This window comes from Salvia miltiorrhiza, unplaced genomic scaffold, assembly GCF_028751815.1.
Source record: "Salvia miltiorrhiza cultivar Shanhuang (shh) unplaced genomic scaffold, IMPLAD_Smil_shh fragScaff_scaffold_173, whole genome shotgun sequence".
NCBI lineage: Eukaryota > Viridiplantae > Streptophyta > Magnoliopsida > Lamiales > Lamiaceae > Salvia > Salvia miltiorrhiza.
This window is the reverse complement of record NW_026651437.1, coordinates 934,043-1,006,131: the sequence shown is the minus strand read 5'-3', so window position 1 is coordinate 1,006,131 and position 72,089 is coordinate 934,043. Positions and strand designations below refer to the sequence as shown.

The following is a 72,089-nucleotide window of genomic DNA, read 5'->3' as shown; positions in this document are numbered from 1 at the left end:
AAGAAAATAATTAGGAGGCCCAATCGGAATAAAATAACAAAGCCCAATGAATTAATTAAATCAGGCCCAATGAATTAAACTAAAGCCCAAGCAAAATAATTGAATTAGGCCCAATTATAATAAATACAACAAGGCCCAAAAATAAATAATTATGAAGCCCAAAGAACATAAAATAAAGGCCCAAATTTTCGGCCCAACTCAAGCCCACTGTAATTTAAAATAAAATCGGCCCACTGAAACGAAGCCCAAATAAGGAGTTCAACATAATTAAATAAACTCCGGCCCAATGAAATGGCCCAATGTAATGGCCCAATTATTAAATTAAATAAAGTCCAACTCAATTAAATGAAGCCCATACAAATCAAAACAACAATTAAATCAAAGCCCATATAAATAAAATCGGAGGTCCAATCAGTAATTAAAATCGGCCATTTAAATAAAATCAGAGGCCCAATATTAATAAATAAGCCAGCCCAACTCAAGCCCACTAAAAATAAATCAACAAGGCCCAAAGAATTTAATAAATAAGCCCAATCAAAATAAGGAGCCCAACTTTAATAAATAGGAAAAGCCCAAAATTTCCCCCCCCAACATCTCGGTTCTCTCTCTCTATTTCAATACACACTCACATACACCCTCACACACACTCTCGGTTCTCTCTTTTTCCTCAAAAATCAATTCTCGCCTTTCTCTCTCTGATCTCTCTCAAGGGCCGCTCGCTCGGCTCTTCTTCAAATCGATCGGCTCCTCCTTCTCCGGCCACTCAGCTGCCGGCGCATACAACTCCGGCGCCCTTCTCCCCTGTTCTTCTGCTGAACTCGTCCAAGGCAAAACGGCGAGCCCTAAATCGAGCCCTAACTCTGGAAATCATCGCCGCTGCTGTCACGCCCGTCTGGAATCCGGCGAGCGGTCGTCGTCCGGGTGCGGCGCCGTCAAACTCTCAGGCCTCATAGCCTCCGCCGACGTCGAGCCCTAGACCTCAAAAAGGGAAGAACACCGTTGTCGTGCGTCCGCTGCTGCTGCGCTCAAGCCCCTGTTCGATTCTCCAGTTCCGACGGTCTCATTGATTCTCCAGTTCCGACGCCGTTTTTACTCTGATGCAGGCGAGACGACGAGAGTTTTCTGCCCGTCTTCTTTTTCTGTTCGGCAGCAGGTGATCCGCTGCTCCCTTGGGCAGCCGGCCCTTCTCTCCCCTAAAGCTAAGTTACACTCTCTCTCCATTCCATTTACTTATCTAGTTTCTGAAGGTGTGGGTTCTCGTGATTACTACTCTAGAGTACAGTGAGTGAAGTATAAATCTTCCTGTTGTAAAGCATCTCATGGCTATTTGAGGTAGATGAACTGTGATTATGCTAAATATTGATGCGAACTGGATTGAAAATCTGAGATAGTAAAATACCTCGCTTGTGTTCAACTGATTGGTTGTTGTTGGAGTGGAGTGAAGTGTGAAATAACTGAAATGAATTGAAGCTGCCATTGTTTAACGAATGAAGGAGACTTTGGCAGAAATGGTAGAGTTAAAGTATAAAACTCACCGTGAAGTTGCTTCGTTTGTTTGATGACTATTTGCTGAACTTGAGTAGTTTTAACTAGGGAGATAACTGAAACGAATTGGTCCTTCTGTTAATGCAGGTGAACTTTGATGAAAGGAGATGAAATTATTGAAGCCAAGCTTTACCTTGAGAGCTTTGGTAGGAACATGGGGGCTGTTCTTCGATTCTCTTTTCGGTGAAATGAGTTGAGAGTAAGGAACTGCATTTGTTGGCTGGCTGATACTAATAGAGAAAATGATGTTGCACATTTGAGTGATGAGTGGTGGGAAAAATGATGAGTGATGGGGGAAAGTGGTTGGGAAAGAGTGAATGGTCGAGGTGAAAAATGAATGGTGGGGAAAAGTGGTGGTCAAAGATTGATGGAAAGAAAAGAAAAAAATAGAGAAGAATTAATGATGTATTTTCTATGTCTCGGTGATTCCGTAACTGAAATAAAATACTGGCTTCGATTCTGCTTGATACTGTATTTACATAAATCTCGATTTCGACATGTGATATCACGCTAAAATCGATAAGTTATAAAATGAATCAAAATTAAATCCGTAGATTTAATTCGTTCGTTGTTCTAATATATAAATTAAATCCGCAGATTTAATTAACTCACGAGTCTGAAATAATCCACAACCTGAGTAAGAATAAAATCTAATTCCATTTCGCTTAAATAAATAACGTGACTTTGCTAAGTCAGTTATAACTCTGAAATAATATCATTAACTGCTTTAACAATATAAATTCAGGATCATAAGCTGAATTCATCTCAGAATAATATCCGTTTTCATTCACTGATGAACAAAAATACACACTCATTACTGGATTTAAAATATATAAAAGAGCGGGTCACTACAAAAAATAAATGTTATTACTCAAGAAGAAAATTTTATTCTTAATCTAATTGATCAAATTAATGATCCTTTAGAAAAAAGAAAAGCTATAGAACATTATTTATCTTTGGTCACTAATACTAATGGTAGTAATGTTTCTAATAACATACCTAAACTTACTAAAAAAATCAGTCAAGAAAAAGAGTTATACTCTTACAATAAGATTCTTGAAAGAGCTAAAGAAAAAGAAAGAGAGCCTACTATATCTGAATTAAAATCAGAAATTAATATAATAAAATCTGAGATAAAATTTCTCAAAGAAAGAATTGATATTTTAAATACCAATAATAATATTAATAAAAATATTTGGAAAAATGATAATACTTCTTCTGATGAAGAAAGTGATAATGATTCTTCAAAAAATGAAGAATCGGAAATTAATCTTTTAAAAAACTTAGTCTGGGTTAATAAAATTGACCAAATTTTATCACAAAAATGGTATTCTAAAATAACACTTATCATTAATAAAGAATACTCTATTACTATTGAAGCTCTTCTTGATACAGGAGCTGATGTTAATTGTATCAGTGAAGGAATAATACCTTCCAAATATTACACTAAAACTACTCAATTCATCACGGCTGCTAATAATCAACCTCTTAGTGTTGATTATAAATTATCTGATGTTGCTATTTGCAATTCAGGAGTTTGTCTAAAAACTTCGTTTATTTTAATAAAAAATATTTCTGTTCCTGTTATCTTAGGAACCCCATTCTTTCAACTTATCTTCCCTATCAATAAAATTGATAACAATGGATTGTTTAGTACAGTTCAAGGAAAAAATTTATTTTTCCCCTTTACAACTATTCCTAAAGTAAAGTCTATTAATGTTTTACGAAAGGTTGTTGAAAATAAAATAGAATTTATAAATTCTTTAAAAGAAGAAATAAGTTTTAAAAAATTAAATGAAAGAATAAACTCCAAAGAAATACAAGAAAAAATTCAAAGAATTTTAACAAGAATTAATAATGAAATATGTGCAGAAACTCCAAATGCCTTTTGGAGTAGGAAAAAACATGAAGTTAAACTTCCTTACATCGATAATTTCGATGAAAAGTCTGTTTCCACAAAAGCAAGGCCTATTGCTATGGGAGCCAGACTGTTAAAAGTCTGTAAAGAAGAAATTGATAATCTCTTGAAAAAGGGTCTAATAAGACAAAGCAATAGTCTTTGGAGCTGTCCAGCTTTTTATGTTGAAAATGCTTCCGAAATTGAAAGAGGTGCTCCTAGACTTGTAATAAATTATAAACCACTTAATAAAGTTTTAAAATGGATTAAACATCCCTTACCTAATAAAAGAGATTTGATAAATCGAATGTTTAAAGGAAATGTTTTTTCTTCATTCGATCTTAAATCAGGATTTTACCAGATTCTTCTAAAAGAAGAAGATAAATATAAAACTGCTTTTACTGTCCCATTTGGACATTTTGAATGGAACGTTATGCCATTTGGATTAAAAAATGCTCCCATGGAATTCCAAAACATTATGAATGAAATATATAATCCCTATATGGATTTCATAATTGTTTATATTGATGATGTTTTAATTTTTTCAGAAAATTTAGAACAACATTTTAGACATCTCAATACTTTTATACAAGTTACCAATAGGGCTGGTTTAGCTATTAATAGTAAGAAAATAAAAAATTTTCAAACTAAAATAAAATTTTTAGGACATTTTATTGAAAATAAAATAATTACTCCAATCGAAAGAGTTATACTCTTTACCGATAAATTTCCTGACAAAATACTTGAATTAAATCAATTACAAAGATTTTTAGGAAGTCTAAATTATATCGGAGATTTTTATCAGGATCTTGCACAAGATTGCAAATTATTATTCCAAAGGTTAAAGAAAAATCCTTTACCATGGACTGAAGATCATACTAATGCAGTAAAACGCATTAAGAAAAGAGTTAAAGAACTCCCATGCTTATCTATTGCTAATCCTGAAGCATTCAAAATTATTGAGACAGATGCATCCGAAATCGGATATGGTGGAATTCTTAAACAAAGAAACCCTGAAAATTCTAAAGAAGAACTAGTTAGATTTACATCTGGAATTTGGAATAATGCCCAGAAGAATTATTCTACTGTTAAAAAAGAATTACTTGCTATTGTTAAATGTGTCCTTAAATTTGAAGGAGACATTTTAAACAATAAATTTTTAATAAGAGTTGATTGCAAATCTGCCAAATATATTCTCTTTAACGATGTTAAAAACATCGCATCAAAACAAATTTTTGCTAGATGGCAAGCTATTTTAGCATGTTTCGATTTTGAAATTGAACATATTTCAGGAAAATCTAACTCCCTACCGGATTTCCTTACTCGTGAATTTTTACAGGGACAATCAGTGGTCACAGGTCGTTAAACGACAAGCTTCAGGGAAAAAGCCCATGACAATTCTTCCATCAAAGAATTATCAAAAATTCCAAAAGCCACAAGGAGCTAAAAGCTCTGACTCACGTGATGAAGAAAATCTAAAAGATTTTGATTATCTTAAAGAATTTGAAAATGATGAAAAAGCCTATGATATTCAATATTATAATGATGCTATCTTCCTTCAAAGAGGAACAAAAGAAGAGATAAGATATCCATATCTCGTCTCTGGATTTTTAAATTGTTGTCCAATTGAAAATGACCTAAAAGGTCTTTCTCCCTTGCAAATTGCAAATATTTATCTACATAAAGACATGCAACCAGTGCACGGGAATAAGACTCGAGAATACTTTGAGAGAATTCTAGTTGATACTGGATCAATAACAGTTCAACATATGGAAAAACCCAATAAAGAGTTTGCATTCTCCAAACTCATTATTAAGAGAATTCTTCCCGCCTCAAATTGGGGTCTTCCACTTTTTCAATCCAGAAAACTTGAAAACTTTCAAGGGATTCCATATTATAACTATTATGACTATGTCAAAGCTTGGGATAATATTTTCCTTTATGAAAATAGTGCTCGAAAGCACTCGTGGTGGATAAAATTCACACTTGATGATGAAAATCAAAAAATTCCAAATTGGCATTTCTCTTTTTTCTTTTCATGGGGGGCATCACCCATGATATTTCCAAAGGATATTAAAAATATCTGGAGAAAATTTTATAAAGAAAATAATCATCTTGAGAATATTTCTGCTATTCTACAATTCGTAAATCATTATCAAGTCCCATGGATTATTAGATGGGATTATAACCTTGAAAATCAACAGTTCGATAAAATCGAAACAAAGATGACCGCTACCATACTTAAAAGAAGAATTCTTCTTAAATGGTGGCCAAAAGAAAATTTCTTTGATGAAGGTAAAACCTATGACAAAAGAGGAATTCTATCCCTCAAACCATCTGCCAACATCATGAAAAATATGAATGCTCAGGCTCCTTCTCATGATATGTTGCTCAAAGAACTACTTCTAAAAATGAATAAAGAATCTGTGAATTCTTTGTACAAAGAAGTTTTTAGAAAATCCTATGCAGATAATGAAGAAATTCCCTTGACATCAACATCTGAAAACGAAAGAAGACTTGTTGTTAAAGAACAACAAAATTATGAAGAAACTGAAGCAATGGATGAAGATGAAGATGATTCAGACTTCGATCTTGAAAAGTATCAAGAAGCACAAAACCCGAATGCAGAATGACGGAAGCAAAATGCAGAATGACGCAATCAAGCTTCAAGCTCACTTATTGCCTATACTATTACCTTTTTGAAAAAATTGGCCAACCTTTTTGACTTCTTGGACAAAATATTGTCGGAAGTCCCATTTTCCTCTCTATATAATGTCTATTGTAGTATGAAGGAGAGCACGCTTGAGTTCGCTCGCCTACTTCTTCCTCTCCCTCTCTCACTGTCAAATATTTGTGTTAATTGTACCTGTTTGAAGTTCTGAAGAAATTCTTCTTATGTAAGTATTTGTTATGAGTTTAAATCTTGTTGCATACAATAATATTTTTTATGCTCCATATGATTATGTTATTTTAGATAGCAATCGTGCTAACTACTTTAAAAAATTAAAAGAAAAAATAAAATGTATTAATAATCTTATAAAATATCTCGAAAGAGTTTTGGAAACTCCAGGACTTGACGATTTTCATAGATTTGAAATCTTTAATTTCAAATTACAAAAAGCTAAACAAAGCTTAAAAGCCTTTGAATCTCAAGGTTCTTACATATCCGCTGCATAATATCTGATTAACATAAAATGTTTATTCTGTACCACGCATAGTGGTATTATTATTATTATTATTATTATTATTATTATTATTATTATTATTATTATTATTATTATTATTATTATTATTATTATTATTTCATTCCTTGTAAATACAAACCATATTGTTAGACTAATCATTTGGCCGCAGATGTAGAAATGTTGTTTTCCGAACCACGTAAAAATTCCTTGTGTTCTTACTTGCTTTATATTCAGTACTTGCGCATAACTCTGTTTCTCTAATACTGATTAACTGAAAAGAATAACTAAGGGATTCTCTGTGAAGAAAATCTTTCAAGGCTATTTCACCAAGTTTAATATTCTGCTGCTAGAGTTATAGGTTTAATTGATCAATCTTTTGATAGTCAGTTAAACAAGTAATTCTACTCTGTTTTATTTACGGCTGAAGCCTTACTTGGACTGAAGTTAATTGACCAGATCAATTAACTGAAGTCACCCACTGAACCTTCGTTTTAGTATCATTCGCCACCCCTTGTCATCTGAAGCGTGCATTTTCAAATCAGTCAAACTGTCTTTGAGAACAAAAGTGTTGGTTTTAAGTAACCTTGTTTTCGAAAATAACGTACAGGTGTATTCTCCCCCCCATACACATGTCCTTTCAACCCTCAAGCAACCCAACACCACCAATGGGTGCCTGAGTACCGATCTCAACCTTACAATTTTTTTTTTCTTTTTTTTTCTTTTTTTTAAAATTATTTTTAATGGTTTTTTTTTTCAATTTTGCCTATTTTTTCTATTTCTTTATTTACTTCATTATATTAGTTAAAATTAATTGTTATTTTTTTGGATTAAATTTGTATGGTACATTAAACTTATAATTATTGTCACATGTCACATTTTCATTAGTATCTTAGATTTTTGGGTATTAATATACTTTGAATGCGTGAAAGCAAAAATGAATAAATTTATAGAACCGCGCGGGTTTATGGATTTAACAATTTTTATTATATATATGTTGATCAAAATAATCACATTCTCAATCTAAAAGACCTTATCAACCACTTGGATTAAGATATTCCACTTGTTATATACACTTTTTGAATTTTGAAATAGAATTCAAATTAACTTGCATGCGAGTGATCTTGGACTTCGATCACACATATTTGGACTGGCTTTTCCTAGTTGTAAACATCCTTAATACGATCCCATAATTTTTTTTCTTTGGCCTATTCCAATTTTTGACTCTTGAGATCTCTCCACATACACACGACAAAGATGTTTATTTTCGTCAATTGTGTAATTAGGATTTCAGAAAGAAGTCATGAAAAATAAAATATTAGATAAAGAAGACAAGTTGATACAAGATGGAAGAGGGTTATCGTGTGTTAAAGCATGAAAAAAATAGACCATATATATAAAGGTTGATTTATTGATAAGATATAAATAATAGATGGTGTAGATTTAATGAAATCTGGTTGGACGATGGTGATTCAAATGTGTAGATTTTCAGATAAGATTGATTAAATGAAATCTGCATTATTTCGTTTGGTTGGACAAATGCAATTAATGCATTTAATGAATAAGGTGGTGGGTGATGCACTAAAGCTATATGTAGGTCCAAATGCTTTATCAGATGTAGTGAATGAGTCAATCAAATCTTTCGTACAATAGGGGAGTGATAAGGTGGATGGTGCAGTTTTAATGAAATCTAGATGGATGGTGGTGGTTCAATATTTAAGATTTTCAGATAAGATAGTTTTGGAGAATTTTTATTATTTAAGAAGTATGTGTTTTCCATAATCAGCACACCTATTTAATAATAACATAATATAATAAAATTAATAATAATAGTAAAAATAATAAAATAATAAAATAATAATAATAAATAAATAATATTAATATCAATAATAAAAATAAATAATTGCAAAATAATTCAATATTATTAATATAATAAATAATAATAATTGTAAAAATAATAAAACAATTTTAATAATAACAATAAATAAATAATATTAGTAAAAATAATAAAATAATTTTAATAATAATAAAAATAAATTAATTAATAGTAAAATAATATATGATAATAATAGTAAAACAATGACAATAAATAATAATAATAATAATAATAATAATAATAATAATAATAAATGAAAGTAATAATAATAATAATAATAATAATAATAATAATTAATAATTAATAATTAATAATTAATAACAATAATAATAATAATAATAATAATAATAATAATAATAATAATAATAATAATAATAATTATTATTATTATTATTATTATTATTATTATTATTATTATTATTATTATTATTATTATTATTATTTCATTCCTTGTAAATACAAACCATAGGAATCCTATATTTCATTCCATTCAATTGCCATTGTCATTCCATTCCATTCATTTCTAATTCCATTTCTACATACCAGCCATTACCTAAGTACTTCCAAATTATACTATCACAGTAGACAGACAACCAGAATAATGAGGATCGATTAAATATAAAAACATAGCAAATAAAATCAAATATAAAATTCAGATGATAAACGACTGATCCCATAGTTGTAAATTCGTTAATCAAATTCACATAATCAACCTATTAATCCTAATTACCAGTTTAATCCAGCTATGATGAGAGATCACACAATTAATCAATTACTCTAGCTAGAGCAGCAACGATCGTAGATTAGTAAATTTGTTAGGTCCGGAGGGTCTCGAATAGGTGTATGAGGGGGGGGAGAATACACCTATAGGCTATTTTCGGGATCTCAATATAGAGATCAAAACGAAACTTCAAACACAAACTCAAACACCTATTTACTGAAAAGAGTTTTGACCAAAACAGGGTTGACGACTGATACTGAAAGACTCTTCAGTAAAGAGTTATCAGTTAAGTCACAAGGGCTTAACTGATGCACGTAAGGCTTCAGTCGAGTTTGATAGACAGAGATATTATAAATCTCACTGACTATCAGAAGATAGATCAGTCAGACTGATAACACACGCAGCAGAAAACTTTTGTTTCGCAATAGCCTTTTGGGTTGAGCACGTTGTTAGTCTTAAGTTTCTTTTTTGCAATTAATCAGTTTTCAATTGATGAAAGGAAGAGCACAAGTAAGAAATTAAGTACTGAAAGCTGTAAATAACATAGAGATTTTTACGTGGTTCGGAAAACACTTCCTACATCCACGGTCGGTTGATTAGACCAACAACTTCACTCTGCAAGTGCTTACGGGTGCACTGCAAACCAATGCTAGTGCTTATGGGTACACAGCAAACCGAACCGTGTGCTTTCGGGTGCACACAACCGAAACAACTGAAGATCCAATCTTCAGTACCAACACACCTTGTTGGATTTCTCACTCCTAGCACCAACTGGCACTAAGATCTCACGGAGACAGAGTACCTTCCTAAACTCCTTTGCAACTCAAACACTCGATTCTATCGGTCGAAGGGAGGTTTGAAATCTTGCCAACTAAACTTCAAAGAACAAGTTCTTTGGAGTTAGTTTGACCTAAGCTTTGGGATTATCTTCTTCGATTCATGCTTTGGGGAATTTGAGCTTTGGCTGAGAAACAATTTTGGCAGAGTTTCAGTTTATGTTGTTGAATCGGTGAAGATTGAAGTGATCCTCGAGCACTATTTATAGGAGAAGTCTTGAATAGATCCGTTGGCGGAGAAGGTCTTCAGGATTTCTTTCGTTAGAGAGTAATTTGAACTTGGGCTGAGGCTTCAATCTTTGAGGTTCCTTGTTTGGTGAGAACAGCTATGTTGAAGAGCAGGAGATACGATGTCTCTGAAAAAGTAATCACCAAATAGAAATGACCTCTGCAGAGAAAGGACGATCCTGAGATCTCTGCATTTAATGTCGCTGTATTTCTGGAGTACGTGGCTTCTTTTGAATGTTGGAGGTTCAGTCCGAGGAAGAATATTTAACTGATACTTGACTTTAGTATCAGTCCGCTGATTCCACGTGGCACGTATTAAGTGATCAGTTCAAGACTGATTCTTCAGTCGACAACTTCAGTCTTCAGTCTTCCGTACTTCGTTCTTCAGTCTTCAGTCTTCAAAACAGCAACTAAACTAGAAAACGAACTCTAACACTTGAGTTCGAGCAGTTCTAGTCTATTACAAACGAAGCCTATGGATTTTTCCATTAAGTTCCCAACAATTTTCCCCTTTTTGATGATGCCAAAACCACACAACAGTTCTAAGCAAGAAAAAGACTGAACTCAGAGCACAAGTTCTAAAACAGGGTGAATACTATTCCCCCTTAACAATAGAACCTAAACTTGTACTAAGAGAAAGAACACAACAGTTCAAAACAGAACAAGGACAAAACAGAAAAACATTAATCAGAGCCTGGACAAAAAGCCATTGTCTTCAAGTTGAGATCAAAAGAAGTTCTTTTCATTAAAAGAAAAACTGATGAGACATCAGTTGAGGTACATGGTAAGACTTACAAGGGAGTAAAAACAACAAAACAAAACACATGGGAAACCCGTGGACTCCAGCAGTCTGCTTGTCTGTGCCTTGAACTTCTTGATCTTTATCTTCAGTCTTCATGTTCCAAAGCTTATTCCACGCACACTTTTTTTCCGTTGACTTGAGGTCTTTCTGGCTAACCTTCCTCGTGATCATCTTGATGATCCTCGTGATCATCTTGATGATCATTTTGCTTAATCAGCTTCAGTCTTTTGAGAGGATATATCTCTGAGTTCTTTCTCCCTTTTTGGCAACATCAAAAATGAAGAATTGACTGAAGGATGAAGCTAGGATCACGCGAGGGTTGAAGGAGGCTCGCAAGAGTATCCAGAGAAAGGTGCTGAAGGTGTGATGGAGGTGGAGAATATGAGGGTTTAGAAGAAGAAGTGAAATATGAGGGTGAGGAGTGAATGGAGGGGAGACGAAGAAAGGGACAGATGTTAGTTTGCATGGCTCTCAGAGATGGATAAGAAAGAGAGGCAATCATGCAAACTAAATGAGAGAAATGAGGGGGTTTTTGGAAGAGAGAGAGGAGAATAGGTTGGGAAGTGTGTGGGAAAGGAAGATCGAATCAGTGACAGTCGTGAGGACAGCCACTGTCGATGTTGCGTCGGCTGACAACGAGCTCCTGCTCCTTGTTGTTGCACCATATGGAAGCTTCACAAAAAGGTGTGAGGCTCGCCTGAGAACCAGGTGAAGTCCGTCTTTGTGAGACAGGTACTTCAAACCATATGGGTCGGGCATGAGGATGGAAGACACTCGCGTCGTTGGATATAAGTGAGGGTAGACACAAGCTTGACGTTGGAGAGACGTTGAGATCCAGTGGAAGGGTCCGGTGAAGACTAAGTATGTGAGCGTCATTCTCCCACTCCATGACTTTGCAGTCATTGATTTCTCCTTTGTCGGAATAAAATTTTCTCTGCAACTTTTTGAAAGATTGAGATTTTTCTCACACTGAAGGCTGTGGAGAGTTGTTAGTTGATGCAGAAAACAAGCAAACACATCAAGGTATAAATAGACAATTTAACCAAGTAGGAAGATGAAAAAGTTTTTCGAAAACTGTGCCAAAAAAATGGTTTTGAAGGAAAATTTCAAGTCCGCCATCACTACAGAGGACAGAAGCTTCAAAAGGTGAGAAAGATCATTGCATTTTGTCAAATCAATGAGATTCTCATTACAAAGGCAAAAGGTTGAAAAGATTTTGAGAAATGATCAGGACAAGTTAAATCAAATACAGATTTTCCTTTTTAAAAGTACTTGTCCTTCTCAGATATTTCATTTTCCAACAATCAGTTAAAGATTTTGAAACAAACTGATCAGTTAGAGATAAGATTCATAAATGAAATAACTGATTTTCAAGGGGTAAGTTAAAGATAATTACTGATCGACTGATCATTGTAGTCAGTCGATACCATTGATTATGGTTGACTCATCAGAATGAGTTCCCTTCAGATGAAGACTTGTCTTAATTGCTTTCCACATCAGCAGTTGTAGAGCACCAGTTGGTTGACCACCAGTCATCGTGACTGTTGAGGAGATCTTCAAACACAGCATTACTCTTCTGGGTTGATGAGGCCGATCCTTCAACATATTCAGCTTCAGTTGTGGAGGTGGCTACTGAAGTCTGCTTCTTTGAAAACCATGAGATAAGCTTGTTGCCTAGGAATTGACAAGTTTTCGAAGTTGATTTGCGATCAATTTTGCATCCTGCAAAATCTGAGTCTGAATATCCGGTGAGCTTGAAGTCATCGTCAGCTGGGTACCATAATCCTAAATTGGGTGTGCCTTTGAGATATCGCAAAATTCGTTTTGCAGCATCCATGTGAGCTTCCTTTGGATCTGACTGATATCTTGCACAAACCCTGACTGCATACGCGATATCTGGTCTGCTAGCAGTCAAATACAGCAATGATCTAATGATTTCTCTGTATTTGGTTGACGATACAGATTTTCCTTCTGATCTTGGATCAACTTTCCAGTTTGTGTTCATTGGAATCGTGACTGATTTCATGTGCTAAATACCGAACTTAGCGATCAGTTCTTAAGCGTACTTTGATTGATTGATCAATATTTCTTCGCTGGTCTGCTTGACTTGTAATCCAAGAAAGAAATTCATTTCTCCCATCATGGACATCTGAAACTTATTAGTCATGATATCAGCAAACTTCTTGCACATGCGTTCGGATTTAGATTCGAAGATTATGTCATCGACATAAATCTGAACAAGTAGAAGATCTTCTCCTTCTTTGAGAGTGAACAATGTTCTGTCCACTGATCCTTTCTTGAATCCTTGTTCAACAAGATACTCAGAAAGAGTATCATACCATGCTCTTGGTGCTTGTTTTAAACCATAGAGCGCTTTCTTCAGCTTGTACACCTTTTCTGGTCCTGCAACCTCAAAGTCGGGAGGTTGTTCCACGTAGGCCTCATCAGTGAGCACTCCATTGAGAAATGTGCACTTCACGTCCATTTGGTGTACCTTGAATCCTTTGTGAGCTGCAAAGGCTAAGAAGAGTCTGACTGCTTCCAATCTGGCAACAGGGGCAAAAGTCTCATCGTAGTCGATTCCTTCTTCTTGACTGTAACCTTTTGCTACTAGCCATGCTTTGTTTCTCACAACATTTCCTTCTTCGTCTTTCTTGTTTTTGAAAATCCATTTCAAACTAATCACCTTTGCATCGTCTGGTCGATCCACAAGTTCCCAAACTAAATTCTGATTGAATTTATTGAGTTCTTCTTGCATTGCGATGACCCATTGAGTGGACTTCAGAGCTTCTTCGACGTCCTTAGGCTCTGTAGATGATAAGAAACAACTAAAATTCTTATCTTCGTTGATGTAGTTCTGGTTGATATCAAAGACAAGGTTGCACATTGATCTTCGAGTCTTTACACCGTCTGATGGTTCTCCAATGATGTTCTCCTTTGAATGGAGTTCAAACCATCTTCGATACTTCTTGATCTCTTCTAGTGATGGTGGAGGTTCTTCAGTCAGAATGGTTCTGAATCATTGAGCATATTCTTGAGCAGGGGAGTGTTGAACTGGAGTTGCTTCAGCAGGTTCAACTTGTTCTTCGGCTAACGGAGTTCCCCCTTGACTGATGCCATTTGCAGTGGCTCCAGTCCGAGCTTCAGACCTTTGACTGATCTTCTGATACTGAAGTTTTTCAGTATCTTCTTCTTTTCCTGGTCCCCACACCAAGACTGTAGAAGGTTCGGTGTAGTTTATTTCAGTTCTGGAAACTTCAGTGTTTTCAACACTTCTTTCAGTTTCCTGTTTCCTGAAATCATCAGTAGACTCATCAAAAACAACATGTGGTGTTTCTTCAACACAAAGAGTTTGAGAATTAAACACTCGATAGGCTTTGTTGGATCGTTCAGTTCCAGAGTATCCAAGAAAGATTCCTGGATCAGCCTTGCTATCAAATATGTTTAATCTCCTCTTATCATTGTTGTGGATGAAACGCCTAGAACCGAAAGCATGAAAATATGAGATTGAAGGCTTCATGTTCTTCCATAGCTCGTATGGAGTTTTTTCATGTCTTTGAGTGAGGAAGGAGCGATTTTGCGTGTAGCATGCGTTGTTGACTACTTCGGCCCAAAACTTCAATGAGAGTTTTGATTCGGCTAGCAGTGTCCTTGCTGCTTCCTTCAAAGACCTTTTTCTTCTTTCTGCTACTCCGTTTTGTTGAGGAGTCCTTGCTGCAGAAGTTTGATGACTGATTCCTTGTTCCTCACAATAGTCACGAATGACGGCATTGAGAAATTCAGTCCCTCGATCTGATATGATGCTAATGATGTTGACTTCCTTTTCAACGCTTAGTCTTCTTAGCAGCTTTTGGCAATTCCAGCAGTGTCTCTCTCTTGTCGTAGAGAAAGATAACCCAAGTATATCGTGAATAATCATCCACGACAATTAAGGTATACTTCCTACCGTTGTAAATTCTGGGAGAGATTGGGCCAAACAGATCAATGTGAAATAGTTGAAGAATTCTTCCAGAGGAGTGTCCTGACTTTGACTTGAATGACGTCCTGGTCTGCTTTCCTCTTTGACATGCTTCACATTCTTGCTTCTTCTGGAACACAATAGAAGGTAAACCTTCTACCAGTTGATGCTTAGCAAGCTTGTTGATCGTTTTGAAGTTGAGGTGGTTGAGTCTCATGTGCCACAGCCAGTTGAGCTCTGAGCTGCTTTTGCTGATGAGACATGTTTCTGGAGGGCTATCTTCCCATGAGACGACGTAGAGACTTTCTTGTTTGATCCCTCTCAAAACCACATTTCTTTGACTGTTTCTGACAGTGAATTCATCCTTTTTGATCTTCACTGCGAAACCGCTGTCACAAAATTGACTCACAAACAACAAATTATATTTTAGTCCAGAAACATAGCTAACATTACTGATACTGGCATTACCCATGTCGAGCACACCATAGCCTTTTGTTTCTCCGATTGAGTTGTCTCCTAATGCAACTTTTGATCCAGCTTTCTCAACATATTGAGTTAGATATTCTTTGTAGCCTGTCATATGCATCGAACAGCCGCTATCCAGGTACCATGTTCTGATTGAGGCTTTAACTTCTTCCTTCTTTTTGTGTTTCCTGTTTTTGACCTGCAATGAAGAGTTAATTTAGGTACCCAATCAATGTTTGGGTCCTTCGTTATTAGCTCGTGTTCCTTTTGGAGCCCATATCTGCTTCAGAACTGGTCTTGGTGCTGATCTCTTGCGCTTTGCCGGTTGTCTGACTGAAGTAGTCGGTGCTTCAGTTGGCACATGAGCAATCTTCTGTTGAGCTTTCCTTTTGAGAGCCTCACTCTTGTAGAAGCTTTGTCTGGTGAGTTGTTGAGGTCTTCTTTGCTCTATAGAGTATCTCCTTTGAGATACTTGAGTCATTCTTGACTGATGGAGACTTGACTGATGTTGTGGAACATGAGTCATATGATGTCCAGTTGCTTGTTGTCGTGATTGGCGTTTGGCTCGTCTGGACATATCATAGATTTGTCTCCATGGATGTTCTTTTCTTCGGAACTGAACTGGTTTCAGTTTCTGACTGATGTTGTTGTTCTTCCCCCTGGACTGGTGAGGAAGATTCTTCTTGAGTCCTGATGTTCCTTGCCCAATCTTTGACTGAAATCTGCTTTCCAGTCTTCTCAGTAGGATGATCTGGTTGGGGGCCTCCTTGGCTCGTCTGTAGCTTTGTGGAGGAGGAACATTTGTTCTTGCCATCAACTTGCATTTTCAAACTTCATCCATATCATGATCTCTTGATTATTCTGATATGTTTTTTTCAGAAGCGTCGTCTGCTTCTTTGATCATGGTATTCTTTCCTTTGTCAGTTGGAACAACCTTTCCTCCGATGCTTTCAACAAGGCCTTTTGAAGGAAAGTTGGTCATCATGGGAGACTTCATCATGCAGTCCATGACAGTTTCTTCCAATTTGTGATTGAGCCTCTTGATTTCATGAGATGCTCTGTCACACTCTGATGAAGAAATTCTGAGCTTTTCTTCCAGTCGACTGTTCTCCATGATCAGTTGATCAAGACAAGTTTCATCCAGAAAGTAGATGATTGTCTGATTCTTGGCTTGTTCATCATTGATCTCCTTTTCCATTTTCTGATTCTGCTTGAGGAGATCTTCGAACATTTTCCTTAACTGACAGTTATCAGTCATGAGCTGATCGAACTCGTCAGTTTCATCGGCTGAGCTTTCTCCAAATTCTGAATGATCTCCTGAAAACACCAGGGAGTTATCAATATAAGAAGTTTTTGAGTGAGAGTTTACCTCTGGGCCGTTCATTCCGTTTTCGTAGCTATTGTCGGCCACGCTTTCGGTTTCGTTGGCCATCAAGGCATGGCTCTCATCATCTGAGCTGGTAGAGTTGAAGTCGGATGATTCTGATGCTTCTTTGGAGGATCCTGCATCGTCAGCAACCATCGCTTTCTTCTTCGCATATTTGCGTTCTTTCTTGGCTTTCAGCTACTTGCGCTCAGACTGCGTCAGTTCAGGGCATTCAGTTCGAAAGTGCCCTTTCTTTTTGCATCCAAAACATTCCATATCTTTCAAGTCGAAAGCGGTTGACTTTCTTTCTCCGCTTCTGTTAGTGGAATATCTGGACTTGCTTTCTCTTTCTTTTCCTTTGAAGTGCTGTTTGTGGAACCTCCTGTACTTGCTGAATTTGGACTCCATCTTGTTGAAACTTTCAGTCAACAAAGCATATTGACTGAAGAAGTCTTCGGGCTTGAGTTCCACTGGTTCCTTTGTCTGCTTCTTGCTTTCTTTCGCCGAAGCTTTCAATGCTGCTCCTCTTGAGGTTGATGGACCATCTTCATCTGATCCTCCAGTCCTCTTGGTTCCAAGATTTCTCTGAATGTCGAACTCATTTGCCAAGAGGTCAGAGAAGAGCTTGTTTGTTGGCAGCTGACTGAATCCTGGCTTGTTCTGATGAGCGACTGAGTAGATCTGCCAATCTCCTCGCGGAAGTGCTCGAAGAATATTCAGGTTGATTTCTCGTTGAGTATACTTGTCCTTCGAGATGGATTGAACTTCATTCAGGATCTGGTTGAATCTGAGTTCCATCTCGTCGACAGATTCTTTCTTGAGCATGAGGAATGAGTCAAATTTCTGACAAGCTATGGACAGCTTGTTTTACTTTATTTCCTCGTATCCGATGCACATTCTTTCAAGAATGTCCCACATCTCCTTTGCAGTTTTGCACTTGATGATCTTGGTCACATGCTTGTCTGAAACTGTGCCGGAGATGATGCTTCTGCTTGATCTTGGTCATATTTTTCAATACTAAACATAGGTAGAGATGATATTCTGCTGTGGTTAGTCTCCATAAAAAAAGAGAGAATAGGTAACAACAGATAAGACAAACAGCAAGCACTTTTTGAAAGAGAAAAGTTTTTCGAGACCTTTGAGAAAAATGATTTAGTTCAATTAGAACCTAATCAAAACAGAATTGTTCTTGCGAACAACCTGCTCTGATACCAATTGTTAGGTTCGGAGGGTCTCGAATAGGTGTATGGGGGGGAATACACCTATAGGCTATTTTCGGGATCTCAATATAGAGATCAAAACGAAACTTCAAACACAAACTCAGACACCTGTTTACTGAAAAGAGTTTTGACCAAAACAGGGTTGACGATTGATACTGAAAGACTCTTCGGTAAATAGTTATCAGTTATGTAATCAGCAGTGACTGATTTTTGGCTTTGGGATTCTCTTCTTCGATTCAAGCTTTGAGAAATTTGAGCTTTGGCTAAGAAACAATTTTGGCAGAGTTTCAGCTTATGTTGTTGAATCGGTGAAGATTGAAGTGATCATCGAGCGCTATTTATAGGAGAATTCTTGAATAGATCCGTTGGCGGAGAAGGTCTTCAAGATTTCTTCCGTTAGAGAGTAATTTGAACTTGGGCTGAGGCTTCAATCTTCGAGGTTCCTTGTTTGGTGAGAACGGCTATATTGAAGAGCAGAAGATGCGACGTCTCTAAAAAAGTAGTCACCAAATAGGAATTACCTCTGCAGAGCAAGTGTAACACCCTAATCTAACTGAAGAATAAAATATAATTTTTAAATAAATATTTAATGCGGAAGTCTTTAAAAAATTATAAAATCAACTTTTAAAATAAAACTCTAGTACAATTTAAGGAAAGTAAAGCCTTAAATGAAATAAACTTTTAAAATACTTTTGAAATGATTTAAAAGAAACCAACTTTTAAATAATATACTCAAATACAAACTTGGGTTTAAAATCAATAATCAATATCTTTGTCACGAATCATGACGTAAAGAAGTCTTGAAGATGCTTAACAATCAAATCTATCGTAATTCAAAATCTTTTTAAAACATAAACTTTATACCTAATAAAACATTAGATGCGTAAGTTATATACGCCAAATAATAAAAAAAATAACTTTTCTGTAAAATGACTTGACTCGCTCACCCGACCTTCCACGCGTCTCCAACGTCAATGACCTGAAATTGTTAATATGGGATGAGCATACAGAGTATAACTCAGTGTGGGAACATGCATTAATTGTCCAAGATAATAACACAGTAAACACATATGGTCACTTCATATATATCCTCAATATTCGCACTGTGGCAATCCAAGGACTTATTAAAGTCCCGGACCCTATTTACGGGCCCCTGGCGACATCCTCAAAATATACCTCAAATCGCATTGTGGCAACCCAAGGACTGTGAAGTCATGGACCCTATTTACGGGCCCCTAGCGATATCCTCAAAATATACGTCATAACACATATGGTAAACACATATTATTAAAATGGACAAGAATTAACCACAGCATGTACTGAAATAAATCCCACACCTGAAATTTGAACTTCAACTTGAATGTTATCTTGAATAATTCAATCAAAATTCATGTCCTAGTCGCGCCGCACCTAGGCAAATAACAATCCAATAATAATAAAATATAAGGGCCTAATTGTACTTGAAAATATTTTAGTACATAGAAATTTATTTTATAAAATCAATAAAAATAAATGGTTTAATAATGAGTATGTGATTAATATGTCAAATTAACCCATGATTCAACTAAAACTTGAGCCCAATCAACTAAATAAAAAGGTCCAAGCCCATCCGCCCTTTTAACTCCATCTAACCTACACACCACTAGGGATGGCAACGGGCCGGATCTCATCAATACCAGATCCAGATTCGTTTTATTTTATCAGATCCAGATCCGGCCCAGATCCGACGGATCTAAAAAATCCAGATCCAGACCCAGATCCGTCAGATCCGCGGGTCCACGGGTCTAGATCCATGGATCTACTGCTGTTAAGATTAAATCAAAACGAATGGTTGAATCTATCATAAATTTCGAATCGAGAACTTGAAGCATTTCATAAGCAATTCAGTCAAAAATCATAATCAAGTTATAAATTTCAAATCTAACAAATGGTTGAATTTGTCAAAAACCATAGACATAGACTAGCATAATCTGTCAACTCTAACGAATAAGCTTCGAATCTAATAAATGACTGAATCTAACAAATGGCTGAATGTAACAAATCGAACAAATTACATAATCGAAGTCATAAATGGCTGAATCTGTCAAATCGAACAAAATGGCTGAATTTCGAACAAAATGGCTGAATCTACATCAAATTTCTGACCTTAGATTCAGAGCATCATGTGGTAGACATAAATATCCAGTTCTGGACTCGTGGCCGACGATGTAGGTTTTGTACTCGCAACAGGAAGTGGAGGTTTTGGACTCGCGGAGGTGCAGCCTCTGGACTCGCGGCGGTGGAGGTTCTGGACTCGCGAACGGTGGCGGCGATTCGGCGCGCGAACCTGTGGCTACGATTCGGCGACCTGGGCCGCTGAACCTTTGGCGGCGAACCTCTGGCGCGCAGAACCTCTGGTGCGCGAACCTCTGGCGGGGAACCTCTGGCCAACGAGATGGAGAAGCTGACGGAGTCGGACGGATGGGACGGTGGAGATGGCTGGAATTGGAGATGGGATTTGGGAAGCCAAGCGGGAGGGAGGCGCCGCTCAATGTAGGAAATTTTAGGGTTTCTTAGTTATTTAGCAAGTAGTGTATTATTTTTAATATATTAAATATTATTAGTAAAATAAATATAAAATATAAAATATATATATTAAATAAAACGGATCCACGGGTCGGATCTGGGTCGGATCCGGATCTGAAATTTTCAGATCCAGATCCAGATCCGTTTTTAAAATTGAGATCCAGATCTGAATCCAGATCCGTCGGGTCCAAAAAATTGAGATCCAGACCCTGAAAAACGGATCTGGATCCACGGATCTGGACCGGGTCCAAGATCCACTGCCATCCCTACACACCACACACCAAATAACACACGCACACATATCAGCACACACACGCACACACCTATATTACTCACACACACACATATACACAGAACGCGCACACACACAGAGAACCCCCCTCCCCCCTTCTCTGCCTCACGCCGCCTCTCTCCAGCGACTTCGCTGCCGCATCCGCACCTCCCACCCCCCTCTCTCCATCGGCTGGTAGCAGCGGTCGCCCAACCACCCACTCTCTCACTTTTGTCAGAACGGCAGCAGCCATCCCCTGCCGCCGCTGGCCACCGCCATTTAGCCCCCCTTATTTCGCCTCTCCGGCGTCAACAGTCCTCACCAATAATTCCCCCATCTCCTCTCTACTTCTATATTTCTAATTTCATTTTATTCCTGTATTCAATTATTCTTATAATTCATTTGATTTCTTATGAAAGATTTCAAGTAATAAATTTCTCATATACAGAAATAACAAAGTTACCGATTGTTGCTGTTGAGAATGAAATGGAACTCTGCTTGAGGATTTGTGTGATTTTGTAAATGCAAAGATAATATAAAGGCTTAGCAGGTGGATAAATATTGCAGTAGATGAGGAATGAAGGAGTATGGCGGTGAGATAAATATCGCAGTAGATGAGAAATAAAAAGAAAGATGGAAGAAAATAAGGCGGCGTGGTGGATACAAAATTCACCACACACAAATTAAACTTAAAGTAGCAGCAGTTAAATTTGTGATAGAAATGAAATAAGAGTAACTGATTGGCTTGGAATGGAGGCTACCGAAGTATATCCAAATTCTTAGAAAAAGAAAAGGAATTAGCAATTAATAATAGCTTAAAAGCTATCTTAGACATATCATATGGCCCCAAAATAATAAACATTGAAATTTTTTTTATAGAAACTATAGTTAAAGGCCCAACTCTCTAATTTAAGCTATTTAGGCTCGATATAAATAAATAAATAAATAAATATATGCAAATGTTTATTCCTCAAATTAATATTTTGTGCATAAAAATTTCTATTGCTTGAGGACATAATGTATAATTTAAAATCATTCATCTAATTAGGGGCGCGACTAGACAATTTATAACTGAGAATATAATAAAATTTTAAATTACTTTACAATAAATAAATAAAATTCAAACAAATCAAAGATAAATAATTTTAAATAAATAAATTGGTTTCGGGCTGTTACAGAAAGGACGATCCTGAGATCTCTGCATTTAATGTGGCTGTACTTCTGGAGTACGTGGCTTCCTTTGAACGTTGGAGGTTCAGTCCGAGGAAGAATGTTTAACTGATACTTGAGTTTAGTATCAGTCCGCTGATTCCACGTGGCACGCATTAAGTGATCAGTTCAAGACTGATTCTTCAGTCGGCAACTTCAGTCTTCAGTCTTCAGTCCTTCGTTCTTCAGTCTTCAGTCATCAGAACAACAACTAAACTAGAAAAAGAACTCTAACACTTGAGTCCGAGCAGTTCTAGTCTATTACAAATGAAACCTATTGATTTTGGTATCATCAAAACAAGGAATAGGATATTCCATTAAGTTCCCAACAAAATTATCTATCTCCGCCAGGTCTCAAGAAAATCTACTAACTCACAAAAGCACCTAAGAATAGCTCACTGTGATCCATCTATCTCCGCCAGGTCTCAAAGTTAAAATCATATCATACATTCCTGAATCCGCTAAACAGTTATCTTCGTTAGGTCTCAAACCGAATAGCTAAACATGCAAATTATTGATCAGACAATCCACGAGAAATTAAGCACCAGGAATTATGAATCATAAACTGGAAGGCAAAAATGTATTAACAAGTTAATCTAATCATGCTATTTACAAACCCTAGAATCGGATTAAAAACTTAGCCAGATATAATGAAATAAAACATGAACATAATTAAAAAGACAACAATTGAAAATAAACTTGAATTAAATAAAACTCGGAAAACAATCGTGACAACTACTTGAATGTTGAATTCTTCAATATTGCAGGAAAAGAAATATATTCTATGAAAGTTATAAAATTCTAATCTAAAACTGAAAAATATGAACGCCAATTATTGGGTGCGGCCGAGTCGCCCCGCGCCCAAACCCGTGTTCCTGACCCACACCCCTTTGACCCGCGCCCTAAATTATTACATTTATTTATAATAATTGTTACTTTTAATAGGCGTGACGATTGGCTGGGATATAGGTTGATGGAAAGGCTTCATATTCTGAGTTTTATGATGGATTTTCTCGATCAAGCGGTTAGCGATTATTTTTATGATGGCATTTGGCACTTTACTGCGGATTTTATAATCAACTATCCGGATATAGTGGTGGATATTTTATTGCTTCCGTTTGGGGAAGAGGGAGACACTCGTTTCTGGAAACACTCGGTTAGTGGGAATGTGACTGCTTCCCTAGCTTATGCTACTCAGAATCATAGTTTTCCGAAGGTGGCGTGAGGAAATTGGATTTGGGAAAATTTTATTCCGGAACGTCGATTGTTGATTTGCTGGCGCATTATTCATAAGAAGATGCCCACGCTTGATAATCTTATTAGGCGTGGAATGATTGGTCCTAACCGGTGCATTATGTGTGGTTTAGATGTGGAGACCATTGATCACTTGTTTTGGAGATGCACTGCCCTGCAACCGGTCTGGTCTGAGTTCTTGGCTTGGTTTGGCAAAGATGAGTTCTCTCACTGCTTGGATATTCATAGAGCCCTTGTTGCTGCTTGGAATGAGCACTTCAGCCCTCAAGTTCGTTCTTTTTGGAAAGCAGGGATTATTAACCTTTTGTGGAAAGTCTGGGATTGCCGAAATCAAACAACCTTCAATGATGCTTTTTTTCATCCCAAAATCATTACGGGCTTTTTGAAGGTGATGTTTAAAGAGATGGATGCTAATTTTCATAATCTTGGTTGTTCAAATAATTCTTGGTCGGATTACCTTGTGCTTAGAAGAATTGGGGCCTCTACGAGGGCGGCTCCGCCTCCTACTATGATTGAGGTCCATTGGTGGCCGCCGGCAGGACAGTGGATGAAAGTTAATACGGACGGTTCGGCTTTGGGCGCCCTGGGCAGCATTGCTGCTGGTGGTGTTTTTCAGGATAATTGGGGTTGGGTGCGTGGATGTTTCCATTTCAAAGGTGGTATGGGTTTTTCTTTCGAGGCTGAGCTTCTTGTAGTGATTTATGCGGTGAATATTGCTCACTATAGAGGGTGGCGTTGGCTTTGGATTGAGGCTGATTCAGTTTATATTGTTAACCTCTTAAACTCCCTTTCTCAAGATGTTCCGTGGCGTTTCATGGCTTTGTGGAAACGCACGCTTCGTCTTCTCCTTGATTTTCGCTTGTAGGTTTCTCATATCCATAGAGAAGGGAATAGTGCGGCTGATACTATGGCTAATCATGATAGAGAGGAGGGATGGTGGCCGTATGTTATTGATGCCATCAAGAATACTGTCTCTTTAGACATGTCGACGCATAGTCGTGTTCGTGTTAAGTTTTGATGAAGGTTTGGTGTTGGCGTTTCTTCGAACACCTGGCGGGTGCTCCTGTTCTTGGATGGTTTTCACGCCTCTGTTGAGTTTCGTTGGTTGAAAGTGTGGCGTGAGGATGGCTGTTGCTGTGGGGCCTTTCCTTTCTCTCTCTTCTTTCTGTTATCGGGCTCAGGGCTGGTCGTCGGAGCCTCTGCTGCGAAACCCCTTTGGGCTGCTGTGGCCGACTGCTATGAATCCTCCCAAGGTGATCTGTGTTTTTCACGGCGCGCTGCTCTTCTCTCGTTTTCGGCGCGGGGCTGCTCTTATTGGCGTCTTATTTATGAGTTTCTTCTTGAGGTTGGTTAGTTTTGGCGACGGCGTCTCACCGGCCGAAACTTCTAGCTTCTCGGCTCTCCGTGGTCTTCTTGCTCGTGGGGTGCTTCCGGCGACGGCGTATAACCGGCCGGTAGCTACTTCTGCGTTTGTTGGGTTGGGGGTTTTTTGATTGCTCACGGCGACGGTGTTTAACCGGCCGTGTAGCTCTCCTCCGTCTGTTTGGGTCCTTTCGTGTTATGCTCACGACGACGGCGTATTACCGGCTGTGTTGCTTTCTTGTTTTTGGTTTGGGTTGTTTCTTTTTTGGTTGGCAGTTGGCGACGGCGTCTCACCGGCCTTCTACCTCCCGTTTGGTTGTTTTGTGGGGCTAGAGCCGAGATTGTTTGGGGACGATGGTTAGGCCGGAGTTCCGGAAACTTTCTCTTCCGCTCTTCCCCTCTTGTGTTTTTTCGTCTTCTAGACGGACTCTTTTTCCTTTTTACGGTTTTTTCCACTGGGTTTTCCGTAAAAAGGTTTTAATGAGGCTCGGCCCTTAGTCTGCTTTTCTTGTGCTTTCAAGGGTTCTCTTAGGTTCTTTTTCTTTTTCTTTCTTATAATAAACGCATTTTAATAATAATAAGCGTAAGATATACATTTATTCGCACAAATGTATACTTATGTTAATATAAATAGTTAACATCAATATTGTGAAGAAATGTATATTTCAAAAATATTACCTTTCTTTATAATAATAATTAGTACTTTTTATTATAACAATAATTACAATAAATATAATATTTTTGAAATGCTACCTTTCTCCATATCAATTATTACTTTTTATTATAATAATTATTACTTTTAATAAACATAAATAAGTATATTATTATTTGATCAAATAATTATCATCGTAAGGAAAAATAATTATTGATATGTATAATGATGTATATTGAATGAAGGTAAATATTTAAATTAACATAAGTATTGTGCGATCAAATGTATATATTAGGGTTTAGTGTTCAGGTTTTATGATTTTAGTTTACAGGGTTCAGAGTTTAGTTTATAGGGTTTAGGGTTTAGAAAATATAATACTTTATATTGAATGAATATAAATACTTATATTTACCTTGTTATGGTTTTTCCCATTGGGTTTTCCTTAGCAAGGTTTTAATGAGGCCCGGCCCTTAGTCTGCATTCTGTGCTTTCAAGGGTTCCTTTTTAGGTTTTCTTTTTAATAAAATCGCTATTTTAATTAATACATATATTTACATAAGTATACATTTGTGCGAACAAATGTATATCTTATGCTTATTAAAACTAACAATTATTATAAACAAATGTAATAATTTGGAGCGTGGGTCAAAAGAGAGCGGGTCAGGGGACGGGTTTGGGCGCGGGGCGACCTGGCCGCACCCAATAATGACTCAATATGAAAATAGGAAGAAGAAGGGTGCAAACAGGTAAAGAGATGTGTCTAATAGGTCAGGAAAATGATCTATATATAGGCACAAGAGATAAATACAATGTAGAACTCGAAAATACTGATAAAATCTCAAAATCCCGCAAAATTTCAAAAATTCGGAAATTCCCGTCGGACACTATTCACTGCTGCGCGCGACTTTCTTTTATCGACCATATCTTTCTCGTTCGAACTCAGATTTGTGAACCGTTTGAGCCTACGAACTCGTATCGAGTCAAAGTACAACTGTCATTAACACTACCTGTCCAAATTTGATTGGGCGTATTTTATACGCATATTTTTAGTGTTTTTGGTGAATTTTATTGCGTAATTCCTTCTTATTATTATTATCTTTTAGAGTTAATTTGTGGAACTAATGAATTCTTTTAATGATTTTGATATATTATGAAGAAGGAAGCTCAATGTTAGAAGATGTTTGAAGTAATAAAAGTTTGTGAAGAAAATCTTATGAGCACAAAAGCTGGACGGTGTGCCCATACCTTCTGAGATGTCCGAAATTGAAGATTGACGTGGAGAACGATTTAGCGGGCTGGAGTTCTTTTATTATTTTATTAATGGGTGTTATGTTATTCTCTTTTTGTGGGCCGTAGGATATTTTTGTTATTAGAGTATTTTAGTTGTTTATTTTATAATAGCTTTTGTTATTACCTGTTCGGCCCATTAGTAGTTTAGGTTAGTATGTAGGGTTAATAGCCGCTAAATGCTATAACTATTTTCATTTTCGCGTTTTGCATTGTTTTTCAGAAATTCTGCCTTAGTATATCACAACTAATTAAGGAGTCGCGATTTGCATCCGGCGAAGTTTTCCGACAACGTAAATTAATCTACGTGGCATTTTATTTGCTGACAAGGGTGATTATCATCTACATGGCAATTAGTTGTTAATTTTTTTTTAAATGACGTGTCTCACCCTCTCTATCTCCTCTCTCACTCTCGATCTCTCTCTCTCTCACAGAAACCCTCTATCCCTCTCTTCCCCTTGCTTCACCGCCTCCATCTCCAGTGAGGGCCGCCATTGGCAGCCACTCTGTGGCGTCTCCTGCCCCCTATTTCTCCATCTTGCTCGGCTCCCTCTCTCTCTGTCTTCATTATCCGCCGCGTTACACAACCACGACCCCGCTGCACAGCCAGCGCCGGCGGCCGTCACCGTTACTTCCTCAGCCCGGCACCGCCCCTTTCTCCATTTCTATTTCTTCCCAGACCCTGCACCCTAATTTCCCCAAATTTCAGAAACCCTTCCCCCCTTAATCTCAGCCCAAAATCTCATTGGAATCCCCTCCATTTCCTATCATACGACAACGGCCAACGGCTGCCGCTGCTTCACCCTTGATTCACGGCGAGAATCGCCGCTCACTCACATTCGGCGACAACAACATTAGCCCCCAGGCTCACTGTCACCGCCGCCCAGCCGCCCTCCACCACCTCTATCTCCATCTCTTTCTCATAGAAACGGGCAGCAGCCACCTCCGCTGTCCCGAATCCAAAGGAATTCGCCATTTCAGCTGGATTGCGAAGAGGACGATGAATTCGCCATTTCACCCAATCTTATGAACCCTAATTTCAGCTTGAAAATTATGAGATTCAATTAAAAATAAACCCTAGTTATACGATTAGGGTTGTTAATTCTAAGAAGAACAAAACGACGATGTTTAGATATTAATAAAATTAAATAAACGTAAGGCAAAACGACAACGTTTTGCCTATTGGAATTCTATGCCACGTAGATTAGTCCGGCTGCCAAGTCATCTTCAATTTTACCGAAAAATTTCGCATGATGCAAATCGCGACTCCTTAATTAGTTGTGATATACTGAGGCAAAATTTCTGAAAATGATGCAAAATGCGAAAACGAAAATAGTTATAGGATTTAGCGGCTATTATCCCTAGTATATATTATAGCTTTAGGTTTCAATTAAAGATATATAGACTCACGCCACTTTTGGAACAGCAGCAGCTGGGATGTGATTTTTAAGCAAATTAATTCAAGTTTTTCTTTTCTTTCATTCTTCGCAATTTATTATTTATTTTTCTTGTTTTATTTTCGTATGAGTTTTAGTTAATTTATTTTATTCCAACAACGATTAGGGAAGCACTAGCAAGATTATTCTGTGAGATCTAATTTATTCTTATACTTTATTTTATGCTTGTATCTGTGATTCTTCGTGTTTATCGTTATTAATTGTTTTAATCTATTAGGTAGTGCTCAATATTTAGTGGGTTAGAATTAATTATACAGTCAATTGAACCGGCCATCTGTAATTGTGGTTTAGGTTTGATTAGTGGTAAATTGACACATCAGGGTCAAGGGAAAAGCAGTCTTAATTCAATAATCTTGCGTAAGAGTTTATTGGTTTTGAATCGGATTTCTCTAGTAATCAATGATGTCGGCTCATTAAACCTATAGAGCGTCTCTTACAGTTGTCAGTCGATTAGGGTAGTAATTAGTGAAGCGTCTTCCTGATTAACGAATAATTAAGGAGAAATAAGATCACGTCAGAAGCATTTTCGGTGGTTATAACTGGTTTGCTTGCATGAATAAAAATTATATTTGCATCAATGATCAGAATAATTAAGGTAGGGTGGACTTAATTAATTGCTGGAATTCTTTATTAGTTGTTGGAAATTTCTATTTACTTATTTAGAATTAGAACCATTACAATTCTTTTAGATTTTATTTATTTATTTTTAGATTTAGTATTTTCTCATATTTTTCCCATTAATTTCGTTTCTGGAGTTTCTTTGCAGGTTGAATTTTAGAAGAATTCTCACCGATCCCTTGGGAGACGATCTTGCTTACTGCTGTCTGCGCAGTGTGGGCATATCGGCTGACTGCCGATTATTTTTGGTGTAAAACGACGCATCAAAATTCAGACTACATATTTCTATAAAATTCATCAAAGTACGAGCAAATATCATATTTAACAAGATAAAACAATTTAAGCACAAAATAATCATCAAACACTCAATTCCCTATAAAATTAACATCATAAGAACATTAAAAACTATGGAAAAATGAGTGTTATCAACTCCCCTAAACTTAAGATATTGTTCATCCTCGAATAATGAGAAAAACACACAATAACACGAATGAGTAAGAAATTTACCTCATCGATGCCTCCAAATAAAAGATCAAGAGATTTTCTCAAGTTCTCAACAATTAAACACAAGAATCACCAATAAATACAATTTAAATCAAAATCAACCTTGACATCCAACAATTGACTCTCTAAAGAATGTGTATCACTCAACTGTCAATTGATGGAATGGACGTGTATACTCTCATCGAATTCAATACAATGCAGATCTCTTAACATAAGCTTGCCAATTGTCTACCATCTCCATTGCTAAAAGTGTGCCAAGTGTAAGATCAAATAGGTATTTGTTTTGGGTTATAATGTAGGGACATTGGTTAAGGTAGGGAAATATAGGCTAAGTGACTCAAAATAATTCAAGAACACCAACCTTATAACTTTATAAATCAAGTATGGAATAAAATCCATCTTCCTCCCAACTATGCCACCATAATCAACATAACTCAAGGTATTTAGACATCACAAAACAGAACTAAACACTCTTTTATGCTCTCCACTTATTTCCAACAAACAAAGTCGTTTTTTTAATAAATTTCTCAATATACACTCGACTTCACACTTTTTTTTTCCTTTTCTTTTCTTTTCTTTTTTTTTCTTTTATTTTTTTTTTCTTTTCACAACTTTTTAGAGCTTATAAGAGTAAATAGTAACACAACATCATCCCTTCTTTTTCATTACCCACTATGAACATTCACCACACAGAGATCCTCATATACTACATCACCCCCTATCATCCGGCTAAAGAATAAAAGCTAAATAGGCTCAAAGTGGATAACAAATGATTTTTTTTTCTCGCTAAGAACAGTGTTTGGGAAAAATTGCGGCTAACAAAAGATGGCCTAAAATCATCTCCTAATCCCGAGCACAACAACAATCTCGACACAGAAACCATGGCAAGTTCTAGAAGATCACTACATGCATGACAACACTCAAACAAAGAACAAACTGCGAATAATGGGCAGTTAGGCTCAAATCCTCACAAGCTTGCTCAACGTCAAAAGTCAAGATAGAAATTACTCATCCATCATGCAAATTAGTTCAAATCATGTTCAAAATATCAAGAAAATTGAAAATCATGAATTTTGCAAAAGAAATCATCATAGGCATCTCACCAGAAATCTAATGGAGCAATAATCATCTCAAAAATAAAATAATCACTCACCACCAACTCGGATTTGCAAACCGTTTGCGCCTACGAACTCGTATCGAGACGAACTACAACTTTTATTAAGACTACTGTTCCAAATTCAGACTACATATTTCTGTAAAATTCATCAAAGTACGAGCAAGTATTATATTTCACAAGATAAAATAATTTAAGCACAAAATAATAATCAAACACTCAATTCCCTATAAAATTAACGTCATAAGGACATTAAAAACCATGGAAAAATGAGTGTTATCATCAACATATTTTGAGTAATAATCTTATTATAGCCCAACTGGGTGAATATCAAAATGCTACAAGAATTCATGGAGGTTCAGTTCTTGGTCACAAGGTAATCCATCGTGACCGAAAAGCAGCAACTCATCGTTTCTTCAACGACTATATTTCTGAAAATGCAACATTCAACAAATGAATGTTTTGTAGATGCTTCCGAATGTCTCGAAGTCTATTCCTCTGCATTCTTGATGCTGTCAAAAATTATAATAACTTTTTCGAGCAACGCATGGATTGCACAGGAAGATGGAGCTTGTCCACACTGCAAAAAATAACAGCTTTCTTTCGAATATTGGCGTACGGGGTACCAACAGATGCTACTGACGAGTACATAAGTATTGGTGAGTCCACTGCAATTAAATGTGTTAAGAAATTCTGTCGTGCAATTGTGAAAATATTTTTAGATTATTGTCTAAAATCTCCTAATGCTAGTGATGTTGCTAGACTACTTTATATTGGTAAACAACGTGGTTTTCCAGGAATGTTAGATAGTCTAGATTGTATGCATTGGAAGTAGAAAAATTGACCAACAAGTTGGGCAGGCTCGTATGTAGGTCGTAGTGGATCTCCAACGATTATTCTTGAAATCGTTGTTGATTATGACCTTTGGATATGGCATGCATTCTTTGGTATGCCATGATCCAATAATGATATTAAAGTGCTGAAAAGATCTCATCTTTTCAGTGATCTCATCTATTCCTCTGCATTCTTGATGCTGTCAAAAATTATAATAACTTTTTCGAGCAACGCATGGATTGCACAGGAAGATGGAGCTTGTCCACACTGCAAAAAATAACAGCTTTCTTTCGAATATTGGCGTACGGGGTACCAACAGATGCTACTGACGAGTACATAAGTATTGGTGAGTCCACTGCAATTAAATGTGTTAAGAAATTCTGTCGTGCAATTGTGAAAATATATTTAGATTATTGTCTAAAATCTCCTAATGCTAGTGATGTTGCTAGACTACTTTATATTGGTAAACAACGTGGTTTTCCAGGAATGTTAGATAGTCTAGATTGTATGCATTGGAAGTAGAAAAATTGACCAACAAGCTGGGCAGGCTCGTATGTAGGTCGTAGTGGATCTCCAACGATTATTCTTGAAATCGTTGTTGATTATGACCTTTTATATATGGCATGCATTCTTTGGTATGCCATGATCCAATAATGATATTAAAGTGTTGGAAAGATCTCATCTTTTCAGTGACCTTGCTAGAGGTATCACTCCATCCGTACATTATCTCATACAAGGAAAAGTGTATAATGTGGGCTATTATTTAGCTGGTGGAATATACACGAAATGGTTGTTCACTATTATTTTCGCTATTATAAAGTGTATAATGTGGGCTATTACTTAGTTGTAATAAGTGGAAGTAAGATCGTATCCCATAAGGATTGGTGAATTTAAACTTCTAAATACTATTAATAAGTTGTTTTCAACCTATTTAGACAACCAAAGATCAAGAGATGTTGATAACTAAAACAAAGCTAAATTAAAGCAAACAAACTAAATAGCAATAACATAAACTTAGTTAATAAATTGAGGAATGACTCGAAGGTAAGTTATCCTATGGACTAGATTTTGATGTATAGTAATGAACTTCAATCTAATTCAATATTAATCTTGATATGGCCTATTTATCTAGTGTGATCCCCCCACTAGTTTTAGCCCTCCTCCGAACGACTAAAACAATAGACTACGGGTCATAATTGTCGTCCCCCGCTCAATTTCTAACCTATAACTCTCAAGAGCACAAAGAATTGATAAGCCCTCACTCAAGTTCTCAACCTCCCGTTTTATTAGGATGATGTGTTTCAAGCTCCTAATCTATTGTTGATTATCCTCTCCCGATTCAAATCACAAATTAAAAATGCACGAAAGGTGGTTGGGTTCATACAATAAATAAATTTAGAGCTTGAAAAAATAATAAGGGATTTTAGCCAAGCATATATTCATAATCAAAACAAATCTCAAGTCATAAGAAGACATAAACAAAAATATAGAGATTCATAGACAAATCCTATAATCTTGATCTTCAATCATGTAGTCTTGATAAGCTCATTTTCAAGTCTTCCCTTTCTTCCTTTGATTTTGGTGTTATTTTAGTGTGTGGATGAGAGAAATGACAGAAGATGGAGGCTAGGTTTGTTGTGGTGTTGGTTGAAGAATGGTAGAATTCCTCCAAGTTGAAGGTTTAAGGAGTGTTGGGGGTGAAAATCCCGTCTAGGGCTCACAAAGTGGCAATTTTCGCCTTTCTCCCGCGGTCACGCCTGTGACCGTGGCAAAGGACCATAGGGGAGTTGTTGTAGAGGCCCACGATCATGCCCACGGCCGTAGCCCGGACCGCGGGTGTAGTCTGGGCGATTTTGGAGCAGTGGCCCACGGTCGGGCCCGCGGCCGCTACCGAGACCATGGGCCATGTTGCTCTTTGCTCAGCCGACTTGCTCGACTTCGTTCTCCATCGTCCGAACTCCGATTTGACCATCGTTTGCGCTCACAGATTCGTATCAAACCGTTCGATCCCATGCTTTCACATTTCTCCAATTATTCTTGATTTTTCTTGAAATCACACCAAATCTACAACTAAATATCAAATCTTCATGAATCTCGACATTAGGGTACAAATAAGCATTTACAAGAAAAATACGAGGAGAAATGACAACAAATCATGTGGAATTGAAGTACGAAAATCATGTTTGTCAGTGGTCCACACTTGTACAACCTTTTCATGAACCACGTTCTGCAAAAAAATTTTTTTTTACAATGAGACAGAAATCATGTAGGAATGATGTGGAGCGTGCATTCGGAGTTCTTCAAAGCCGATTTGCAATTGTTGCAAATCCAGCCCGATACTAGAAAAATATACATTTCCATAATATAATGAAAGCGTGTATTATTATGCATAATATAAGAGAAGTGCCAATTCCAGATATTGAAACTATGCCAAATTAAACAAGTCATTTTAAAGATTTTCTTGGACGCTATAAAAAAAATGAAAGATAAAGTGACTCACTTTGTGCTTCGTGATGCATTAGTCGATCATATGTGGGGGGAGTTTTCTAATTTTAAAAATTAGTTGCTATTATCATGCTTTGTCAAGTATTATGTAATATTTAATTCTAAGATTATTAAGTAATGTTAGTTTTTATGTTTGTTGAAATAAATTAATCATTCTGTAATATTTAAATATAAGACCTTTATTAATTAATTTTTATCAAAAATATTTAAATTAAATTATATTTAAATTTAATTATAATTAAATATGATTGAATATAAATATAATTATTTATAAATATATATGATATATAATAATTAAATTGACAAAATAATTTAATAATAAAGAGCATAAAAATGGAATATTCCATTGTAGAGGGAAATATAGAGTTGATTGTTGGAGATGGAAACTCAAAAACTCTACATTTCAACTCTAAGCAATCTAAAGCTCTATATTTATGTTCTTGTTATTCTTGCTCTATTTATATATTTTTCTTCTTCTATTATCATCCATTTTCTTAAACCTCACAAATGACTTCTTTTGATTCCGGCTTCGGCTCTCGTCGTAATGCTAGGGGCAAACCCCTATTGATTACGATGCTACCATTGAAAATAGACTATGAGGCCCTTGTCGTTTACGTGGTGTTGTTATTCGAGAAGATCCTAACGAAGCAAACTACGTTAGTAGTGAGGATCCTTCTTCGACTTCACAATTCCGAAGGGTGCCCAATAGTCGTCAACGTGAACAAATGGAGGAGGAACAAATCCAAGCTGATGTGGCCATGGTGGCACGCCTTGCTCAACAAGATGACGATGACGATATTCCATCCACGTACCAAGAAGGCTATGTCGATGCAATTGATTTGGAGGACGAGATGGACGAGTTTTGAACGGACCACCAGTCTCGACGGCCCACAGCGGTGAAGAAGAAACAAACTCCACGTTCCAACGTCTTCACGGTGTACTTCAAAAAGTACGACTTGTTGATCCCGATAGCGGCAAAATAATCACGAAGGCCGTTTGCAACCTTTGTGGCAAAGCCCTACGTTTTCAACGCGGGGAACGACTATGGCACCTACAACAAGCACATTAAAAATGTGCATCTTCCCAACAAAGGCAAAGGTTTACAAATGCAACTTACCTCCACCCCCGGCGAGCAATGTATGCCTGAAATCTCTCTTTTTAAGTTTAGCGATATTGTAGCCAGGGAAGTGATGGCTAGATTTGTTAGTACGAAATCTCTTACTTTTCAATTTGCCGATAGCATGCGTTTTGAAAATTCTATGAAATTAGCGAATAATCATTGTGCTAAATGAATACCACGTAAAACTGTGACTAGGACCATAGTTAAACTAGCTAAGAGATATAAAATTCAACCACAAATTTTCAAACTAGAAGAATACCTTAGGGAGCTGGGGGGGGGGGGGACTTAATTAATGCAGGTCCTAAAATGACGATGTCTTAAATTGGTGGTCAATCAAGCAAAAGGCAATACCTCATTCTCCCTCCGTCCACAAAAAATAGTCCTACAAGGGGCCAACACGGATTTTAATAAAAATGGCTAGTATATTGTGAGTGGAGAAAGGGCCCCACTTAAAAAGCAGTGTTAACAATAATAATAATTAATTGTATTGTGAGTGGAGAAAAGAGTCCACCATGTGATAGAAATTTGCCAAAAATGAAAAGGGAATAATTTTTGTAGACATCCCAAAATGACAAAAATTGACTATTTTTTTTGTAGACGGAAGGAGTATATATTATCGGACGGTTCGAACCATGAACCGTCGTTTCGGAACTGAAATCGCCGGTTCACGGTTCGAACCGAAACCGTGAGACTCCCTTGTCGGTTCGGTTCCGATTTCAAAATCTGGAACTGTGGAAACGACGGTTCGGTTCCAACTCGAATTTGAAACCGGACAGCTCATTAATAATTCAATTTAGCTTTTAATCAGTTTGAATTAAAAGGCCAGCTGAAACTAAAAATGGCCCAGCTTAAGACCTAAGAATATTTGTCCAGTTTTTCTAAATGATGTTCATATCCTACCATCTGTATACACGATTCTCCTTTGATTCTTTCTTCAATATGCACCTGGATCACCTTTAATTATTACTCCATCTCTCTAACATGCATTTACAGATAATCAGTTGAAAGCTATATATCTCCATTTCCACTCTTAACACTGCCATTCATTGAAATCCGATCAAGGATGAATTGAAGAAAAAGCTTCATGCCCATCTTAAAGTTCTACTCCTATAATTTTTTAAGAAAGCGAAGAATTAAAAATGGAAAACACTTAGAGGGCTTTGAAGGAAAACTTGCTCTATTTATCAATGAGGTGCTCGGCCGAAGCATGTAGCTAGCTCGATTCAGACTCATGCATATATATATATATCTTCCACAACTTATTGTTGTAATGTAACAATAATTATTTATTATAATTAGCTTCTAACCTCCTTCGTTTCAAACTTAATTTCTAGTCCGATTTTCAATACAGAAAATCTCATTCTTCCCAAATTAAATTATAAGTTACTAAATTACATTTTGTTTTAGAAAATCTCAACCTTATTTAATTTTTTTAAATGTATGATATTTTTTTCTTAATTAATTTTTTTTATATAAAATTGTATACTTTTATCTATTTTTAAACATTATTTAATTAAAACAAAATTATTATGATTAATATAAAATTAAAATAAAAAAAATAATATAGAAGATCATGTTGGTGTCACTAAGATCGAAACTAGCAACACTTATTTTGTGGTTAGTCGGTTGTCACATAGGCATTTAACAATAAAAAAATGCAACAAAGAAAAAAGAGAGAGACCAGCCATGGTGCCTGAGTATCGATAACCTTGCACTTTTGTTTATCTTTTTGTTCTTTTTTTATTATTTTTAATTGTTTTTTTTTTTTCAATTCTCCTTATTTTATCTCTTTTTTTACTTACTTCATTATATTAATTAAAGTTTATTGCTGTTTTTTTGGATTGAATTTGTATGATACAATAAACTTATAGATAATGCCACGTGTCAAGTTTTTAATAGTATCCTCATTTCCTTATATCCAGAGGTGTGGGTTCGAAACCTAGATGATGCCACCATTTTTCATTTCTCAACAATTTTTTTATTATTTTTTTCTATTTTTTCATTTATTTGTGTTTTTTTTCTTTCTTATTTTTTCGTTTCTTTTTAATTTTTTTTCAATATTTTTTATTTCTCTCTCCGTCAATAAAGATTGTGTGTTTATTACTATTTTCGTCTGTCCATTAAGATTGTGTGTTTTTCTTTTTTAGAAACATCATTTATAATTTAAACCTCATTCACACTTAATATTTACAAAATACCCACCATTTACTTTCACAATTTGGTGGGCTCAATACTACCCTTCAATACTAAAATCACATCTTTTAACTATTTTATTAAAACTTGTGCCATCTACCGCACCACACATTCTTTGTGGACGGAGGGATTATTATTTTTCTGCAGTTTTTAAATTTTTTATTATCACTTTTTCTAATCATAAATATGACTTGTATGCATACAAAACTATTTTTGTGTACATATCATAATTTATGTTACTTTTTTTTTGAAACGTTACATTTCTTCATATCAATAGTTATTTTTTGATGTTTTTATTTTTTTATTTTTTTTATTTTACTTTTTTTTTCAGCATCTTATTTACTCCATTCGTCCACGATATCGTTTTCACTTTGTGGACGTCACAAATTTCAAGAAAATGGTGAATATTAGACTATCCCCATCAGTGACTTTCTCTCAACCCAATCTTCAATTAAAATATTCATTTCTCTCTCTTCCACATACACAACCCAACCTTTATCTTAAATCTACTCCCATTAGTGACACTCACATGACCTAAATATTTATTTTTTTTGTTTTATTTTTATTCTTATATTAGTCACAATAATTTTTAAATATATTTTCAAAATTCAAAAAAAATAGTGAAAAAAATAAAAAATAATAATAAAATTTAAAATTTACTTGATTGTACAGCAAAAATTACAAGAGTTAAATAAAATTAAAAATACATAAAGTAAATTACAAATACATATAGAAAATTTAAATTACAAGTACGATAGATGCAAATTACATACTTAATTAATATTTAAGTTTTTTCAGAATTTTTAATTTTTTTATATTACAAATAACTATTAAAAATTAATATTTAAAAATTATATATATAATTAAGTGGCACTCAATGAAAGGGTGCCACGTGGCATTGACACTCCCTTGCCTCAAGGGCGGTGAGCCGCCCAGTGTCATGCAATTGACCCCAATTTCTATTTAATTTATTTAGTTTTCATGCTTTGTCTTATATGGTGACACTCCCATGAGTGTCACCGGTGGAGATAGTCTTAGTGAGTATTGGTGTGGGTGGAGTTTGAGTCCCACCATTATTGTGAGTGGAGTTTGTGGACCCTACTGCTATAAATGAAATTGAAAATGATAATGTGGATGAACCAAAATGGCAAAAGTGCAAACGATATTGTAGACGAAGGGGATATTTTTTTGTAACAGCCCGGCTCCAGACTTGACGGCTATCCCCACAGACCAACACAAGCCTTTTCTAGCATGTTTTGTCCTCACTCGCACGCTCCCCGAGAAACTTCCTAGGGAGTCACCCATCTTGGAATTGCTCCAAGCCAAACACGCTTAACCTTGGAGTTGAGCACCAGAAAAGAAAATGCACCTTGTTGATAGGGATGTCAATCGGGCCAGCCCACCGGGTTTTCGGGCTAGCCCTATCGGGTTCCGGGTTAGTCGGGTGCGGGCTAATCGGGTTGGAGATTTTTTCGGGTTGTAAATCTTCAATCCTAACCCTAAACTTTCGGGTTTCGGGCTAGCCCATCGGGCTAATCAGGTTAAAGGCGTAAAAATAAAATTATCATTTGTATTTTATTATTCCTAATGATCTAATGTATAATGTATAAAATATACATAGATATTAAAGATATAAATTATATAGCAAAGCATGAAATGCAAAAATAAAAGATATTCAAGATTACATAAAAAAAATTATATTAAAATGAGATAGTAAAATTTAACATGTATCAATGCACTAGAATCAATCTGGATTATTACTGAATAATTAGTGGATTTGCCATGCACGTCTCATTGACAGAAAAAAAAAAAATTGGTATCACTTTAAAATGAGATACTAATAATTAATTTCTAACTAATGAAATACTAATAATCAATTTCTACAAAAAATCCGTAATTAATTTCACTTTTTTTAATGAGATTGCACACACACACATATATATTCTAACTAATTAATTTCACTTTTTTTAATGAGGCTACATATTTATATTTAAGCAAATACCATAGATCCAAACATAGCAGAAGTTGTAACTGAATGCATCAGTCACAATTCCATCAGCCCACCGGGCCAGCCCATCGGGTTTTCGGGCTAGCCTTATCGGGTTCCGGGTTAGTCGGGTGCGGGCTAATCGGGCTGGAGGTTTTTTCGTGTTGCGATTTTCCAACCCTAACCCTCTAATTTTGTCGGGTTATTCGGGTCAGCCCACGGGTTTCGGGCTGCATTGACATCCCTACTTGTTGATATGAGTAGCATCTATCAAATCATTTAAGCTCTCCTCGAATATACAGTCTCATACCTGCATATTCTCAGAATCTCTCCCGTTCGGGTGTGTTCCGGTTTATCCTTGCGTTGCGCCCCTCCGTTTGGAATTGTTAATCAGAGCCACTTTTTATCCATGCCTCTTTGCACCGGCGATCACTCTGCACTTCGTCTCGGGGCGTCACATTTTTTTTCTTTTTTTTTTCATATATTTTTGCTTTTGTGAAACATTACCATTCTACATATCAAAAGTTACTTTTTCTTACGATAATAATTACTTGACCAAATAATTAAAAATACAAGTTATCGTGAGTAAAAGTAAATATTGGTTATACATGTTGGAAGTGTCTTCTCATTTGAGGTCGACTTACAGGCAATGGAACGGTGTTGCTAGTAACTATCTACTCAATGCAACAAAACTGTGGATGATTATGCTTTTCAGGTATTATGCATATCCTAACTATGGTGAAGGTCAAAAGAATCTTGTGTTTTTTGATGTGTATGAAGATTATTTGTCTTCTTGTAAAAAAACATTGCAGTTGCCATCAAGATTCAAGCAGCTTTTTGCTGCCATTTGGTATGTATGAACTATGATTGATTGTCTCAATGAAAAACTAGAGCTTTCATTGGCTGCTTAAGTTCTTTGAAGATTTGTTATTACTATACATGAACTTGCTACTGTTCTCGAATAATTTGTGATGATCCGACGTTTGATCTCAGGTAAGAAGGGCATTGAAAAGTCAGGTGAGACTAAGATGAATGATAAAAGAGCAATCAGTGAAACACCTAATTAAAATATATGCAATCTGAGGTTCGAGCAAGGATAAATTGGATCGGATAGCACGCAGTAGAAAGAGCAGATTGAAGCCAACCAGCAACAACCTGCTCTAGCTTATTTGTATATACAATCACTAAAGGTATCTTGTATCCACAAAATTGTGGCTCTGCCAATGCACATAGGAAAGCTTTCCAAAGGAAGCTCTTACTATTTTGATTAGGAACGATGATATTCATTCTGGGAAGTGAAAAGTTGTATTCGAAAAACAAAACTTAGTATGAGCCCTATCTACAATTATCAATGCTAGTGTAGTTAGTGTGTATAAAATTGTAAGCTTTTTTACAGCATGTATTCATAAATTCATATTATTAATGCTAACACCGATAAATTAATTGCATATTACAATACATGTATGTAATCTATACTATATTAAAAAGGAAGTTCTCAATTCCAAATTGATTTCAATGGCAATTTTGAAAATATATTTAATATGAAGGTTAGAATTTAAATGATCCATTCACAACTGAAAGATATCTTAATGGACTAGATTAGGATATATATGATATATTCTAATAACCTAATTAATTAGTTATTAGTTGGACTATTGGACTAATTAATTGTAGACAAAAGAAAAGGCCCGGCCCTATTAATCTAGGGTTAATAGGCGGCTGTCATTCTTATAAGAATAAGAATATATTTCTTTTGTCTGACACGTGAGAACACAAGAGAGAAAACACACAGAGCAATATAGTATTCAATCAGGATTTCCTAGCTTTCTGTGATTGAAACTTGCACTTGGAATTGTTCCTGCATCGGATCTGCATACACGTGGATACCTCTAGTAGTGGATTCAATTGCAGGAAACGTCACGATCGTTCTACCGCACAACAAGTAAGTTATTACAACTGTTGTGTGTTTTTCTCTACACATGAATACTATTATAAATCTAGATCTTTATCCTTGATTGTTTTTCCGCTGCGTATCATTAGATGATGTCAAGGATTTCTAACAGTGGTATCAGAGCCCGGGGCTCGATTTATAATTGATATTATGTTCTAATTAATTATGGGTTAATCGAATTTTGATTTTTGAAATAAGGTTTCGAAATTTTATTTTAGAATTGAAATTTCAAATTTGGGTTGTTTTGTTCGAACTGTTTTTGTAACAAAATAATCAAAGCTATTTTCTGAAATTGGTTTACTTGTTGGGCACGAATTGATTCGATTCTTCACCGGAAATTTGTAACCGCCGCTGGGCGGCAGGGATGCAAAGGTACCCAGGCCGACCACTCGATGGACGAGGCGGCGACAAGTGGCTCGGGGCTCGCCGATGTGCTGCGCCCGACCACCTGCTGCCGTTTGCGTCACGTCGCGCCGTGGCTCCTAGTCCACGCTCGTCTGGCTTCCGGTAACAGTCCCGCCGACGTGGTTTTGGACGCCGTCGCGGTGAGACTGCCGGTGGAGAACTCGCACAGTCGGACCCTTAGAGGGGCGGCGGCGAGGAGACCTTTGCCACTGCTCCTGGACGCCTGTTCGTCGACGGCTGGAGGTGGAGATGACCGGCGAAGGCGTGCCTTAGCCGGACGTCACAGCCACTCCTCCGGCGCGGCACCGAGCATGGTGGACTGACGGGAATCGAGGGAGGCGGCTGCTGTTGCAGCAGCAGACCCTAATTCTGTTTTGGGCCTTGGTCTGGGCCTGGGGCTGCTGGGCTGCGGTCTTTAGGGTCTGGGCCTGCAGTTTTTAAAAATAAATGGCCCTTTGGGCTGAAACTGTTTTAAAAAAAAAAAAATTATTTTCTTAATTTTGAATTAATAATTGAATCCCAATTTCAGAATTATTTTATTAATTAGATTAATAAATTTTGTTTATTATTATTAATTTTGAATTAATAATAATAGAAATAAATTTATATTAATTTAGAATTAATATAAATTGATTAACCCATATTTAATTAGAGAATAAAATATTAATTTGATTAATGATTTTATTCGTAGAGATTTTGTGCTTTTACGTGATAAGCATGCTATTTGATTTTATGCTTATTATTTTACTATAGTAGTAAGAGACCGTTTTTGTTCTTGGGTAGGCGGCGCCCAATATATGTAGTCCGCTTTGCTATGTTTGGGTAGGTGGCGCCCAATATGTGTGGTCCGCATTTTATGCCTGGGTAGGCGGCACCCAGTAATTGTGTTGCTATTTAATATTGGATATTAAATATAAGCAATTAGTATCACATGCTAAATCCCCATTAAATATAAGTCTTTGTGTAAGCACAAAACGCGTCGTCCATCATAATTGTCTGAGCAACCCATCCTTTTCGATCAAGAGTATTTACACCCAAGTGTTTGCTCTAGTCTACAAGGCCAAGGCTCATTCATAGGTTGACACCGTGTGATGGGGTTGACTTGCTTGATCATTTGTGGCGTGAAACTCGACCAAAGTGATTTAAGGACGCAGATTAATTAGATTAATCAACCGAGAGTTGCAAAATTGTTGTTGCAATTGGCTTAGAGGCCTACTAAGTAATATTATTGCAGTCATCAGCCCAAGCAGAGGCTGCATAATATTGACTTAGATCTCGGACCACTAAGATTTATATAACATATAAATCCGTATTTTACGTTGGGGGCGTAAAATATGTCAAAAATTAGTGGGAGCTAATCAATACGATAGCCCATTGTTTGATTGGTGATACAATGTGATCATAGTTTACTCTTTCTAATTTGCTTTTCTTTATTTATTGATCAGATAATATGTCGAATTTGTCACTGAAATGTTTGATGGAAACAAACAAGCAAGTTGACTGCCCGAAATACAAGGCACAAGGTGCATCGGGTATGAGCTCAGGTATGTTTGTTATTGAGATAAACATGTCTATTAACAATTCACAATCCTGGGTATTAGATACAGCTTGTGGCTCACACATTTGTAATAATGTGCACGGTCTAAGTGAAGTCAGGAAAGTGAGGCCTGGAGAAGTCGATCTACGCGTGGGAAATGGAGCAAGAGTTGCTGCCGAATGCGTGGGGACTTATAGATTAGATCTTCCTTCGGGAAATAGACTAGTTTTAAATAATTGTTATTTTGTTCCTTCCATTTCTAAGAATATTATTTCCATTCCGATGTTAGACATTGAAGGTTTTTCCTTCCATTTTGGAAACGGTAGAGGCTCATTTTCATTCAATGGATTGTTTTATGGAAGTGCCTCGCTTTTGAATGGTTTATATTATCTTGAATGTGAAAGAAGTGTTCTCAATATACAAAACAAACGACCTAGGCTGAGTAATACGAATAATACTACTTATCTTTGGCATTGTAGACTTGGTCATATCAATGAGAACAGGATAGCAAGAATGAGAAAGTTAGACTATCTCACATCATTTGACTTTGAGTCATACGGTGCTTGTGAATCTTGTCTCAAAGGAAAGATGACTAAGAAACCACTTTTTGGGAAGGGGTTACGAGCCAAAGACTTGCTAGAACTGATTCACACCGATGTGTGTGGACCATTCCCTACACAAGCAAGAGGTGGATATTCGTACTTCATAACTTTTACTGATGATTTTTCGAGGTATGGATACGTGTATCTCATGAAACACAAATCTGAGGCCTTTGAAAAATTTAAGGAGTTTAAGTTAGAAGTCGAGAAGCAACTTGGGAAAAGTATCAAGACACTTCGATCAGATCGAGGAAGGGAATACTTAAGCCATGAATTTCTTGATTACTTAAAATCACATGGAATTCGGTCGGACTGGACACCTCCGGGAACGCCTCAATTGAATGGGGTATCCGAAAGGAGAAATCGAACTTTATTAGATATGGTTCGATCCATGATGAGTTTTGCAAGTCTCCCTTTATTCCTTTGGGGCAATGCTCTACAGACCCCTGTTTATATTCTGAATAGAGTTCCTTCGAAATCAGTCGAGAAAACACCATATGAGTTATGGTGTGGCCAAAAGGCGATTCTTAAACATATACGGACCTGGGGTTGTCCTGCGTATGTTAAAAAGATGATGACTGATAAATTGGAATCTAAAAGTGAGAAATGTTATCTTGTGGGATATCCTAAGGAAACAAGAGGGTATTATTTCTACGTTCCCGGTTATCACAAGGTGATCGTTTCCCGGAATGTGACGTTCCTAGAAGACATTTATGTCTCTAAAGAACAAGGTCACAATACGATAGAACTTGAAGAAATTCAAGAACCACAAAATAACATAGAGGATGAAAACTTGTCTAATGGTGTGGACAAGAATTCAATGGGAGTCGTTAATGATCTATTGGGAAGAGGAATATCTCTTAGAGAGACACCTCAAGACAATGAGATGCATCAAAGACATGATGATACAATAGTTGCATCACCACCACCTCAAGAAAATCTTGAGGAAATCCCTGAAAATTCCGAAACTGTTGAAACGTTCAACACAGAGGAACCTCCTCACGATCAGAATGTACAACCTGAGCAAACGCAAGAACAACTCCATAGGCCTCGTAGGAATCGTCGAGCACCTGAAAGACTTAATCTATTGGTTGAGAACCAAGATGATGAAGTTGATCTGGATGATGATGAACCTAAGACCTATACCGAAGCGGTGTCGGGCACCGACTCGGAGAAGTGGCTTGAAGCCTTAATTTCTGAAATGGACTCGATGTACTTCAATCTAGTCTGGGAACTAGTTGATTTGCCAGATGGGAAATATCCCATAGGCTGCAAATGGATCTTTAAAAGAAGAGAGATGCAGATGGCATAGTACGAACCTACAAGGCTAGGTTGGTGGCAAAGGGTTATAGTCAACGCGAGGGCATTGATTATGACGAAACCTTTTCACCAGTCGCAAAGATCAAGTCCATTAGGATTTTACTTGCTATAGCTGCATACTATAACTTTGACATTTGGCAAATGGATGTCAAAACCGCGTTTCTCAATGGAGAACTTGAAGAGGAAGTCTATATGACTCAACCTGAAGGTTTTGTATCCAAAGAAAGGCCGAATGCGGTATGCAGGCTAAAGAAGTCCATTTATGGACTTAAGCAAGCTTCTAGGAGTTGGAACATTTGCTTTGACAGAGCTATCAAATCGTTTGATTTTGTCAGAAGCAAAGAGGATCCATGTGTTTATAGTAAACGCGAGAATGGAAACATTGTCTACCTTATCATATATGTTGATGACATTTTGATTATGGGTAGTGATCGTTCCATGATGCAATCCGTGAAAGATTGGATGTCTAGTTCCTTCATGATGAAGGACTTGGGTGATGCTTCCTATATCCTTGGGATAAAGATCTATCGGGATAGACCTAATAGATTGTTGGGATTATCACAGTCCACTTACATAGACAAATTGCTAAGGCGTTTCTCAATGGAAAATTCCAAGAAAGGATTTCTTCCTATGGGACATGGTATTATCTTGTCTAAGAAGGGTTGCCCTTCTAGTGACCAAGAGATTGAATACATGAAAAGGATCCCATATGCTTCTGCTATAGGATCGATAATGTATGCCATGACATCTACTAGGCCAGATGTGGCTTATGCGCTTAGCATGACAGGCAGATTTCAGCAAAATCCCGGTGAGGAACATTGGAGAACTTTCAAGACTATTCTAAAGTACCTTAGAAGGACTAAAGAATACTTCTTAGTCTATGGTGGATAGCCAGAGTTATCAGTTACTGGGTATACTGATGCTAGCTTCCAAACAGACCATGATGACTATAAGTCACAGTCTGGCTATGTCTTCATCCTCAATGGTGGAGCAGTTAGTTGGAATAGTTCCAAACAAAGCACTACTGCCGATTCCACCACCGAAGCCGAGTATATTGCTGCATCTGAAGCTGCCAAGGAGGCTGTTGCTCTGTTAGAGTTCGTGAAAGAACTGGGTGTCGTTCCAAGTACCAATAGTGCAATACCATTGTATTGTGACAATACTGGTGCGGTTGCGCAAGCAAAGGAACCAAGACCCACGAATAGAAACAAGCACATTCCCTGGAGATATCATCTGATCAGAGAAATAATAGAGAGAGGCGATGTGAAATTAGAAAGAGTACCCACTGATGATAATCTAGCTGATCCTTTCACCAAGCCGTTGTGTATAGCAAAACACAACAAACACTTTGAGAGCTTGGGTGTTAGACATGTTGGAAGTTGGCTTTGATTTAGTGGGAGTTTTTGTTTGAATGTCTTAGAAACAATTTGTAATGAGACATCCTTACTTGATCACATTATATATATGTTATTTGATTTCATGGGCTTGTGCATTTAATGGAATAATTTGTTTTATTGTTTGACTTTATTCTTTTACATGTTCCCTTGAATTATCACTGTTATTAATGATGTGAGACATTAATGATATAAGTGTAATTCTAAAAGTGCCCTAACCAATGGTTATCAAGAATGGGATATTGATGACACGTAATAGGTTAGCATGTGGTTTGCATCATATTCTTAGAGAATGTAGTTGATCTCACAACTACGAGATATTGGATTCTCGTGATGGACACATGGATACTTTGGAGAGTATTGGTATACCCGGCTATTAAATCATTTGTTCTAGTGTCTATGATTTAATAGTGTATGGAGTATGTAATAGTCCTTTAACTTGAGGTCAATACTCATTTTGTTTGTTGAGTGGTGTGCTTTGACCAAGTACAATGCTTGCACTCCATCTAAGGGGTAGATACGGCTTGTGTTGGGTACATCATGAGGCAAATGGAAATGGTAGTTGAGCCAAGAATAGGATTCATTCCTTGATTTGAATTTCGAGAGAACACTTCAAATTCTCTATATTATTTGACCGTTAGTCATTGGCCAATGCAAAGATATATTCAATTAGAAGTAATTGAATATGATCGAATGGGTCATATAATAAAGATGAGATAAAGTGATTGAGCTATTTTGATAGACACATGGCAGATCATAGGCTCAATCGAGTGGTTCGTGAATGAAAGGATATTACATAAACTTCATATAAAGGTTTGTTTACATAATCCACGTAAACGTTCTTCATATATCGGGTTCGCTACACAACGCAGTCTAGGAGTTTTGTGTAGACTTTAATTTGATTATCGACGATAATGGAGGCCTATTGGGTCACACTTTATGTGTATTGTTGATTCGCTCAAGGGTGCAAAGATAGTGCTTGGTGTTTAATCTAATACTAGTCCAAGTGGGAGATTGAAAGATATCTTAATGGACTAGATTAGGATATATATGATATATTCTAATAACCTAATTAATTAGTTATTAGTTGGACTATTGGACTAATTAATTGTAGACAAAAGAAAAGGCCCGGCCCTATTAATCTAGGGTTAATAGGCGGCTGTCATTCTTATAAGAATAAGAATATATTTCTTTTGTCTGACACGTGAGAACACAAGAGAGAAAACACACAGAGCAATATAGTATTCAATCAGGATTTCCTAGCTTTCTGTGATTGAAACTTGCACTTGGAATTGTTCCTGCATCGGATCTGCATACACGTGGATACCTCTAGTAGTGGATTCAATTGCAGGAAACGTCACGATCGTTCTACCGCACAACAAGTAAGTTATTACAACTGTTGTGTGTTTTTCTCTACACATGAATACTATTATAAATCTAGATCTTTATCCTTGATTGTTTTTCCGCTGCGTATCATTAGATGATGTCAAGGATTTCTAACATCACTATCTCTCACTCACATTCTCACATATCTAATTAAAGTATTTAAGCCCACTAACTCACGAAAGGTTTATTTACAATTCTATAATCTATGAAAGGGTTTATTTTCTTTTTGTTTAACTTTTTATTTCTTTCCAAAATTATGGAATTCACTTAATTATAATATATTTAATATGTATATCAAATTAAAGAGTTTTAATTTGATATTTTTTTATGTAAATATTTTATTTTAAATATAAAATTTATATTTATTTAAAGATTAAATTGTAAAAAAAATCTCTCTCCTCTCTCATCTTTTTAAATAAATCTATTTTTTTAATTATTTTTTATTATCTTTATAAATATGTTATTGAGTTGATATCAATTTTATATAAATTTATAAATTAAAAAAAAAATATTTTTCGTACATTGCACGGGATGCAAATGCTAGTGTAATATTAAACAACAGTTTTTCATTAAGTCCATTAATTTTTCTAATTTATCACCCAAATACATTGTCACGGATAGTTCTTGCAGGTGACAACTTTTCAACATTTTTTTACGCGATCGCAAACTCTTGATAATTATTTATTACTCCATCCGTCTATTCGTCTACAAATTTTATCATTTTGGGACGTTCATAAAAATTAATCTATTTTTATTTTTGAAAACTTTTCACATTGTGAGTCCATTTCTTCATTTACAATGCAATTAATTATCATTATTAATACTAAGTGAGACTATTTCTTCACTCACAATACACTCAACTTCTTTGTAAAGGCTCGTGCCTTATATGAAATATATATGTTTCTTATAAATAAATACTCTCTTCATTACGAAACATTTTTTAAATTTTTCAGTTTTGTCCATCTACGAAACATTTTCCTATTTTATTTTGGAAATAATTTTACTGACTATCATCCTTATAATTCTCATATATTTATACACATTGTCATTTATAGACTCACCATTTTTTAATCTCCTCTCACAAAATACACAAGTTACTTTTTTGAAAACTCAATGCCATTCCTTTATAAAGATATTTATGAAGGGATGGAGTATCATCTTTACATAAAAAATAATGAAACACAATTATAATTTGCACTAGCAACTCACTTAAATAGTGAGATACAATTGAAAATATTGATGAGCACCCAATTGACTAATCTTCGACTTTACAGGTAAAACTGAACAGATCACAATAATATATCATCTTTATTTTAGAAAAAAGACTGGTATAAGCCAGGATTGTGCTCACATTCAACTCCCTTATGTACAAAAACCCACAAATCACATAGAAAAACAATAAAAAAATAAATCCAAAGATTCAAATAGTTAGAAAATGTTGAGATGAACGAAAGATACAAGGCAACCATTAACACATGTCATTTTGTTCCTTAGCCGTAACACCACCACCACCACCACCACCACAACAGACCCCAAACCCTAGCGCCGGCCGCGGCCCTTTCACAGGGCAGTCTAGATAAATATCAACATCTAATTCAAGATTTTTTGCCCAACTTTCTAAGATGGACTGTTATATACAAGAAACTGATCCAATATCACATACAACACGGCATCACACTACTCAACAATTCCACAAACAATTTGTTCGCATACGATTTTCTTTTTTCACATGGGCTGATGATATTCAGGATTGTAAGCAAGAGCCTCCCGGTAGATGAGCTCCTTCATCTGCTCCTCCGTCAACGCATGTTGTTCGAAGTCAAAGTTGAAGGGAGTCACACAAACAGGTTCGTCACTGATGTCGTGGAGCGAGTTAAGGTACGGATGCTCCAATGCACCTTCAACTGATATACTCACAACACGATAAAAATAGATGAGAATAATAAATCCACATATTGGCACAGAAGTTTGAGTAAGCAAACATGGAAAAACTAGTTATTTGACAAGCTTAAGATGTTCATTGCAAGCAATAAGTTCGATATAAAAATGGAAATCTGTATAGTGGACCCTTGCCATGGCACGAGCATTCATGCTTAATGTTTTTGACACCAACAGTTACCCAAAAACAATTGAACTCTAATGTCATACAGGGTTGTAGCCACTGTAAAAGCATGACATAACCGAAGATAAGAATAGTTCTGATGTCAATAGTGAGAGGGCGGGCAGAAGCGCCATACCTGTAATCCTTTGTCTAGGATCAAAAGTCAGCATCTTCTCGACGAGATCAATGGCAAGGGGGTGCACATGAGGAAACTTGTCTGTAAATGATTGCCGGCGATAAGGGGGGAGCTGCCTAATGTATCTTTTCGCATTTTCATTCAGCAATCCTAGCTCAGCTTCAGATGGCGTGCCAATCAGCTGCAAGAAAAAGAAACCCTTGCTGACACTTGTCATAGTAGCACATGTAAACATCGATGGAGCAAAAAGTGGTGCTTATGGGTGACGTAGATTGAAGCACAAAACTCACTCAAACATTTCCACACAGACATATTCCTGTTTTCTAGTAAGGGTGTTATTAAATTGTCCTTTACCTAAAAAGCTCTGATTAGTTCACAAACTAATCTTTCTTATGCCACATTTAAACCAAGTATTTTCAACGATAAGCCTACAAAGATACCTTCAAACAGCACATGATGGAGGAAATATGTTTTTGATCACTGCATCAAGTTTTTTATGCTTGTGATTTGTCTTCTTAAATAATGTAAAATTGATTATTTAATAAAAAATATTATTCCATTTGTTTATTTCACATCCAGATTAATCTATTTGTGCATAAACATTTGTCATCTATTTGAGTCTAGGGTTACCAAAGCCCTCTCTGTAAATTAGGGAATATAGTCATTAATGGTTTATAAATAAGCCGTCGAGGTAGACAATAGTCATACTAACCTGAGCAATGCAATAAACATGAAGACGATAATTATAATTCCTCTAGACTCAACAGAAAAGAATTGGCATCAAAATAAAGTAGATACCTCCATCAAAAGACGCAACTGGTGTACATGATCTCTACCCGGAAACAACGGTTTCCGATCCATCAATTCCATGAAAATGCACCCAACCGACCATACATCAATAGCTGTAGTGTAGTCAGATGAATTTAACAATAGCTCTGGTGCCCGATACCACCTTGTAACCACATACTCCGTCATGAAGTCACTTTCAGATGTGACCCGTGCCAGTCCAAAGTCACAAATTTTTAGGTCACAATTTGCATTAAGAAGAAGATTGCTAGGCTTTAAATCCCTATGGAGAACATTTGCTGAATGTATATACTTCAATCCTCGAAGAATCTGATACAAGAAATACTGTACAACCACGTAAAAGTTAGTTTACGAAATAAGTGTAACGTGAACAAAGAAAAGTGACTATAACTTTTGGCAGTGAAAAGGGGAAAAAAAAGAAGGTTAAAATGGTGGATAATAAAAAAAACAACTTCCAACAAAGCAACAGCATGTCAAACAAAGCCGGAATATATGATTATTGGCACTTCATGCATAAAACACTTAAATAAATACCCAACCGACCATACAAGAGACCCATTTAATCATGCTGACTCAGATGCTAAAAAATGCACGGACTAGATCGTATACAATATATAGTTATATACAATGAATAAAGATGAGTAGATGTAAGTGTTACTTACCTTTTCTTTCATTTTCTCCCTTTTTTGTTTTCCAGTTTTACATTTATGCAAGATGAATAAAATCTTGAAAAGGTATATATTCAATTAATATTATGCTTTCTTGGTAAATGTTTCAAAATGATGCATCTAATGACTTTATATCTGTAATTTGTGGTTTTCGGTGATTCAGGTTCAAAAGATAAAAATTTCCATGTTATCACTTTCCAACCAAAATACACTAGAGTTCCCTGAGGAAAATTATTTTAATTCGTTGAGTCAAATTTGAGCCACATAAAGTTCTTTAATTTCAAGATGAACCAGAAAACATTTTCATGACTCTGCAAAATAATGACTGAATAAGCGACAATTGTAATCATATGCACAATAAATCAAGGTAAAATTTGAAATGTAACCTGGCAATGCTCCTCTGACAAAGCTTGATTAGAACGGATGATTTGGTGGAGATCAGTGTCCATAAGTTCATATGCAATATAAACATCATTAAATACCTCTCTTTGAGGCGGTGGAATTATATCTCTGATGGCAACCACCTGCGGCAGATAAGATTTGCATTTAATTAGATTGCCCATAAACTTATTCGTACCCTCCTTAAATCTCTAGGATCACTCCTCGATGTTGGATAATATGATTATATGGACGATAGTGTTCTAGTCAGTGCCAAATCTCAAGAAGACTAAAATTGCCTCACTAAAAATTGTGTGAAGCAAATTAGTCGTGCTATGAGTATGTTGCAGGCTCAGCACTGTTATTCAAACCAACTTTGCTCTATGTGCATCGTATTTGTAAGACTACATAATACATTCCAGATATGCTGGTCTATCGTCAATGTTTTCAATATTTCCTTCCTTATTTCTTTTATTTGACATCGTGTCATTAGTCATGAACATTTGTAATTTTGTATAATAAGGGGCTAAATAGAGTACTAAACTGTTACAACACCCTAGGTAGAACTCATCCTCAAAAGCCAGGCTATCAAGGAGAGGGTGCCTAAGGTGTTATAAACCACACCAATCAGCCCATACTTAACCGATGTGGGACGGAATCATGACATAAACCTCATCAATTTCACAAGAAAAAGGTCCAAAAAAAAAAAGAACAGAAATGGAAATGGAAAATAAGGTTAAGATTCTAGATTATGCTAAGTCAAAACATGAATATAATTAGTCGATTCCTAACAACACATGTGAGCATGACAAAATCAATTTTAACTCCATCTAGAATGGAAAACCCTACTGGAATCTGTACCAAAGCTTTCACCTAAAATTTAAGAATCATTATTCTTAAATAATCTCAAATGGACCAACCCTATTAGACCAGTTCGTCTCAATTTAATCAGCCATCAGTTTCAGGCTCCTCGCACAAGTAAAACTTTAGACCAGGTATTCACACTGAATTTATCTTTCTATAACCAAAAAAGGTGATACCAAAGAAACCAAAGGCCAGCTAGCTCATTTCACATGGTGACAACATATTGAGCTCCATCTAAAGTGGGATAGCGCAAAACTACTAAAATTTTATTCCTCTTTGAATAAAAGGATACTCTCCTAAAAAGTGGCTGCTCTAGAAAAAGTGATCTTGATAACTTTTTATCTCTAACTAACTCATTGAGTTATATCCGAATCTCATACTAAATCAAATTTGTATATCATATACGAGTATTAACGCACGAAGTCAGTAATTCATTTAAACATGACAGAAATTTTATAACAGGATTTGTTTCTATTCAGCAGCTAAAAGCACCACACATTTCCAAAATTTCTCAAATCGAATAACTTCACCTAGAGCAATCTATTAGTCCAACAAACCGGTTGCCCCAGCTTTTCAAGCTCTAATATAAGGAAACAACTGGTAAAAAACATATAATGAATTTCAAAATAAAAAGGGCAACACTTCTAATGATTACACCTATGTACACAAACATGATAAAAAATAATCAAATAATGCCAAACACGTCTGTTTCTTAGAATCACAGTGTATTCTTGGCCGAACTATTTAATTTCATCAATTTCACGAGATTAACATTACTCCACCAAACAATCTATCTAGTTTCATAATACTCTAAAAAGAAGTCAAGATGGAATCCAGAAATTCACTGAAGAAGAACTTTCAAGGTTACTTTTTTTTACCAGAACTTTCAAGGTTACTTAACACTCATTTACTCAAACTAAAAAATAACATTAAATTACTAACATTTTCATGATCCATGTGCCGAAGAAGCTTGATCTCTCGCAGAGTCCTCTTCGCATCAATTTTATTGTCAAACGCATTCGCTATCTTCTTCAAGGCCACGTGCTCATTCGTCTCGGCATTCAAAGCAGAGCTTTATTCAGAAAGAAAAAAAAAAGTAATTAATAAATCAGACAAACATAAATTTTAATTGTGTGGAAGTGGGGAGCGAGCGTTCAGGTACCAAACGATGCCGTATGCCCCTTTCCCGATAGGCATGATTGGGGGTTTGTATTTGGCAGTGACCTCGAAGATGTTGCCGAATATATTGTATTGGATGAATCGGCCGCCGTGGCTGAACGTCGACGGTATGTGATCCATCGGAGGTTGCGGCTGCTGCTGCGGCTCTGCTTCCGACATGACGGTGTCCGCCGCCGCCGGAGCCCCACCCTCCATCTCTCTCTGTGTTAGTAGAAAACTAATTATAAAAGGGGGAAAAGAGAAAATTATGAAAGACGAGCTGCGCACTACTGATCTCTCTCTATCTCTACAATTTATATGTCCGATTTTCTCTCTCTCCTTCTCTCTCCTTGTCAGTTGTTTGCACGTATATATAAGTGTGTGTATATATATACTCCCTCCGTCCGTAAAATGGCTTCCTCTTTGGAGACGGCACGAGTTTTAATAAAAAGTTGTAAAGTGTATTGATAGTGGAGAAAAAGTGATATAATTATTATTGGAAGTTGTGAAAAGTGTTATAATTAGTATTGGGAGTGGTGAAAAGTGAAAAGTAAGAATAAATAAAGTATTATTAGTGGTGGGGTAGGTTTCCAAAAATGGAAAGAAAGAAAGAAGAAGTTATTTGGGGGACGTCCCAAAATGGAAAAAGAGGAAGTTATTTTAGGGACGGAGGGAGTATTTCCTTTGTTCCATGAATTTTAGCACGGTTTCTTTTTTGGATCGTCTCATAAATTTTGACACATTTTCAAATAAGGTAATAATTACTATTATCTTTTCTCTCATACTTTATCACTTTTATTTCATTCTCTCTTACTTTATCATTTTTATACGTTATTAACTACATATTTAAAACACTAATTTACAATTCCTTAATTCCCATGCTAAAATCAAACGTGTCAAGATTCGTGGAACGGATATGTTTTTTCATTTGTAGGGAATATATATATATATATATGTGTGTGTGTGTGTGTGTGAAAATTTGAAAAGGGTGCCCAACTCTCCTAATCACATTTCATTTCTCATTTTTGTTTGATTGTGTTTTAATTTTATTAAGAAAAAGGATCATCTCATACCGGGGCCCAATCGTGAAAAGGTTTAGTTTTAGTATTTTTCGAATAAAAGATCGTGTTTTTATTTAGCTATATAAGGAGATCGTATTTTTCGAATAATATTTCATTTAGATTTTGAAATTTGAATGAAATGTTATATAACTTGGTAGTTGTTTTGATTCAAAAGTTAAATTTGTTCTAGTTCAATATACTATTATTTTTAAAATAAAAAACTAATTATTGCTATTAATGAGAAAAATCTTATTCGGACATGATTTCAAAAAAGAGAGAAAACCTTATTCGCACAATTAGTAATCAAATAGATCTTTAACGGTTTGTTTTTGGATATTACGAAATTTTAAGACAAATAAAACATTGTTTCAAGTAAAATACTTTACCTATTTGGTTGGATACAACGTTTCTAATTTCATTAGCAAAATAATTAAAGAAAGTAATTGTTTTGTTTTTTTTATTGTTGTACGGCAATTTGATGTTTCATTTTATTTGGAATATTAGATTGGTTGGTTATATCTCGAACACTTCTATATTCCGCCTTTTACGCCTCAAACCAAGCCGAATCGAATATTGGTGTATTTAAATTTGATTTATCTAGTATTGAGTTGAATCCTGAACTTTGTTTATCGAATATTTTGAGGCTCACGAACTTAATCAAGTCTATACGAACTTTTTAAATTTATAGTTATATTCAAAATATTGATTATTTTCTTTTAAAAATAAATTATTTCATTTAAAATAATAAATATATTAATTATTTTCTTATAACAAGCGGAGATAATTGGAGTTTTAATACAATTCTTACTAATTTTTATAGATAAATATAAGTTGTATCTACTAATAATTTATATTTTTCAACCTGAATCACTTAACGAACGTGTTCACGAGATAACGAGTTGAATACTACCAAGCTCAAGTTTGTCGAACTTCTCTAAACGAATTTGAACAAGCTTTTTTCGAATCGAGCTCCAAATAATTCACGAGCAGCTTGATTTGTTTACGGTCCTATTTACACCCATCCAATAATGTGGTATTTATTCATCTGCAATTCGGGGTTTGAGAAGTTAAATCACACTCCCTCCATCCACCAATTAAAGTCCCATTTGAGTGTCAGCACGAAAACTAAGAAAGTTGAAAAATGTGTTATGGATTAAATAAATAAGTAGTGATTAAGATACTAGATTACTTTTACTAATCTTTGATTAGGAGATTTCTTTTACTTTTTTTATTTTTTTTATATTGGCATTTTTTAAAAATCAACATTTTTTTTCTTGTACGCGTCATTAATTCAAACGATGTGGCACAAAACGACGTCGTTTTAATACCGCGTTTATCAATCCCCAAATCGAAAACCCTAGCTCCCTCAATCTCAGCCATTAGCAGCGGCGCTCTCCGCCGTCAAAGGAGGATAAAAGGGGAATCCACGGAGTGAACTGTGCGTCGTATTAGTGTGGGCGTGTGATTTTAATTTCGAAGAGAAGTATCGCCGATTTTGATTCCGGAAATTAGAGGAGAAAATGGGGGATTGGCTGCGTGAAACCTTGCCAGAAATTAGAAGGAATAGACAACTGCTCTGAATTTTGGGAGTGAGAGGAGTATCGTCATTCTGATTCCAAGCTCTGGCGCTGATGTTGTAGTGGTTTCCGGTTGATTTTTGGACGATCTTAGCATTAAAATCAGTAATTGAAGCAGCAACAACAATCTTAGCATTAAAATCCAGCCTCTTTGCTGCCGCCGCGGCCGGCGACGACTTCTGATTTTTTCAGAGCTCGTTGTAATGATGTCAAGGCGGCGTGAGCCATTTCCAGCAATTGTGGGGTAGAGGAGGTTGCGGTTTGAGAAGAGAAAAACTTCTGGCTGTTTAAATGGCGTCATTTTACAAAACGACGTCGTTTCTATGTCTGCAAACTTCTGGCTATTTAAATGGCACATGCCCAGCTGCCACATAGGCGCCACATCAGTCTCTCCGGTGCCGGAGCTCAATTTTAAGGAAAATTTGGAACGAATGTAAAGTTCATGATTTAAAATGTAAGTTTCAAAAGTCATGTGCAAAATGAAATTACGACTAAAGTTCGTGTATTTTCATGCAATTAACCCAAAATTTAAGGACTAGTATGACTTTAACTGGTGAACGGAGGGAGTGCTATAAATCAACCAACAAAAATAATTCACAAAATACAAATAATTAATACATTGTTTGCTTACAAAAAATATGATCTTTTTTTTTCATTTTAATTTGTCTACAATAAATATAATATTTGTTCGCTTACAAAAAAGATGGTCTTTTTTTCATTTTAATTTGTCCACAATAAATATAATATTTTTATTTTGGTACACATACACTTAAATTTTTAATTTCATTCACGCAAAAAATTTACAAAAGTGTATCTAATAAATTACTCCCTCCGTCCCGTTAATAATGGCACGTTTCTTTTCGGCACGGGTATTAAGAATAGTTATATTAGGAGGTAAGTTGGATGGTCCACATCTTTAATGTTATAATTAATTAGTTTTAATTATGGTTAACAAAAGAAAATTTATTCATGCTGCTGCCGCCGCCGGCGCTCTCATCACCGGCGAGGCCGGCGGCGCCGCCACCTTCCCTTCACCCTCATCGTCTCCTTCCACCCCAAATCCATCTACAGACATTTCAAATAACAGTGGATTCACACAAGAAAAATCAGAAAATCAACAGTCCAATTGATTCAAACTAATATTTCGAAAAAGAAAAATCTTTCAAGGAAGAAAAATCAAAGAATCAACAATGGAGAACAGCAGGAGCGGCTCAGATCCGGAGCTCTAATTTCTGCAGATACAAGGGGAGGCGGCGCAGATCCGGAGCCCTAATTTCTGAAGATTAAAGGGGAGAGTGGAGACGAGATATTTTGATGACCCATGAGGATTTATCGGGGAGCGGCGATTGGAGGGAATAGATTGTGCGTTTGGAGAGGTAGAAGCCCCAGCTGGTGTCGGAGATCCCGGAATTGGGGAGGACGGGGAAGCGCGCGACAGAGGAGGGCGGAGGAGGGACGGCGGCGCGCCAGGTGGCGAGAATGGAGCGGAAGCGGAGGACGTCGGTTGAGGTGGGGAGGTGCTGGAAAATGAGGTGGAGGAGTTCGGCCAGGAGGGTAGCAGAGGAGAGAGAGAGAGGGCAGCGGAGGAGAGAGGGCGACGGAGGAGAGAGAGAGTGTAAAAGGGAATGAGGGTTAGAGCATTTAATTAGGCTTTTAATTAGGGATTTCATTAACATTAAACACTCCCTTATTTTTTCTAAAAAAGGAAACGTGCCATCAATAACGGGACAACCCAAAAAGGAAAACGTGCCATTAATAATGGGACGGAGGGAGTATTACTAATTAATAAACAAATCAGTTTTGATGGGTTAGAGCATTGGCACATAGGCTCGTGGAGCGGGCGCAAACCCGACTCCAGTGAACCGCATAGCGCTACCAGGTGGGCTCGGGATGGGACGTTCGCCAACGCGCGGCAAAAGAGAGAAAAAAGGTGCTTGCGTTGCACGACCCAATAAAAAAATTATGAATAATGGTTAAACAACACTTTTTAAAATTATGAAAAGAGTCGTTGGCTCATTCTCAATGTCACTCTTGATTTTATTTTATTTTTTTCAATTTTCTCCTATAAATGCTTCATTCATCCTCGTTAATTTTATACTACATTTTTCTTTTCATCTTCTATTCTTTTTCACTATACTTTTATATCATTCTTCAACTTTTTTTGTTTCAAAAAATGGGAAAGTGATTGTGGAAATTGGTTGACAGGACCAACAAAATCAAGCATCGTCGTCGGGGATTCCAAATTCCTCTCCAGCACCTTTTCGTCATTTTCTAAAGAATCGAACGCCTTCTCTCCGGTGGGTGTTGAGGTGATCAACTTGAACAAATATCAATTTATTCAAGATGATGAAGTGGTCGAGATATCTATCCTTTTGAAGACGATCAAGTTGCTAGTTTTATATACTGAAAGAAAAGACTTTTTATACTTGTATACAATAATTCATAAGTTCATTATATCTTATCTCCTAACTGAATTGTCCATAATTACATATGTGTGTCTAATTATCTCTATATAAGTAGATTATATGATGTGTTGTATATCACAGAAGACCATATAATTGGAATAACCTATGAGATATAAAATTGAACATAGTCGAGACAATTCTAGGATGATTGAGTTGTTGGTTTAGGCTGCAGTACATATGAAAGTAGTATGTCTTAGCTATTTGTCTATACTAGCATGTGTAAACGTATTGATGGGATTACAGTGAGATGCATTCTTCTATTTGGCCTAAGTCAAGAATCAAGATCTAGGTGACTTAACGGAACCTAAATCCTAATAAGTTTGCAGTTGTATATATAAATTTGGGTATCACTTTGATTAAGGGTGGAAAAATCAGAATCGGGTATCGGGTAATATCGATACCGACCCGAATCCTATCGGGTACTGGATACCCAATACCTGAATAATTCATGTATCGGGTCGGTATCGGTACTAAGGTATTCTAAAAATCGGGTATTAGATATTAGCCGATCGGGTATCAGGTATACCCGAATACCCGATTATTATTATATTTTTATATTATATATTAAATTAATTAATTAATTAATTAGATTGTTTAAACCCTATAGTATTCACTATTCAGCTATCTCTTTCTGTACTGTGACCTTGCGAAGTGTACAGAAAAATTCAAATTTCCTTAAGCTCCTGTACCCACACAATGCTCTCCTGCAACTGCAACTCAGCCTCTCCCAACAACCTCACACCTTCATACATCAACACCATTTTTGGATACATTTACGAATATTTGTAGTTTCAATACCAATTTCACTACTTCAAATGTGGTTTTGTAAATTTGTGTTGCATCAATAATTCAGTAATCAATCGACCAATCAGCTGAGTAGTTCTTTGAAATTCATCTCCAATTTTTCCAAATTTATAAATTAGAAATCATTTGAAAATTGAAATAATTCGGGTAATTTAGGGTACCCGAATACCCAACTCGGGTGTTAGGGTACCTGATTATCAAATTGGTACCAATACCAGTACAATAATGCCATTTTTCGGGTTCAGATACCCGATTTTTTTGGGTAGGGTACCCGAACCTGACCCGATTCTCACCCCTAACTTTGATTTACCTATGAGTGAGAGTTAATTACATATTAACATGAGTACCTTGTATCTTGGGTGATAGCAATTTATATATGACATTTTATAATCTGTATTAGGTAACCTAACCGTATTCGGTATAGGATGATAACATCCCCTTAGAGCTCAAAAGGTTTATTGCGCTAAACCCTAAAAATTGATTAAGTTCATGTGCAATAATAAGGTTGAGTGATACTACTTAAGGATTCGTAAGAAGTTAATTAATATAAGCTGTCAAAAGTTAAAATAAATAAAAATAATAATTACTAAAAATGTACTTCGGTTAAATCGTATACTCGATACATGATGTATTATACACCCTAAATCCGATCTCGACCCGAATCTCGAAATAATTAGGTATTGGGTTGGATCGGATATATCTCATACCCTAATTTACACTCCTAATCATTTATATGAATAAATTAAATTTCAAATTGACAATGCATTTTTATAAATATTGACGAATATATGACAAACATGGTTTTCGTACCTCAATTCCACATGTTTTATTGTCATTTCCCTTCATGTTTTGCTTGTGAATGCTTGTTTGTGCCCGAATATTTAGTTTTATGAAGATTTGATGTCTTGGTGTAGTTTTGGAGTAATTTCAGGAAAACTCAAGGATTAATTGGAGGATTTTGAAGATATGAGATTGAAGTACGTCTTGAGAGGAATTCGTGAGCGCAAACGACGACCAAATCCGAGTCCGGACGAGGGAGAACGGAGCAAAACGAGCAGACTGCGCAAAACGCCCAGTACCCCGCGGTCACCACCCGCGGCCGCGGGGTGGGACCGCGGTTCAGCTGTCCCCGACTCCAGGAGTCACCCGCGGTCGCGGGGCGGGACCACGGGTCCCCTGAGCATCCCCACGTTTGAAGGCCGCGGACGCGGGCCGTGACCGCGGGAAAAGGGCGGGGCTTCCCCCAAGTGGGCCCCAGACGTGATTTTGAGCCCAAAAACCTCATTTTCCCCCCATTCCTCACATCTTTCATCTTCCCCAACCTCATACTCACCCATTTCCATCTTCCCAAAATCCTCCACACTAAAACCCTAGCCTCCATTACTATCTCCAACAACCCATTTTGAAGAGCATAGAAGATTGAAGAAAGTCCATTAATAGGATTTGTCACCTCTTACTCTCTCTTTCATTTATGAATTTCTTTGATTTAGGTATTTTGATTGTAAGCATGATAGGCTAAAATCCCCCCTTGATTTGGGGATTAGGCTAGATGATTATTGTAATGGATTGATTATTTGTGCTCAATATAAATCTTGTTTTTTCCTTTGCACATTATCTTTTCAAGCCCTAGTTTTATTCCTTGTATGAAGTGTTGGCCACTCTTTATGCATTTCTAATTTGTAATTTGAATCGGGAGAGGATAATTGCAATAGATTAGGTGTTTGAAACATATCGACTCAATAAACCGGGAGGTTGAGAGTTGGGTGAGAGTTTATCGATCTTTGTTGTGCTTTTGGGAGTTATAGGTTAGAAGTTAACCGGGGACGGTAACTATGACATGTAATCTACCGTTTTAGTCGTCCGGGAGGGGGCTAGAACTAGTTGGGAGATCACTCTAGATAACAGGTAATATCATGACTAATGTTGAGCTAATTTGAGGTCCATTACTAATCCATTGATGTCTAGTCCCTAAATCATCTTAATCATCATATTAATCCATTGATTAGTTGTCTCATCTATCTTTTGCTTTACTTGTTTTTGTTTGTTTTTGTTTTGTTGTCATGTTTTTGTTATTGTTGAATAAATGAAAGCTTGAGAGTTAGTTGGGTTGATATTTTTATTTTTGCTTTGCTTGGGATAATTGTATCAAACTTTGTGATGTTGATTGAATGTCATTGGGCTTATGATATGAATTATTTCTTGGAAAAATTGTGTGTATCACTTGTGGATTATGCATGAAAAGTTTGAACTTGTGACAAGTGAGTTAAATGTTTTGCCTCCAAGAACTTGATAATGAGCTTGTAAGATTTGAGCCATTGATTGTCATATTATCACAATCTCATTTCATTCTTGAGTGTAAATCAATTGAACATGCTCGTTAATCTCTAGAACTTGCCATAAGTCCTCTCTAAAAAAATGAAAGTAGATGTGTTATGGATGTTGAGATGATTGAAGGCCATCTTTGCTAACCACGTAACCCAAATCTTGTCCAAATTCTCATATGATCCTAGTTTACCCATTTTTGTGCCTTATAGCCTTTCTTTGAATTAACCAAGGATGGGTAGAACTTAGATTGTTAGTGGTTACTTTGATGAAAATGTATGGAAAATGATTGAAATTAGTTGTCTAACTTTGATTGAGTGGAAATCACTAGTCCCCTATGAGCTCCAAAAGAAAAGAAAAATAAAAGAAGGAAAATAAAAATTGAATAAAGAGCATAAAGGGGAGTGATTTACCTTTTGAATCATAATCATGATAAGTATCACTAAGGGTGAAAAGAAGAAATGTGGGGATCTTGGTTTTTGATTGATAAGATAAATGGTGAATTTGACTTGTTCATTGTGATTGTTAGATTATGGGATATGAGTCATTTGCCTAAAAACACCCCACCTCACCAAAGAGCCCTCATTACAACCGTATGAAAGTCCTTTTTGATCATTGTTTGTAACACATTGAAGCATAGAGAGTTAGGACAAATGGCAAGCTTATGGTAGATTGCATGCATTGTTTCAATTTGAGTGCAAACACGTCCATTCTAAACACTTGAGAGTTGAGTGTACCACTGAAACATCCACCTTGTGAGAATTCAAGCTTGGATGCTATAATATTGAACTCACTATCACTTGTGACTTCTTGGAATGCATTTCTGCTTGTGATACACTTTTGAAAGATTTTTAAAATTGTTGAAGCCCTTGAAATGACACCAATTCATGCTCACATGTTTGTTTACTTTTATTTCTCTTCTCTTCGTCGTTTGGGGACAAACAACACTTTAAGTTTGGGGGGTTGACAAACATGGTTTTCGTACCTCAATTCCACATGTTTTATTGTCATTTCCCTTCATGTTTTGCTTGTGAATGCTTGTTTGTGCCCGAATATTTAGTTTTATGAAGATTTGATGTCTTGGTGTAGTTTTGGAGTAATTTCAGGAAAACTCAAGGATTAATTGGAGGATTTTGAAGATATGAGATTGAAGTACGTCTCGAGAGGAATCCGTGAGCGCAAACGGCGACCAAATCCGAGTCCGGACGAGGGAGAACGGAGCAAAACGAGCAGACTGCGCAAAACGCCCAGTACCCCGCGGTCACCACCCGCGTCCGCGGGGTGGGACCGCGGTTCAGCTGTCCCCGACTCCAGGAGTCACCCGCGGTCACCACCCGCGGCCGCGGGTCCCCTGAGCATCCCCCACGTTTGAAGGCCGCGGACGCGGGCCGTGACCGCGGGAAAAGGGCGGGGCTTCCCCCAAGTGGGCCCCAGACGTGATTTTGAGCCCAAAAACCTCATTTTCCCCCATTCCTCACATCTTTCATCTTCCCCAACCTCATACTCACCCATTTCCATCTTCCCCAAATCCTCCACACTAAAACCCTAGCCTCCATTACTATCTCCAACAACCCATTTTGAAGAGCATAGAAGATTGAAGAAAGTCCATTAATAGGATTTGTCACCTCTTACTCTCTCTTTCATTTATGAATTTCTTTGATTTAGGTATTTTGATTGTAAGCATGATAGGCTAAAATCCCCCCTTGATTTGGGGATTAGGCTAGATGATTATTGTAATGGATTGATTATTTGTGCTCAATATAAATCTTGTTTTTTCCTTTGCACATTATCTTTTCAAACCCTTGTTTTAATTCTTGTATGGTTTGTTGGCCACATTCTATACATTCCTAATTTGCACTTTGAATCGGGAGAGGATATTTGCAATAGATAAGGTGTTTGAAACATATTAATTCGATAACCGGGAGGTTGAGAGTTGGGTGAGAGTATGTCGATCTTTGTGTGCTTTTGGGAGTTATAGGTTAGAAGTTGACCGGGGACGGCAAGTATGACCCGTAATCTACCGTTTTAGTCGTCCGGGAGGGGGCTAGAACTAGTTGGGAGATCACTCTAGATAATTAGGATCGTCAAGATTAGTATTGAGCTATAATTGAAGTCCTTTGCTTAACCATCGATGCCTAGTCTCTAAATCGTCTTAAACATCTTATTAATCCACTTGTTTATTTGGTTTTATTTGTCTTTGCACTTGTTAAGTAATTAGTAGATAATCAAACCAATCACTCCATCGTTTAGTCTAAATAGCTATAGCATAATGACTTAGGATAATCACTAGATTGAACTACTAATCCTTGTGGGATACGACCTTGCTTCCATATATTACAACTACCCGTATATTTGCGGCGTGGTGAAAATATTAGCGAACAATATACGAGTGAACACCAATTAGAAATCTATACTATATTAAAAATGGAGTTTTCAATTTCAAATTGATTTCAAATCAATTTCAAAATTGAGTGGCAATTTTGTAGTTAGAATAAAATTGTAGGTTTATTTATAAGCTATACATCTTTTTTTTTCTTTTTCTTTAACTTCTTATTTTTCTATTTTATTTCTTTTTTTAAATTGTGAAATTTGACTAATCATAAAATATTTGATATGCATATCAAATTAAAGATTATGACAAGAGATTTAATTTGATATATGTTATGTAAATATTGGATTTAAAATATAAAAATTATATTTATTTAAAGATTAAAACTTAAGAAAATTCTCTCTCCTCTCTCCTCTTTTTTTTTTTTGAATAAATCTATTTTTTTTCAATTATCTTTTAACTTATACTCCCTCCGTCCGCCAAAAGTAGACCATTTTTACTATATTGGGTGTCCGCAAAGAGTAGACCACTTTCCTTTTATGGAAATGGTCCCACCACCCACTTTAATCTTTTATCCTTACAAACACTCTTTATTTACAAAAAAACCACCCCAAATTCAATCTCAACCACACATCTCATAAAGTGGTGGGACCCTTTCTCCACTACATCAAAATCATCAACAATTTTATTAAATCTCGTGCCCAACCAAAGTAGTCTACTTTTGGCGGACGGAGGGAGTATTGTTTTCTCTTTTCACAATATCATTTTCTTATTAATAAGAATTTTTCTTTATTATATTTTTATATTGAACTAAAATATATTTATCTTAAATTATAGTATTTTTAATTATATTTAAAAATTTTATATAATAATCAAATGATAATCAATTTTATATAAAAATATAATAAAATATAAAAATATTTTTCGTTCGTTGCACGAGTGCAAATGCTAGTATAATGAATATACAGTTATAATGTTATATAACATTATACAAATATGATAGACAATCGAATGAACATCAATTATAAATATAATGAATTAACATAAGAAGTCTTGTGAATAAGTATAGCCACATGCCTTAAAAAGAATAACGAAAATAAAAAATTTAACAAACCATATAAAAACAACGATAGGATACATCATACATATATATGATAAAAAAATTGCCAAATATAATTAGATTTGATTTAGCTTAAATATAGGAACACAAGATTATGCTTTGAAAATATTTTACAATTGTAACCTTTTTTTATAAAAAACGGATTAGATCAAAAATTATAAGTGCCGTTAGATTACAACATATTAAAGGCTATGAATTCTTCTCACTTCTCAATATATTTGTGTTTTTCAATAGAACCTTTGCCTTGTAAATTTATCATGAAAAAAAAAATATAGTTTTTTCATTTTTTTTTCTTTTACATCATTTTTCTAAAAAAAAAATTCACACTTGCTCATTATCTGTCCACGATCAATGTTCCTTTTTTGCTATTTTAATATGACCATAAAAATTGTTCTCTTTCTATTTTTAATAACTACCCCACAAAACAATTTGCTATAGTGGGATCCAAACTTCACTTCTCAACCACACATTTTTAAATACTACCCCACAATAACATCTTTGATGAGTTCGATGAGAATCGAGCCCAAAACAATAAGAAAATAGGAAAGCTTGAAGATGAAGAAATAATTTCTACTTTTTATGTTTCCTTGTTTGAATGAAGAATAGTTAATGTGTTTACATTTGAGTATTTTTCTCTATTTATAGGCTACTTCCTAAACCTTGGCTCAAATCTTGTTAAAATCGGTCAGCTGAAATCCCGTGGGAAAAAACACCCAAGAAGGAAAAAGAGTATTTAATCTACATAAAAGAATTAAAAATACATATATCTTCTAACTATTAGATCTGACAATAGTATTCAAATCTGTTCCATATCTTTATTAACTTCTTAGCTTTGACTTGCGTCCTCAAATCTGCCTTATTTCTCATCGCAGCTCTGTCAGACTCAGATTTATAGTTGCTTCAGATCTGCCAAATCGTGACTTTTTAGTTGTGTATGGCTTATGTTTGAGCCCTAGGTGGGCTTAACGCATCTTATTTAAACTTTTTTTTAGAAGAACGAGAATCCCTAATTCCATCCTCATCAATCTTTAATGTGGAATTCAAACTCCACTCACAATATAATTTATTAATGTGGGACTCAAACTCCACTCTTCCACCATACATTTTTAAATACTATTCCATAATAATAACATTTTTAATATGGAACCCAAATCCCATTCGCAACATACTCATCTAACTTTTTTTAAAACTCACACCAAGAAAAATGGGGAACATTGATTATGGACGGGGACTTTACACTTTCTTATTCCTTTTTTTCTCTTCAAAGACATTAAAGTAAAAAAGAAGAATGAAAAATAGTTAAATTCTCTTTTATAAAAAAAATAAGAAGAAAAAAAAAACTAAAGAGATATAAAAAAAAAAGTTTAACTCTAATATTTTCATAATAAATTTAGTCAACCATATCTAATACTAAGTTGATTTTCGATTGATATCGTTACACATGTCGCATATATTATAAATTATGTCAACTACAATTATAAATTGCAATTGAGTCAGAGATAAATTGAAAATGGAATATGATGAGAATAAGGCTTGTATTAATGGAAAAGAAAAAGAGTACAAAACATCCAAGAAAGCGCAAAAGAGAGCAAACAAAAGATCGAACCTCATTAAAACCTTCTAAGAAGAAGAGACCTTAGAAGGAAAAAGAGTACTCGTGAAAGACTCACATTCGGTTCAGGAGCGGGAAGAGACAACTTCAGGAGTTTCGGCCTAACCATCACCCCTAAGAAGCTCGGCTCAAGAAAACCGGAAGAAGAAGAACCAAGAAAGAAAACAGGAGACCAGCAACAAAAGAAAACAACCCAACCAAAGCCTAAGGGAACCAACGAACCTGCTTATATAACCATACGGATATGACTATGCGTCGACATATCCCTTGCAACCGCAATCCTAATCTCCTCAATCGCAAAAGGCCACCAGCCTTCCTGCCGATCATCATTGGCCATAATATCTGCCGGTTGATTACCCTCACGGTAAATATGCGAGACCATCAAAGAAAAATCCCGAAGCAGGCGAAGAGTATGCTGCCAAAAAGCCCTAAATCTCCAAGGAACATCACTCGAGCGAGAGTACAAAAGGTGAACCACATACATAGAGTCAGCCTCAACCCACAGATGCCGCCAGCCTCGGGTATGAGCAATGTGAATAGCATAGATCACAGCCAACAATTCCGCCTCGAAAGCAAAGCCGTTGCCGCCTTTAAAATGAAAACAACCTCGGACATGAGACCACTTGTCTCGAAAAACCCCACCCGCAGCAATAACTCCAGGAGCTCCCGCCGCCGAGCCATCTGTATTTACTTTAATCCATTGACCAACGGGAGGCCACCAGTGAACCTCCACCATACAGGGGGGAGGAGCAGCACGGCTCCTCACCCCAATCGCACGAGTGATCGAATAGTCAGCCCAAGAATTAGAAATATTACCCAATTTCCGGAAAACCCCATCAATCTCCATAAAGTAAGCCTTGACAAAGGCCAAAACCGCACGTCTATCAAAACACAAATCCTCAAAAATAAGCGCATTGCGTCCCGACCAGATACGCCACATCAGAGTGATAATTCCCGCCTTCCAAAAAGAACCAATTTGGGAACTCCAAGAGAGATTCCAAGCCAGAACTAAGAAGGAATGAATATCCATGCACCCCAAGAGATTCTCTTTACCAAACCAACCTAAAAAATCAGTCCAAATAGGGCGAACACACGAGCACTCCCAAAGCACATGCGAAATCGTCTCACTATCTTGGAGACACAAAGAACAAGCATTGGGCGCAATTAACCCTTGCCGGATCAGAACATCAATAGTAGGCAAGCGCCCATGGAGGACACGCCAACAGAGAATAGATCGCCTCATCGGAATAAAGTCCTCCCAGATCCATTTGCCCCAGCTAACAGCAGGAAAACGATGGCAAATATTAGAAAAAGCCAAAGAGGCCGAAACCTCACCCTTAATCGACTGTTTCCAATATCTCGTATCCCTCTGGCCGCCCATCGGAATACGCAGAATATCATCCACAATATCAGGAAAACGAGAAACAAAGGATGTCGTGAAATGCCAAACACCATCATAAAAATAATCACTAACCGAGAAGCTCAGAAAATCATGCATATATATCGGAATTTTAAGTTTATCCACAAGCTTGTACCCAAGCCAATCATCCCGCCAAAAGTAAGTATGCTCACCACCGTCAATACAAACATAAGAATCATCCACCAACTGATTGACTTCTTCTTTCATCCCAATCCAAACAGAAGAGTTCGACACCGAATCCTTTGCAACCCCAAAATTGTTTAGATATCTAGATCTCAGAATGGAATGCGCCCAAACAGTTCCCTGAATTAACTTCCAAGCCAGCTTCATCAAATAAGATTTGTTCATTAACGTAAAAGATCTAATGCCGAGGCCGCCTTCTTTCAAGGGGGAGCAGACTCTACCCCAACTAACAGCACAGCTGGGCCGTTTATCAATATTTCCCGACCAAACGAAATTACGACATTTCCTGTCAAGGGAGTGCAGTAACGATTTTGGCCATTTGTAAACCATCATGGAGTGAACAATCGAACTCTGAATAACCGACTTGACTAAACAAAGCCTCCCAGCCATAGAAAGATGACGACCTTTCCATCGAGCAAACTTCTGGACAATCCTATCATGAATTGCCTGAAAGAAAGAAGCTCTCGGACGCCCAACGAAAATCGGAACTCCCAAGTAATTGAAAGGAAGGTTCCCGGTAGTGAAACTGAGCTCACGATGAATAGCACTTTTCCTGTCATTGAGAACTCCCGAACCAAAGTAAATGCAAGACTTCTCCAGACTACACTGCTGACCCGAAAGAGAGTCATAGTACGAAAAGATCTGATGAATTTTTCTAGCATTCCGAACCGTAGCTTTACAAAAGATCATAACGTCATCCGCATAGAACAAGTGAGTAGGGAACTGAAAAGTTCGACTATAGCGCATAGGTTCTAGATGCCCAGAATCAACGCAGCTGCTAAAGAGCCGACTCAAGATATCCTCCGCAATTCCAAAGAGAATCGGAGAAAGGGGATCTCCCTGACGCACTCCGCGAGAGCAAGCAAAATATCCCCGCAGCTGACCATTATAGAGAATAGAGAGCCTCGCCGAGCTGAAAATAATAGAAATCCAGTAAATGAATTTCTCATGATAGTGATTAGCTCGCAAAACTTGCAAGATAAAATCCCATCGAATAGTATCAAAGGCTTTTCGGATGTCAACTTTACAAGCCATATTACGTCCCCTGTCCGTGCGTTTCATACAGTTGAAACCTTCCGAGCTGAGCATGATGCAATCATGAATATTACGCCCGCTAATAAAGCCGAATTGATTGTCAGAAACATGAGACGCAGCCACCACGCCAAGACGAGAGGCAAGAATCTTCGAGATAATCTTGAATAAGAAATTCGAAAGGACAATCGGGCGAAGATCAGCAACAGTGTCGACTGAATCCTTCTTGGGAATCAAAATCATCGTACTGGAATTACACCCAGAAGGTAAATAAGAATGGCGAAAGAAATTTTGAACAGCCGCAATGACCTCCGCTTTAATCACATCCCAGCAACTTTGAAAGAAGTTACCAGAGAAACCATCAGGGCCAGGAGCACTTGAAGCATCCATATTAAAAACCGCCGCCGCAATTTCACTCTCATCGGGTATACTCACCAACCGCGCATTCTGATCATCAGACACACCCGACTCAAAAAGCGCATCAATCTCTAACTGATCTCCAGAAGGTCGACCATCATCAGCGAAAAGAGACGTAAAGTGGTCAATAATATGATTCTCAATAATAGTGGCATCATAAGTCTCTCTACCATCAATCTTGAGGCGAGTGAAAGGCGCATTCCGTTTCTTGAACTTGGTCAAACGGTGAAAAAACTCAGTATTCCTGTCTCCATCCCGAAGCCAGTTCGCACGGCTTTTTTGCTGAAGCAAACAGTTCTTATGTGTCAACGATACATTTAGCTTTGCCTGAAGACTAACCTCCTCATCAAAGAGATCGTTCGTATATCCAGAAGCAGAAATCTTCCCCTGAGTAGTCTCAAGTTGTTTCATGAGAGAAGAAATGGAGGAATCCACATTGCCAAAAACCTCTTTATTCCAAACCCCAATCTCCTTACGAAGCCTTTTCAATTTCAACATAACACATAAAATCGGGCAGCGTGTGCTGACAGTCTCCCTCCAAGATGTCGCCACCATCTCCTGAAATGTCGGATGCAAGGTCCACATATTAAGAAAACGGAAAGGCCTCCGACCAGTAGGGTTTGTCAATTTGCATTGCAACACCAACGGAGAGTGATCCGAAGTGAGGCGAGGCAGGACAGCAGTAACCAACGACGACCAGAGATCAGCAAAACCCTGCGAAAACAAAGCACGATCTAAAACAGATTCCACATGGTGTGGTAAAAATCTACGTCCCGACCAAGTGAATCGAAGCCCCTCCGTAGGGGATTCAATAAAGCCAGAGTCATCAATAAAATCACAAAACTCCTCACAAGAACGTCTATGTGGCGAAGCTAAACTCAGACGCTCATGAGCACCTTTCACCGCATTAAAATCGCCCATGAAAACCATTTTTCCAGAAACGAAACGAAGAAGATCATGCCAGAGATCACGGCGGTCATTTTGGTCATTCGAACCATGAACAAAAGCAATACGAAAATCATAACTATGCCACAGGCAGTCCACCACAACCACCTGATCAGAAGAGAACAAAACATTAGTAACAACAGAAGAGTGAACAAAAACCCAAATATTCGAACAGCGAGGAGACCGGCAGTTTTGATGCACCGGGACAAGATTCAACGAATTCCAGTAACTCTGTCTAACTTTCCGAAACGCCCGTTTCGGTTCAAGAATGCCCAACACCACCGGGCTAAAAGAATTACAATGCTCCTTAAGCAGACGTTTGGATTCATCCGTTAAACCACGGACATTCCATGCGATAATATTCATCAGAATTAATTTATGTTAGCGGAGGCAGCTCCGCTTCTTTCAACCTCTTCCGCCCAGCTCTCTTTGGCGACGCTCTCCATGGCTAGAGCGCTGTCTCTATTACTTGTATCAATCACAAAAGTACGCGATGTATCCCCCGTGTTACGAAGTCTACTTTTAATGCTTGTGTCCGCTGGCCTGTTTGCTTTGTTCTCCGCTGCCCTAGCAGCTTGGTCCTGTTTGGATGGTCTTCCTCGTCGCTTAGCAGGAGCAACTGTTTCTGGCATTGGCGCTTTAGCTATCGCCAAAATCTGCTCAAGTCTTTGAGCTTTCAAGGCATTATTAACAGCAATATCATCCGTTGTGGAAACGTACTTCCCACTGCTGTCATAGTTCACTTCTTCATCCTCATCCGAAACCTCATCCGAGATATGTCCATCATTGATCGCAGAAATGTTGATTGGCTGATCAAACACCGAGTTTTTACAAGGTTTTAGACACTCAGCCAACCTATCAGGGCCGTAGTGTTCAGCACAATTGGAATCATCCAAAGATTTACCCCTAGAAAGAGGTACCCGCCGCTGCTGCTCCGGTTCTTCACGCAATTCAGTGCCTTCGTTATCCAACAGGGCAAAACTGTTGTTCGACGCCGAAACCGGCCAGCTTAACTGTTTATGGTGATCATTTTTCTGAAGTGAGTAACATCCCGGGTCCGAACGAGCTGG

General features: G+C 36.7%; 2 protein-coding genes across 2 annotated transcripts; one reads left to right on the top strand and one right to left on the bottom strand.

Annotated features, from left to right (window-relative positions):
- The first annotated feature begins 30,724 nt into the window (after window positions 1-30,724).
- Window positions 30,725-34,594, top strand: LOC131002678 (uncharacterized). The gene is made up of 3 exons (XM_057929149.1): window positions 30,725-30,765; window positions 30,858-31,048; window positions 34,365-34,594. The coding sequence occupies exons 1-3, from the start codon at window positions 30,725-30,727 to the stop codon at window positions 34,592-34,594; spliced, it is 462 nt and encodes a 153-aa protein (XP_057785132.1).
- Window positions 34,595-49,019: 14,425 nt separating this feature from the next.
- LOC131002713 (mitogen-activated protein kinase homolog MMK1) lies at window positions 49,020-54,089 on the bottom strand. The gene is made up of 6 exons (XM_057929184.1): window positions 53,737-54,089; window positions 53,517-53,646; window positions 51,719-51,856; window positions 50,656-50,988; window positions 49,858-50,038; window positions 49,020-49,524 (listed from the first exon to the last, which is right to left on the bottom strand). The coding sequence occupies exons 1-6, from the start codon at window positions 53,946-53,948 to the stop codon at window positions 49,346-49,348; spliced, it is 1,173 nt and encodes a 390-aa protein (XP_057785167.1). The 5' UTR covers window positions 53,949-54,089; the 3' UTR covers window positions 49,020-49,345.
- Window positions 54,090-72,089: the final 18,000 nt, after the last annotated feature.

Coding starts and splice junctions, on each gene's coding strand:
- LOC131002713 (XM_057929184.1), bottom strand. CDS start 53,948: ATGGAGGGTGGGGCTCCGGCGGCGGCGGACACCGTCATGTCGGAAGCA. Junction 51,857..53,516: donor GGCACATGGATCATGAAAAT/GTTAGTAATTTA, acceptor TATCTGCCGCAG/GTGGTTGCCATCAGAGATAT. Junction 49,525..49,857: donor TCCTAGACAAAGGATTACAG/GTATGGCGCTTC, acceptor TGAGTATATCAG/TTGAAGGTGCATTGGAGCAT.
- LOC131002678 (XM_057929149.1), top strand. CDS start 30,725: ATGCTACAAGAATTCATGGAGGTTCAGTTCTTGGTCACAAG. Junction 30,766..30,857: donor GTTCAGTTCTTGGTCACAAG/GTAATCCATCGT, acceptor AATGTTTTGTAG/ATGCTTCCGAATGTCTCGAA. Junction 31,049..34,364: donor TGACGAGTACATAAGTATTG/GTGAGTCCACTG, acceptor TTATTCGAGAAG/ATCCTAACGAAGCAAACTAC.